General features: G+C 33.6%; 1 long non-coding RNA gene across 2 annotated transcripts; it reads right to left on the reverse strand.

Annotated features, from left to right (window-relative positions):
- Positions 1–5,885: 5,885 nt before the first annotated feature.
- On the reverse strand, positions 5,886–17,573 carry LOC127129096 (uncharacterized). 2 transcript variants are annotated; one of them, XR_007806158.1, is made up of 2 exons: positions 17,249–17,573; positions 5,886–6,057 (listed from the first exon to the last, which is right to left on the reverse strand). It is a non-coding gene; the product is annotated as an uncharacterized LOC127129096 (long non-coding RNA). The 2 variants fall into 2 exon arrangements; XR_007806159.1 differs by lacking the exon at positions 5,886–6,057 and adding an exon at positions 10,363–10,534.
- Positions 17,574–72,089: the final 54,516 nt, after the last annotated feature.

A 72,089-nucleotide genomic window follows, 5' to 3' on the forward strand; every position in this document is an offset into this window, starting at 1 on the left:
TTTGTGCGTGGATCCCGTCGAGTACGACGGATGCGTAGGGGTGCTAATACCTTCCCTTCGCATAACCGACTCCCGATCCCATTCTCTTTGGTCGCGAGACCATGTCTTTCCCAGGTTTACTTCGAGCGTTTCCTTCCCCTCCTTTGGGATAAATAACGCACGGTGGCGGCTCTGTTGTTTTCGTTTCCCGCCGATTTTTCGTGTAATGCGACACCTAGTATATGGTGCTACAAGCGTATTATCTTATTCTCTCTATCTAAAGAGTGTTGAAGACATTATAAGTACCCGTTGAGGGAGATTCCACCAAATACTACAAAATGTAGATTTCATATTTATCTTATAAGTATGTGGAAGCAATACTTAAATTTCTTGAATTCACGGAAAAAAACACTTCCAACAACAATGGAATCTTTTATGGTCCTTATGTTTTATGTTGGAATGTTTCTTTTTAAAAGAAAGTAATTCTAAATCACCTAGGTTATGAAAAATTTATTCTAAATTATACAACATGGATGTGACAGGCTGAAGTAGATGAATTCCAAACTATGAAGTCACATAGATACAAAGTTAATGTAGATATGGATGATAGACTATAAGATATGACTAGTGAAATTGGAGAATCTTCTTTTCGGAAAGCCCATATGTGTGATACTTTATTTAGTGAGAAGGATTAGTTTTTATTTAAGAGGTTCACAAATTTTACATGTATATCGACTATTTTTTAATATTTTTAATTTGAAGGAAAAAAAGATGATGGACAAATAAAAATTTAATATAATTTCTTGAATTGCTGAAAGAGATGCTTCTAGAAGGTAGAAATTTGTCCAAACCACAGTTTTGAAGCCAAGAATCTGTTGTGTCCAATTGTTTGGATTATGTCAAAAAATATGCATGTTGTAATTATTGCAATTAGAGAGGAAATATTATCAAAAACATAACCAATGGCCAAAATGTGGGGAGTCTTGCTACAAGGATAATGACATCAGTGGTGATGAAGATGACGATGTAAGCAAGAAGCACCCTTTAGCCAAAGTGTCATGTTCCTGTCAATATTAATTCCAAGGCCCTAGAGAATGTTTTGTGATATTAAGAAAGTGTGGTAGAAAACATCGCCAGGTAGGATATTCTTTAAGGTGGAAGAAAATTCAATAATTGTATCTATATTTTTTCCATGCTCCAATTTACATAATGGTTGGATTTGGAATTGATTGATTGAACCCCTTTGATAATCTATGTACTTATCAATACATTTTTGAAAAAGAACTATAACTTTGTAAAGTATTTTTGTACTTGCAAAATATAGATATTATTATAGAGATTCAAAACCGATGACACGAAAAATAAAAAGGCTAATAGTTGATAACATTTAATTATTAACATTGAACTAAATAGAGATAACTCATGAACTCTATAACTTAAGTTGATAACATTTAATTATTAACATTGAACTAGTAGATCAAGTGTATACAAAATCTCACAATTTATTTTAAAAATATTGAATACATCTATTCCATCCACACATCAACCATAAACACGTGCACTAGGGGAATCAGGGTTATGAATGGGATCTGGACCTGATGGGATTTCTGATAAATTACGACCAGCATTACCAGGTTGCAATGAATGGTGGTGGCTTCGACCATGACCTCCTATGATTTCTTTTGTGTTGTAATAAATATTATCAGCCAAGACTCTCGAGCCTTGTCTTCCAAATTTATCAACTTTTTCAGGTAGCACGAAATCACCATTTTCTCTTAGTGTTACTGAGGGAAAGCGAATTGCACTTGATTTCCCATCATTAATTAACAATACCAATAGAGCAACACTGATCAAGAGAAGGTAGGAAAGAATTTTTTGCACCATTATCTTTTGTAGCACGTTATTCGAATATGGTGCTAACTTTGAAATATAATTTAAGTTAGACATACAGTGGATGTATACATACATATACTAGTAACTAGTAGAATATTGTTTCACCTAACACAACCTTTTAAAAAGTTGTCTCCATATGAACATTTATTCATTTTAGTCAAAAAACAAAATGAATTTTATAAAAATAAAGATAGAAAATAAACATATATTTCATATTTTTTGTTTTAATAAAATCATTAAATAATGATTGTTTCTTGACAATAATTATACCATACAAAATGATAAATTTTATGAAAATTAGTAAAGTATACTATTGAACCGAATTTCTATTAGACTTCCGTGTAAAATGTGTTGGAATATACTATATTTAAATATTATTTAATTCTTTCATTCTACTAATTATTATGTGGTCATACTTTAAAATTAATTATTATGATTAAATGATCAAATAAAGACAAAAAAATAATTAAGATTATATTTTGAAAATTAATTATTTAATTATTTAGTTTGATATGGACTCAAATATGAGTATATCAATATTGTCCATTTTTGAATAACGTGATTCCTAACTGATCATCACTATATATGTAAGTTATGGTCCCTAGTATATAGTGCTACAAGCGTATTATCTTATTCTCTCTATCTAAAGAGTGTTGAAGACATTAAAAGTACCCGTTGAGGGAGATTCCACCAAATACTACAAAATGTAGATTTCATATTTATCTTATAAGTATGTGGAAGCAATACTTGAATTTCTTGAATTCACGGAAAAAAAACACTTCCCACAACAATGGAATCGTTTATCGTCCTTATGTTATATGTTGGAATGTATTCTTTTTAAAAGAAAGTAATTTTCAATCACCTAGGTTGTGAATAATTTATTCTAAATTATACAACATGGATGTGACAGGCTGAAGTAGATGAATTCCAAACTATGAAGTCACATAGATACATAGTTAATGTAGATATGGATGATAGACTATAAGATATGACCAGTGAAATTGGAGAATCTTCTTTTCGGAAAGCCCATATGTGTGATACTTTATTTAGTGAGAAGGATTAGTTTTTATTTAAGAGGTTCACAAATTTTACATGTATATCGACTATTTTTTCATATTTTTAATTTAAAGGAAAAAAAGATGATGGACAGATAAAAATTTAATATAATTTCTTAAATTGCTGAAAGAGATGCTTCTAGAAGGTAGAAATTTGTCCAAACCGCAGTTTTGAAGCCAAGAATCTATTGTGTCCAATTGTTTGGATTATGTCAAAAAATATGCATGTTGTAATTATTTCAATTAGAGAGGAAATATTATCAAAAACTTAATCAACGCCCAAATGTGGGGAGTCGTGCTACAAGGATAATGACATCAGTGGTGATGAAGATGACGATGTAAGCAAGAAGCACCCTTTAGCCAAAATGTCATGTTCCTATCAATATTAATTCCAAGGCCCTAGAGAATGTTTTGTGATATTAAGAAAGTGAGATAGAAAACATCGCCAGGTTGGATATTCTTTAAGGTGGAAGAAAATTCAATAATTGTATCTATATTTTTTCCATGCTCCAATTTACATAATGGTTGGATTTGGAATTGATTGAATGAACCCCATTGATAATCTATGTACTTATCAATACATTTTTGAAAAAGAACTATAACTTTGTAAAGTATTTTTGTACTTGCAAAATATAGATATTATTATAGATATTCCAAACCGATGCAACGAGAAATTAAAAGGCTAATACTTGAGAAATATAAATAGAGATAACTCATGAACTCTATAACTTGAGTTTATAACATTTAATTATTAACATTGAACTAGTACATCAAGTGTATACAGAATCTCACAATTTATTTTATAAATATTGAATACATCTATTCCATCCACACATCAACCATAAACACGTGCACTAGGGGAATCGGGGTTATGAATGGGATCTGGACCTGATGGGATTTCGGATAAATTACGACCAGCATTACCAGGTTGCAATGAATGGTGGTGGCTTCGACCATGACCTCCTATGATTTCTTTTGTGTTGTAATAAATATTATCAGCCAAGACTCTCGAGCCTTGTCTTCCAAATTTATCAACTTTTTCAGGTAGCACGAAATCACCATTTTCTCTTAGTGTTACTGAGGGAAAGCGAATTGCACTTGATTCCCCATCATTAATTAACAATACCAATAGAGCAACACTGATCAAGAGAAGGTAGGAAAGAATTTTTTGCACCATTATCTTTTGTAGCACGTTATTCGAATATGGTGCTAACTTTGAAATATAATTTAAGTTAGACATACAGTGGATGTATACATACATATACTAGTAACTAGTAGAATATTGTTTCACCTAACACAACCTTTTAAAAAGTTGTCTCCATATGAACATTTATTCATTTTAGTAAAAAAACAAAATGAATTTTATAAAAATAAAGATAGAAAATAAACATATATTTCATATTTTTTGTTTTAATAAAATCATTAAATAATGATTGTTTCTTGACAATAATTATACCATACAAAATGATAAATTTTATGAAAATTAGTAAAGTATACTATTGAACCGAATTTCTATTAGACTTCCGTGTAAAATGTGTTGGAATATACTATATTTAAATATTATTTAATTCTTTCATTCTACTAATTATTATGTGGTCATACTTTAAAATTAATTATTATGATTAAATGATCAAATAAAGACAAAAAAATAATTAAGATTATATTTTGAAAATTAATTAATTAATTATTTAGTTTGATATGGACTCAAATATGAGTATATCAATATTGTCCATTTTTGAATAACGTGATTCCTAACTGATCATCACTATATATGTAAGTTATGGTCCCTAGTATATAGTGCTACAAGCGTATTATCTTATTCTCTCTATCTAAAGAGTGTTGAAGACATTAAAAGTACCCGTTGAGGGAGATTCCACCAAATACTACAAAATGTAGATTTCATATTTATCTTATAAGTATGTGGAAGCAATACTTGAATTTCTTGAATTCACGGAAAAAAAACACTTCCAACAACAATGGAATCGTTTATCGTCCTTATGTTATATGTTGGAATGTATTCTTTTTAAAAGAAAGTAATTTTCAATCACCTAGGTTGTGAATAATTTATTCTAAATTATACAACATGGATGTGACAGGCTGAAGTAGATGAATTCCAAACTATGAAGTCACATAGATACATAGTTAATGTAGATATGGATGATAGACTATAAGATATGACCAGTGAAATTGGAGAATCTTCTTTTCGGAAAGCCCATATGTGTGATACTTTATTTAGTGAGAAGGATTAGTTTTTATTTAAGAGGTTCACAAATTTTACATGTATATCGACTATTTTTTCATATTTTTAATTTAAAGGAAAAAAAGATGATGGACAGATAAAAATTTAATATAATTTCTTAAATTGCTGAAAGAGATGCTTCTAGAAGGTAGAAATTTGTCCAAACCGCAGTTTTGAAGCCAAGAATCTATTGTGTCCAATTGTTTGGATTATGTCAAAAAATATGCATGTTGTAATTATTTCAATTAGAGAGGAAATATTATCAAAAACTTAATCAACGCCCAAAATGTGGGGAGTCGTGCTACAAGGATAATGACATCAGTGGTGATGAAGATGACGATGTAAGCAAGAAGCACCCTTTAGCCAAAATGTCATGTTCCTATCAATATTAATTCCAAGGCCCTAGAGAATGTTTTGTGATATTAAGAAAGTGAGATAGAAAACATCGCCAGGTTGGATATTCTTTAAGGTGGAAGAAAATTCAATAATTGTATCTATATTTTTTCCATGCTCCAATTTACATAATGGTTGGATTTGGAATTGATTGAATGAACCCCATTGATAATCTATGTACTTATCAATACATTTTTGAAAAAGAACTATAACTTTGTAAAGTATTTTTGTACTTGCAAAATATAGATATTATTATAGATATTCCAAACCGATGCAACGAGAAATTAAAAGGCTAATACTTGAGAAATATAAATAGAGATAACTCATGAACTCTATAACTTGAGTTTATAACATTTAATTATTAACATTGAACTAGTACATCAAGTGTATACAGAATCTCACAATTTATTTTATAAATATTGAATACATCTATTCCATCCACACATCAACCATAAACACGTGCACTAGGGGAATCGGGGTTATGAATGGGATCTGGACCTGATGGGATTTCTGATAAATTACGACCAGCATTACCAGGTTGCAATGAATGGTGGTGGCTTCGACCATGACCTCCTATGATTTCTTTTGTGTTGTAATAAATATTATCAGCCAAGACTCTCGAGCCTTGTCTTCCAAATTTATCAACTTTTTCAGGTAGCACGAAATCACCATTTTCTCTTAGTGTTACTGAGGGAAAGCGAATTGCACTTGATTCCCCATCATTAATTAACAATACCAATAGAGCAACACTGATCAAGAGAAGGTAGGAAAGAATTTTTTGCACCATTATCTTTTGTAGCACGTTATTCGAATATGGTGCTAACTTTGAAATATAATTTAAGTTAGACATACAGTGGATGTATACATACATATACTAGTAACTAGTAGAATATTGTTTCACCTAACACAACCTTTTAAAAAGTTGTCTCCATATGAACATTTATTCATTTTAGTAAAAAAACAAAATGAATTTTATAAAAATAAAGATAGAAAATAAACATATATTTCATATTTTTTGTTTTAATAAAATCATTAAATAATGATTGTTTCTTGACAATAATTATACCATACAAAATGATAAATTTTATGAAAATTAGTAAAGTATACTATTGAACCGAATTTCTATTAGACTTCGTGTAAAATGTGTTGGAATATACTATATTTAAATATTATTTAATTCTTTCATTCTACTAATTATTATGTGGTCATACTTTAAAATTAATTATTATGATTAAATGATCAAATAAAGACAAAAAAATAATTAAGATTATATTTTGAAAATTAATTAATTAATTATTTAGTTTGATATGGACTCAAATATGAGTATATCAATATTGTCCATTTTTGAATAACGTGATTCCTAACTGATCATCACTATATATGTAAGTTATGGTCCCTAGTATATAGTGCTACAAGCGTATTATCTTATTCTCTCTATCTAAAGAGTGTTGAAGACATTAAAAGTACCCGTTGAGGGAGATTCCACCAAATACTACAAAATGTAGATTTCATATTTATCTTATAAGTATGTGGAAGCAATACTTGAATTTCTTGAATTCACGGAAAAAAAACACTTCCAACAACAATGGAATCGTTTATCGTCCTTATGTTATATGTTGGAATGTATTCTTTTTAAAAGAAAGTAATTTTCAATCACCTAGGTTGTGAATAATTTATTCTAAATTATACAACATGGATGTGACAGGCTGAAGTAGATGAATTCCAAACTATGAAGTCACATAGATACATAGTTAATGTAGATATGGATGATAGACTATAAGATATGACCAGTGAAATTGGAGAATCTTCTTTTCGGAAAGCCCATATGTGTGATACTTTATTTAGTGAGAAGGATTAGTTTTTATTTAAGAGGTTCACAAATTTTACATGTATATCGACTATTTTTTCATATTTTAATTTAAAGGAAAAAAAGATGATGGACAGATAAAAATTTAATATAATTTCTTAAATTGCTGAAAGAGATGCTTCTAGAAGGTAGAAATTTGTCCAAACCGCAGTTTTGAAGCCAAGAATCTATTGTGTCCAATTGTTTGGATTATGTCAAAAATATGCATGTTGTAATTATTTCAATTAGAGAGGAAATATTATCAAAAACTTAATCAACGCCCAAAATGTGGGGAGTCGTGCTACAAGGATAATGACATCAGTGGTGATGAAGATGACGATGTAAGCAAGAAGCACCCTTTAGCCAAAATGTCATGTTCCTATCAATATTAATTCCAAGGCCCTAGAGAATGTTTTGTGATATTAAGAAAGTGAGATAGAAAACATCGCCAGGTTGGATATTCTTTAAGGTGGAAGAAAATTCAATAATTGTATCTATATTTTTTCCATGCTCCAATTTACATAATGGTTGGATTTGGAATTGATTGAATGAACCCCATTGATAATCTATGTACTTATCAATACATTTTTGAAAAAGAACTATAACTTTGTAAAGTATTTTTGTACTTGCAAAATATAGATATTATTATAGATATTCCAAACCGATGCAACGAGAAATAAAAGGCTAATACTTGAGAAATATAAATAGAGATAACTCATGAACTCTATAACTTGAGTTTATAACATTTAATTATTAACATTGAACTAGTACATCAAGTGTATACAGAATCTCACAATTTATTTTATAAATATTGAATACATCTATTCCATCCACACATCAACCATAAACACGTGCACTAGGGGAATCGGGGTTATGAATGGGATCTGGACCTGATGGGATTTCGGATAAATACGACCAGCATTACCAGGTTGCAATGAATGGTGGTGGCTTCGACCATGACCTCCTATGATTTCTTTTGTGTTGTAATAAATATTATCAGCCAAGACTCTCGAGCCTTGTCTTCCAAATTTATCAACTTTTTCAGGTAGCACGAAATCACCATTTTCTCTTAGTGTTACTGAGGGAAAGCGAATTGCACTTGATTCCCCATCATTAATTAACAATACCAATAGAGCAACACTGATCAAGAGAAGGTAGGAAAGAATTTTTTGCACCATTATCTTTTGTAGCACGTTATTCGAATATGGTGCTAACTTTGAAATATAATTTAAGTTAGACATACAGTGGATGTATACATACATATACTAGTAACTAGTAGAATATTGTTTCACCTAACACAACCTTTTAAAAAGTTGTCTCCATATGAACATTTATTCATTTTAGTAAAAAAAAAAATGAATTTTATAAAAATAAAGATAGAAAATAAACATATATTTCATATTTTTTGTTTTAATAAAATCATTAAATAATGATTGTTTCTTGACAATAATTATACCATACAAAATGATAAATTTTATGAAAATTAGTAAAGTATACTATTGAACCGAATTTCTATTAGACTTCCGTGTAAAATGTGTTGGAATATACTATATTTAAATATTATTTAATTCTTTCATTCTACTAATTATTATGTGGTCATACTTTAAAATTAATTATTATGATTAAATGATCAAATAAAGACAAAAAAATAATTAAGATTATATTTTGAAAATTAATTAATTAATTATTTAGTTTGATATGGACTCAAATATGAGTATATCAATATTGTCCATTTTTGAATAACGTGAATCCTAACCGATCATCACTATATATGTAAGTTATGGTCCCTAGTATATAGTGTTACAAGCGTATTTTCTTATTCTCTCTATCTAAAGAGTGTTGAAGATATTATAAGTACCCGTTGAGGGAGATTGCACCCAATACTACAAAATGTAGATTTCATATTTATCTTATAAGTATGTGGATGCAATACTTGAATTTCTTGAATTCACGGAGAAAAAACACTTCCTACAACAATGGAATCTTTTATGGTCGTTATGTTATATGTTGGAATGTATTCTTTTTAAAAGAAAGTAATTTTCAATCACCTAGGTTGTGAATAATTTATTCTAAATTATACAACATGGATGTGACAGGCTGAAGTAGATGAATTCCAAACTATGAAGTCACATAGATACATAGTTAATGTAGATATGGATGATAGACTATAAGATATGACCAGTGAAATTGGAGAATCTTCTTTTCGGAAAGCCCATATGTGTGATACTTTATTTAGTGAGAAGGATTAGTTTTTATTTAAGAGGTTCACAAATTTTACATGTATATCGACTATTTTTTCATATTTTTAATTTAAAGGAAAAAAAGATGACGGACAGATAAAAATTTAATATAATTTCTTAAATTGCTGAAAGAGATGCTTCTAGAAGGTAGAAATTTGTCCAAACCGCAGTTTTGAAGCCAAGAATCTATTGTGTCCAATTGTTTGGATTATGTCAAAAAATATGCATGTTGTAATTATTTCAATTAGAGAGGAAATATTATCAAAAACTTAATCAACGCCCAAAATGTGGGGAGTCGTGCTACAAGGATAATGACATCAGTGGTGATGAAGATGACGATGTAAGCAAGAAGCACCCTTTAGCCAAAATGTCATGTTCCTATCAATATTAATTCCAAGGCCCTAGAGAATGTTTTGTGATATTAAGAAAGTGAGATAGAAAACATCGCCAGGTTGGATATTCTTTAAGGTGGAAGAAAATTCAATAATTGTATCTATATTTTTTCCATGCTCCAATTTACATAATGGTTGGATTTGGAATTGATTGAATGAACCCCATTGATAATCTATGTACTTATCAATACATTTTTGAAAAAGAACTATAACTTTGTAAAGTATTTTTGTACTTGCAAAATATAGATATTATTATAGATATTCCAAACCGATGCAACGAGAAATAAAAGGCTAATACTTGAGAAATATAAATAGAGATAACTCATGAACTCTATAACTTGAGTTTATAACATTTAATTATTAACATTGAACTAGTACATCAAGTGTATACAGAATCTCACAATTTATTTTATAAATATTGAATACATCTATTCCATCCACACATCAACCATAAACACGTGCACTAGGGGAATCGGGGTTATGAATGGGATCTGGACCTGATGGGATTTCTGATAAATTACGACCAGCATTACCAGGTTGCAATGAATGGTGGTGGCTTCGACCATGACCTCCTATGATTTCTTTTGTGTTGTAATAAATATTATCAGCCAAGACTCTCGAGCCTTGTCTTCCAAATTTATCAACTTTTTCAGGTAGCACGAAATCACCATTTTCTCTTAGTGTTACTGAGGGAAAGCGAATTGCACTTGATTTCCCATCATTAATTAACAATACCAATAGAGCAACACTGATCAAGAGAAGGTAGGAAAGAATTTTTTGCACCATTATCTTTTGTAGCACGTTATTCGAATATGGTGCTAACTTTGAAATATAATTTAAGTTAGACATACAGTGGATGTATACATACATATACTAGTAACTAGTAGAATATTGTTTCACCTAACACAACCTTTTAAAAAGTTGTCTCCATATGAACATTTATTCATTTTAGTAAAAAAACAAAATGAATTTTATAAAAATAAAGATAGAAAATAAACATATATTTCATATTTTTTGTTTTAATAAAATCATTAAATAATTATTGTTTCTTGACAATAATTATACCATCCAAAATAATAAATTTTATCAAAATTAGTAAAGTATACTATTGAACCGATTTTCTATTATACCTCCGTGTAAAATGTGTTGGAATATACTATATTTAAATATTATTTAATTCTTTCATTCTACTAATTATTATGTGGTCATACTTTTAAATTAATTATTATGATTAAGTGATCACATAAAGACAAAAAAATAATTAAGATTATATTTTGAAAATTAATTAATTAATTATTTAGTTTGATATGGACTCAAATATGAGTATATCAATATTTTCCATTTTTGAATAACGTGAATCCTAACTGATCATCACTAAATATGTAAGTTATGGTCCCTAGTATATAGTGCTACAAGCGTATTATCTTATTCTCTCTATCTAAAGAGTGTTGAAGACATTATGAGTACCCATTGAGGGAGATTCCACCAAATACTACAAAATGTAGATTTCATATTTATCTTATAAGTATGTGGAAGCAATACTTGAATTTTTTGAATTCACGGAAAAAAACACTTCCAACAACAATGGAATCTTTTATGGTCCTTATGTTATATGTTGGAATGTATTCTTTTTAAAAGAAAGTAATTTTCAATCACCTAGGTTGTGAAAAATTTATTCTAAATTATACAACATGGATGTGACAGGCTGAAGTAGATGAATTCCAAACTATGAAGTCACATAGATACAAAGTTAATGTAGATATGGATGATAGACTATAAGATATGACCAGTGAAATTGGAGAATCTTCTTTTCGAAAAGCCCATATGTGTGATACTTTATTTAGTGAGAAGGATTAGTTTTTATTTAAGAGGTTCACAAATTTTACATGTATATCGACTATTTTTTAATATTTTTTATTTGAAGGAAAAAAAGATGATGGACAGATAAAAATTTAATATAATTTCTTGAATTGCTGAAAGAGATACTTCTAGAAGGTAGAAATTTGTCCAAACCACAGTTTTGAAGCCAAGAATCTACTGTGTCCAATTGTTTGGATTATGTCAAAAAATATGCATGTTGTAATTATTGCAATTAGAGAGGAAATATTATCAAAAACTTAACCAATGCCCAAAATGTGGGGAGTCGTGCTATAAGGATAATGACATCAGTGGTGATGAAGATGACGACGTAAGCAAGAAGCACCCTTTAGCCAAAGTGTCATGTTCCTGTCAATATTAATTCCAAGGCCCTAGAGAATGTTTTGTGATATTAAGAAAGTGTGATAGAAAACATCGCCAGGTTGGATATTCTTTAAGGTGGAACAAAATTCAATAATTGTATCTATATTTTTTCCATGCTCCAATTTACATAATGGTTGGATTTGGAATTGATTGAATGAACCCCTTTGATAATCTATGCACTTATCAATACATTTTTGAAAAGAACTATAACTTTGTAAAGTATTTTCGTACTTGCAAAATATAGATATTATTATAGATATTCCAAACCGATGCAACGAGAAATAAAAAGGCTAATAGTTAAGAAATATAAATAGAGATAACTCATGAACTCTATAACTTGAGTTTATAACATTTAATTATTAACATTGAACTAGTACATCAAGTGTATACAGAATCTCACAATTTATTTTACAAATATTGAATACATCTAGTGCATCCACACATCAACCGTAAACACGTGCACTAGGGGAATCGGGGTTATGAATGGGATCTGGACCTGATGGGATTTCTGATAAAATACGACCAACATTACCAGGTTGTAATGAATGATGGTGGCTTCGACCATGACCTCCTAGGATTTCTTTTGTGTTGTAATAAATATTATCAGCCAAGACTCTCGAGCATGTTCTTCCAAATTTATCAACTTTTTCAGGTAGCACGAAATCACCATCTGCTCTTAGTGTTACTGAGGGAAAGCCAGTTGCACTTGATTTCCCATCATTAATTAACAGTACCAATGAGCAACATTGATCAAGAGAAGGTAGGAAAGAATTTTTTGCACCATTATCATTTGTAGCACGTTATTCGAATATGGTGCTAACTTTGAAATATAATTTAAGTTAGACATACAGTGGATGTATATGTACATATACTAGTAACTAGTAGAATATTGTTTCACCTAACACAACCTTTTAAAAAGTTGTCTCCATATGAACATTTATTCATTTTTGTAAAAAAAAATGAATTTTATAAAAATAAAGATAGAAAATAAACATATATTTCATATTTTTTGTTTTAATAAAATCATTAAATAATGATTGTTTCTTGACAATAATTATACTATACAAAATGATAAATTTTATGAAAATTAGTAAAGTATACTATTGATTCGAATTTCTATTAGACCTCCGTGTAAAATGTGTTGGAATATACTATATTTAAATATTATTTAATTCTTTCATTCTACTAATTATTATGTGGTCATACTTTAAAATTAATTATTATGATTAAGTGATCAAATAAAGACAAAAAATAATTAAGATTATATTTTGAAAATTAATTAATTAATTATTTAGTTTGATATGGACTCAAATATGGGTATATCAATATTGTCCATTTTTGAATAACGTGAATCCTAACTGATCATCACTATATATGTAAGTTATGGTCCCTAGTATATAGTGCTACAAGCGTATTTTCTTATTCTCTCTATCTAAAGAGTGTTGAAGACATTATAAGTACCCGTTGAGGGAGATTCCACCAAATACTACAAAATGTAGATTTCATATTTATGTTATAAGTATGTGGAAGCAATACTTGAATTTCTTGAATTCACGGAAAAAAACACTTCCAACAACAATGGAATCTTTTATGGTCCTTATGTTATATGTTGGAATGTATTCTTTTTAAAAGAAAGTAATTTTCAATCACCTAGGTTGTGAAAAATTTATTCTAAATTATACAACATGGATGTGACTGGCTTAAGTAGATGAATTCCAAACTATGAAGTCACATAGATACAAAGTTAATGTAGATATGGATGATAGACTATAAGATATGACCAGTGAAATTGGAGAATCTTCTTTTCGGAAAGCCCATATGTGTGATACTTTATTTAGTGAGAAAGATTAGTTTTTATTTAAGAGGTTCACAAATTTTACATGTATATCGACTATTTTTTAATATTTTTAATTTGAAGGAAAAAAAGATGATGGACAGATAAAAGTTTAATATGATTTCCTGAATTGCTGAAAGAGATGCTTCTAGAAGGTAGAAATTTGTCCAAACCACAGTTTTGAAGCCAAGAATATATTGTGTCCAATTGTTTGGATTATGTCAAAAAATATGCATGTTGTAACTATTGCAATTAGAGAGGAAATATTATCAAGAACTTAATCAATGCCCAAAAATTGGGGAGTCGTGCTACAAGGATAATGACATCAGTGGTGATGAAGATGACGATGTAAGCAAGAAGCACCCTTTAGCTAAAGTGTCATGTTCCTGTCAATACTAATTCCAAGGCCCTAGAGAATGTTTTGTGATATTAAGAAAGTGTGATAGAAAACATCGTTGGGTTTGATATTCTTTAAGGTGGAAGAAAATTCAATAATTGTATCTATATTTTTTCCATTCTCCAATTTACATAATGGTTGGATTTGGAATTGATTGAATGAACCCCTTTGATAATCTATCTACTTATCAATTCATTTTTGAAAAAGAACTACAACTTTGTAAAGTATTTTTCTACTTGCAAAATATAGATATTATTATAGATATTCCAAACCGATGCAACGAGAAATAAAAAGGCTAATAGTTGAGAAATATAAATAGAGATAACTCATGAACTCTATAACTTGAGTTTATAACATTTAATTATTAACATTGAACTAGTACATCAAGTGTATACAAAATCTCATAATTTATTTTATAAATATTGAATACATCTATTCCATCCACACATCAACCATAAACACGTGCACTAGTGGAACCGGGGTTATGAATGGGATCTGGACCTGATGGGATTTCTGATAAAATACGACAAACATTACCAGGTTGCAATGAATGAAGGTGGCTTCGACCATGACCTCCTATGATTTGTTTTATGTTGTAATAAATATTATCAGCCAAGACTCTCGAGCCTTGTCTTCCAAATTTATCAACATTTTCAGGTAGTACGAAATCACCATTTGCTCTTAGTGTTACTGAGGGAAAGCGAGTTGCACTTGATTTCCCATCATAAATTAACAATACCAATAGAGCAACATTGATCAAGAGAAGGTAGGAAAGAATTTTTTGCCCCATTATCATTTGTAGAACGTTATTCGAATATGGTGCTAACTTTGAAATATAATTTAAGTTAGACATACAGTGGATGTATATATACATATACTAGTAACTAGTAGAATATTGTTTCACCTAACACAACCTTTTAAAAAGTTGTCTCCATATGAACATTTATTCATTTTAGTCAAAAAAAATGAACTTTATAAAAATAAAGATAGAAAATAAACATATATTTAGTATTTTTTGTTTTAATAAAATCATTAAATAATTATTGTTTCTTGACAATAATAATACCATCCAAAATGATAAATTTTATGAAAATTAGTAAAGTATACTATTGAACCGAATTTCTGTTAGACCTCCGTGCAAAATGTGTTGGAATATACTATATTTAAATATTATTTAATTCTTTCATTCTACTAATTATTATGTGGTCATACTTTTAAATTAATTATTATGATTAAGTGATCAAATAAAGACAAAAAAATAATTAAGATTATATTTTGAAAATTAATTAATTAATTATTTAGTTTGATATGGACTCAAATATGGGTATATCAATATTGTCCATTTTTGAATAACGTGAATCCTAACTGATCATCACTATATATGTAAGTTATGGTCCCTAGTATATAGTGCTACAAGCGTATTTTCTTATTCTCTCTATCTAAAGAGTGTTGAAGACATTATAAGTTACCATTGACGGAGATTCCACCAAATACTACAAAATGTAGATTTCCTATTTATGTTATAAGTATGTGGAAGCAATACTTGAATTTCTTGAATTCACAGAAAAAAACACTTCCAACAACAATGGAATCTTTCATGGTCCTTATGTTATATGTTGGAATGTATTCTTTTTAAAAGAAAGTAATTTTCAATCACCTAGGTTGTGAAAAATTTATTCTAAATTATACAACATGGATGTGACTGGCTGAAGTAGATGAATTCCAAACTATGAAGTCACATAGATACAAAGTTAATGTAGATATGGATGATAGACTATAAGATATGACCAGTGAAATTGGAGAATCTTCTTTTCGGAAAGCCCAAATGTGTGATACTTTATTTAGTGAGAAAGATAAGTTTTTATTTAAGAGGTTCACAAATTTTACATGTATATCTACTATTTTTTAATATGTTTAATTTGAAGGAAAAAAAGATGATGGACAGATAAAAGTTTAATATGATTTCTTGAAGTGCTGAAAGAGATGCTTCTAGAAGGTAGAAATTTGTCCAAACCACAGTTTTGAAGCCAAGAATCTATTGTGTCCAATTGTTTGGATTATGTCAAAAAATATGCTTGTTGTAACTATTGCAATTAGAGAGGAAATATTATAAAGAAATTAATCAATGATAAAAATGTGGGGAGTCGTGCTACAAGGATAATGACATCAGTGGTGATGAAGATGACGATGTAAGCAAGAAGCACCCTTTAGCCAAAGTGTCATGTTCCTGTCAATATTAATTCCAAGGCCCTAGAGAATGTTTTGTGATATTAAGAAAATGTGATAGAAAACATCGCCAAGTTTGATATTCTTTAAGGTGGAAGAAAATTCAATAATTGTATCTATATTTTTTCCATTTTCCAATTTACATAATGGTTGCATTTGGAATTGATTGAATGAACCCCTTCGATAATCTATGTACGTATCAATACATTTTTGAAAAAGAACTACAACTTTGTAAAGTATTTTTCTACTTGCAAAATATAGATATTATTATAGATATTCCAAACCGATGCAACGAGAAATAAAAAGGCTAATAGTTGAGAAATATAAATAGAGATAACTCATGAACTCTATAACTTGAGTTTATAACATTTAATTATTAACATTGAACTAGTACACCAAGTGTATACAAAATCTCATAATTTATTTTATAAATATTGAATTCATCTATTCCATCCACACATCAACCATAAACACGTGCACTAGGGGAACCGGGGTTATGAATGGGATCTGGACCTGATGGGATTTCTGATAAAATACGACCAACATTACCAGGTTGCAATGAATGATGGTGGCTTCGACCATGACCTCCTATGATTTGTTTTATGTTGTAATAAATATTATCAGCCAAGACTCTTGAGCCTTGTCTTCCAAATTTATCAACATTTTCAGGTAGTACGAAATCACCATTTGCTCTTAGTGTTACTGAGGGAAAGCGAGTTGCACTTGATTTCCCATCATAAATTAACAATACCAATAGAGCAACATTGATCAAGAGAAGGTAGGAAAGAATTTTTTGCCCCATTATCATTTGTAGAACGTTATTCGAATATGGTGCTAACTTTGAAATATAATTTAAGTTAGACATACAGTGGATGTATATATACATATACTAGTAACTAGTAGAATATTGTTTCACCTAACACAACCTTTTAAAAAGTTGTCTCCATATGAACATTTATTCATTTTAGTCAAAAAAAATGAACTTTATAAAAATAAAGATAGAAAATAAACCTATATTTCATATTTTTTGTTTTAATAAAATCATTAAATAATTATTGTTTTTTGACAATAATTATACCATCCAAAATGATAAATTTTATGAAACATAGTAAAGTATACTATTGAACCGAATTTCTATTAGACCTCCGTGTAAAATGTGTTGGAATATACTATATTTAAATATTATTTAATTCTTTCATTCTACTAATTATTATGTGGTCATACTTTTAAATTAATTATTATGATTATGTGATCAAATAAAGACAAAAAAATAATTAAGATAATTTTTTGAAATTAATTAATTAATTAGTTAGTTTGATATGGACTCAAATATGATTATATCAATATTGTCCATTTTTGAATAACGTGAATCCTAACTGATCATCACTATATATGTAAGTTATGGTCCATAGTATATAGTACTACAAGCGTATTATCTTATTCTCTCTATCTAAAGAGTGTTGAAGACATTATAAGTACCCGTTGAGGGAGATTCCACCAAATACTACAAAATGTAGATTTCATATTTATCTTATAAGTATGTGGAAGCAATACTTGAATTTCTAGAATTCACGGAAAAAAACACTTCCAACAACAAAGGAATCTTTTATGGTCCTTATGTTATATGTTGGAATGTATTCTTTTTAAAAGAAAGTAATTTTCAATCACCTAGGTTGTGAAAAATTTATTCTAAATTATACATCATGGATGTGACTGGCTGAAGTAGATGAATTCCAAACTATGAAGTCACATAGATACAAAGTTAATGTAGATATGGATGATAGTCTATAAGATATGACCAGTGAAATTGGAGAATCTTCTTTTCGGAAAGCCCATATGTGTGGTACTTTATCTAGTGAGAAAGATTAGTTTTTATTTAAGAGGTTCACAAATTTACGTGTATATCGACTATTTTTTAATATTTTTAATTTGAAGGAAAAAAAGATGATGGACAGATAAAAGTTTAATATGATTTCTTGAATTGCTGAAAGAGATACTTCTAGAAGGTAGAAATTTGTCCAAACCACAGTTTTGAAGCCAAGAATCTATTGTGTCCAATTGTTTGGATTATGTCAAAAAATATGCATGTTGTAACTATTGCAATTAGAGAGGAAATATTATCAAGAACTTAATCAATGCCCAAAATGTGGGGAGTCCTGCTACAAGGATAATGACATCAGTGGTGATGAAGATGACGATGTAAGCAAGAAGCACCCTTAGCCAAAGTGTCATGTTCCTGTCAATATTAATTCCAAGGCCCTAGGGAAAGTTTTGTGATATTAAGAAAGTGTGATAGAAAACATCGCCAGGTTTGATATTTTTTAAGGTGGAAGAAAATTCAATAATGGTATCTATATTTTTTCCATTCTCCAATTTACATAATGGTTGGATTTGGAATTGATTGAATGAACCCCTTTGGTAATCTACGTACTTATCAATACATTTTTGAAAAAGAACTACAACTTTGTAAAGTATTTTTGTACTTGCAAAATATAGATATTATTATAGATATTCCAAACCGATGCAACGAGAAATAAAAAGGCTAATAGTTGAGAAATATAAATAGAGATAACTCATGTTCTCTATAACTTGATTTTATAACATTTAATTATTAACATTGAACTAGTACATCAAGTGTATACAGAATCTCACATTTTATTTTATAAATATTGAATACATCTATTCCATCCACATATCAACCATAAACACGTGCACTAGGGGAATCGGGGTTATGAATGGGATCTGGACCTGATGGGATTTCTGATAAAATACGACCAACATTACCAGGTTGCAATGAATGATGGTGGCTTCGACCATGACCTCCTATGATTTCTTTTGTGTTGTAATAAATATTATCAGCCAAGACTCTCGATCCTTGTCTTCCAAATTTATCAACTTTTTCAGGTAGCACGAAATCACCATTTGCTCTTAGTGTTACTTAGGGAAAGCGAGTTGCACTTGATTTCCCATCATAAATTAACAATACCAATAGAGCAACATTGATCAAGAGAAGGTTGGAAAGAATTTTTTGCACCATTATCATTTGTAGCACGTTATTCGAATATGGTGCTAACTTTGAAATATAATTTAAGTTAGACATACAGTGGATGTATATATACATATACTAGTAACTAGTAGAATATTGTTTCACCTAACACAACCTTTTAAAAAGTTGTCTCCATATGAACATTTATTCATTTTAGTTAAAAAAATGAACTTTATAAAAATAAAGATAGAAAATAAACATATGATTAGTATTTTTTGTTTTAATAAAATCATTAAATAATTATTGTTTCTTGACAATAGTTATACCATCTAAAATGATAAATTTCATGAAAATTAGTAAAGTATACTATTGAACCGAATTTCTATTAGACATCCGTGTAAAATATGTTGGAATATACTATATTTAAAAATTATTTAATTCCTTCATTCTACTAATTATTATGTGGTCATACTTTTAAATTACTTATTACGATTAAGTGATCAAATAAAGACAAAAAAATAATTAAGATTATATTTTGAAAATTAATTAATTAATTATTTAGTTTGATATGGACTCAAATATGAGTATATCAATATTGTCCATTTTTGAATAACGTGAATCCTAACTGATCATCACTATATATGTAAGTTATGGTCCCTAGTATATAGTGCTACAAGCGTATTTTCTTATTCTCTCTATCTAAAGAGTGTTGAAGACATTATAAGTACCCATTGACGGAGATTCCACCAAATACTACAAAATGTAGATTTCATATTTATGTTATAAGTATGTGGAAGCAATACTTGAATTTCTTGAATTGACGGAAAAAAACACTTCCAACAACAATGGAATCTTTTATGGTCCTTATGTTATATGTTGGAATGTATTCTTTTTAAAAGAAAGTAATTTTCAATCACCTAGGTTGTGAAAAATTTATTCTAAATTATACAACATGGATGTGACTGGCTGAAGTAGATGAATTCCAAACTATGAAGTCACATAGATACAAAGTTAATGTAGATATGGATGATAGACTATAAGATATGACCAGTGAAATTGGAGAATCTTCTTTTCGGAAAGCCCATATGTGTGATACTTTATTTAGTGAGAAAGATTAGTTTTTATTTAAGAGGTTCACAAATTTTACATGTATATCGACTATTTTTTAATATTTTTAATTTGAAGGAAAAAAAGATGATGGACAGATAAAAGTTTAATATGATTTCTTGAATTGCTGAAAGAGATGCTTGTAGAAGGTAGAAATTTGTCCAAACCACAGTTTTGAAGCCAAGAATCTATTGTGTCCAATTGTTTAGATTATGTCAAAAAATATGCATGTTGTAATTATTTCAATTAGAGAGGAAATATTATCAAAAACTTAATCAATGCCCAAAATGTGGGGAGTCGTGCTACAAGGATAATGACATCAGTGGTGATGAAGATGACGATGTAAGCAAGAAGCACCCTTTAGCCAAAGTGTCATGTTCCTGTAATATTAATTCCAAGGCCCAAGAGAATGTTTTGTGATATTAAGAAAGTGTGATAGAAAACATCGCCAAGTTTGATATTCTTTAAGGTGGAAGAAAATTCAATAATTGTATCTATATTTTTCCCATTCTCCAATTTACATAATGGTTGGATTTGGAATTGATTGAATGAACCCCTTCGATAATCTATGTACTTATCAATACATTTTTGAAAAAGAACTATAACTTTGTAAAGTATTTTTGTACTTGCAAAATATAGATATTATTATAGAGATTCCAAACCCATGCAACGAGAAATAAAAAGGCTAATAGTTGAGAAATATAAATAGAGATAACTCATGAACTCTATAACTTGAGTTTATAACATTTAATTATTAACATTGAACTAGGACATCAAGTGTATACTGAATCTCACAATTTATTTTATAAATATTGAATACATCTATTCCATCCACATATCAACCATAAACACGTGTGTAGCACCTCAAATTTGCACCCTCCTTTTGTACATACATTTTCATGATTAGGTCATTAACATAACATAGTTCATTGCATAACATTGCGTTGCCCTTTGCCCAAGTGCAAGTTCAGTTGACAAATTAGGTCAAACTGGTCAGGAGAATCAGTTAAACAAGCAAGCATGTGCTATTTCCATTGGAACAAAGCCCTATGGTTGATTTATCAAGTTCATATGGTCTAAGGATCATTGTGAAGTGGTTTGGCCAAAGATTGGATGATCAAAGCTCAATAGTCAAGCTGAATCTCTTCAGAAACCCTAGAAAGTCAACTGTGGTCAACTGTGCCTGATTTTATGGATTGGAAGGTGTGAGATGGTTTTAAAGGCCTCATTCATGTCCATACAAGTCTCATTTGACATATCAAAGACCAAGGTTGAAGAATTGGAGGTCAGACAAGAAGTTTCCAAAAGTGGCAGGTGACCTGTAATTTCAACTGCCCAAAATGGAAAGTTTTTCTCCCCAAAATTACTTCATCATACAAGCTTCAAATGGAATTTTCTCCTACATGAAAGTTGAATATCTTGATCTCACCATTCCAAAAAGTCCAAGAACTTGAAATTCCCATGTGTGGTTGGCAAGATATGGTCCAGTCATTTTCAGAAAATGCCCAAATTCGAAGTGCCATAACTTTCACATGGAATGGCCAAATTGGTTGATTTTTCTTTGAGCAAACCACATCTCATATGATCTTTCATGATGCATAATCAAATTTCATCAAAAACTTTCATAGCAAAATGGCATTTTTTAAGTGAACACATTTGCATTTTTGGCATGGCATAGTGATTTTGAGCATAACATAGAATTTCCACATGGGACTTTTTCCAACACATCACAAATGGTATTTGGAACTTGCTTGAACCAAGTTTAGACTGAAAAATGGACTGCATCATGAAAGGGCATATTGGACCTAACACATAAAAATGCACATTACACTAATCATCTTAATTTTGCTAATCTTGATTAATTTTGGATTAGGGAGAGGTATAAAGAGTTAATTGTAACTGTTTTGCATAATCACTAATCATTTCTTCAGATCAAAACAGAAAATCACACCAATTCTCTCATTTTTCTCCACTTTGCATTTTCACATTTCTTCACAATTCATCAAGATTTCCTCCATTTTTTCGTGTTTTCTTTGGTGATTCTTCATTTGCAGGTGCTGTAGCAGTGCTGTTGAACAAGATCTTGTGGAAATCATGCAAGAACACCAACTGTTGCAAGCTTGGATTTCCATGGCAGCTGCGAAAATCCATTGATTCGTGCACTTTTGAGCTGAGATTTCTTCATCAATCATCTTCATAGTCATTACACTACATCTGTTTCCGTGAATTAGAGCAAAACAAGCAAGGATTCCACAACTGCCATCATCCAAGGTTGGAATTCGACTCTAACCGTTTTCAAAATTGTGATGTGTATATTGTAGAACGTAGTTTGTAGAGTCCATTGCAAGTTGTAGAATCAAAATCCATTAAGATTTGAGAGAGAAATCTAGGATTAAAGTTTAGATGCCAAAACTTCTTTCAATCGATTCGCATTGTACATGAATTTCTGGATAATTTCATCATGATATCTGTAATCTACGTGTTTAGACCTTTCTATCCATATATGATTTGTGCATTTTGGTTGAGAAATGTTCGTAACTAATTCTGGAACGATGAACAACGATGAACGTGATGAAACTTCAAGAAATCTGGAAAAGTCCCGCGTTTGATCCGCTGCTATGCGCTTCACATTCGAAAACCTGTTTCCCGCTCGGTTCGTCCAATCAGAACGCGCCATCACATTAAGTGATGCGCTGCGTTTTGGACCAGGGACGCGTTATTTACCATTTTGCCATCAAACCTAATTAAATTCATTTTCATGTTAAATAAATATTTCATTATTTCATCAATCTTCAAAAAATCAAAACAAATTCAATTTTAATCCAAATTAATTGGGAATTTTTTTGTTGAATCCCAAATTTAATCTAGTTTTTTATAGGAATAGTAACTCAAGTTGTGCTTGGTAGATTTTTGACTTTGCCTAGTGATCTTGTTCATGTGTGCCTTTTTTGTGTGTTTTACCATTTTTTACATGAAATATGGATGTCTCAGCCAAAATGCATGAAATTTTATAGGCTTGTTCTTGACTCTTTGCTGGTGATTTTGATGTGTAGTTTGTGAATTTTGGATTTATGGTTTTCCAGATATGATGTGTTCAAGTTGAGTGTGACAATGTGTGTCACACTATGTTACGCTATAATCATGATTTTTGTTGCCTTGCCTATGCTTTGCCAAATGCTCCCAATTTTTGCATGAGATACCATCTGTATGTCTAGTTTTGCCATGATTTTTTGTAGGAATTGTTGATCAATTTCCTATTTGATTGGGATTTTGGCTTGCTGTTTAGACATTTTAGGGTTTTGCTTGAGTGATTGCCTTATATGCTATGTGAAATGCTCATACCTTATCATATGAAGATGAAATTTGATGGAGTGATTCTTAACATGTTTGAGTTCACTTTGGCTTTGGTCCCAGTCATTTCTTAGTTGTTCTCACTGTTTTGCATTTGATTGAAGTTGATGCTTATTTTGCTACCATGTGTTGGCTTGTTTGGATTTTTGCTGACTTGATGATTTTCATTGACCTACTTCCTCTTGTCCGAATGGCATGAAAATTGATGTGTAGCTCATTGAATGCGTCCTGTTTAGGCTGGAATTTTTGTGGAATTTATTGAGCTGTTTAGGTATTTGTTTGAGTGTGACCATTCTGTTTGCTCATATATGATTCATACTTGCCTAGTTTGATTTAAATTGTGCATGAAATGAATTTGGTGCATAGTTTTGATGTGAGACCAATTGGATTCTCTTTTTAATTGATTAATCTTGGTTGTGATCATGTTTCACTTGCTGTTTTGACTTTTTTTACTTCCTTTTGACCCTAGGCTTGTCCTAGTGGTCTTGTATCTCATGTTTGAATGTGATTTTCAGGTTAAGAAGCAAAATACCTTAAGGAGGTGGATTCACATTTGATTGAGTTGTCTCATTTGATCTTGTAGACTAACTTGTGTTGTTTTGTAGGGTGCTTGGCTCTTTTGAGTTGACTTGCACTTTGGTGCATTGAATTGTGTTGGTCTGTTTATAGTTAATTGTGAACCATTTGCTGTTTAGTTCTGTGATTGGTATACTGATGATATTTGATTGATTTCAGGTACATTAGTTGCTAATATTGCTTTGCTTTGCTTGATAAGCAATTTGCACTGAGGTATAACATTCTTGTCTCCATGTAGTCTGGAAGACCTGGCCTGTTACTTGGCCAGACACCTGTCTGAAGTCCTCCTTAAGAGGCAATGTTTGCGATTGTTTACTTTTGTCCCCAAGCAGGTAAAGACCTCTATGAGGCAATCGGCGGATATAAGAGATATGCAATCTATCTCCCGCTCTTCTGTTGAGTCGTCCCTCTGCTCACACCACTGTGTTGATGCATTGGGACACAAACCCAAGATCTTGTACAATGTACAGTTGTGTCAGAGTCTTGAGTGTAGAAGGGTTCCTCCTTTCTGAACCCACGCTCCTTTGTCTTAAGCTCTCCCTGACCAGGGATAAGAGCTGTGAAGTCTTATCTTCACTCTCCTCTCATCAGCTTCACCTTAGCCCCTCAATGGCAAGGTTAAGAGCTAATACTACCTCTGTACAGATGACTTGCTCTTGCAGTCTTACCCTTTGATTGAGCCCTTTTGTGTGCATATAGTGTGTGCTACTTGTGAATGCTTGATTTACTGCTTGTGCTGAATAGGATAGGCTTGCTTCCTGTGCAAGTTAGCTAGAAACCTTGACTTAGGGATGAATTTGCATGATAACATCTAGGCTCGAGTCGTAGTCTCCCTAGTTGTGTCTCCCTCTGTTATCTGGTTAGGCTAGTCCTGTGTCCCTCCGTAGGGGAACTACGTCGCCCTGATCCTCATACCAGATGAGGTACGTAGGCAGGAGATGAGCAGATCTCTCCGGGCGCCTGTGTCTTTGTTTTGTGTCATTGTGTGCTTGGAAGCTGATGTAAGTCCATCGAGTGGCATTCGGGTTCCAGTGTTGGTGTGTGTTTTGGTTCGGATGCTGATGTAAGTCCAGTGATTGGCATTCAGGCTCCACGTTTGCCTTCTTGTGTGTGTTTTGGTTCGGATGCTGATGTAAGTCCAGTGATTGGCATTCAGGCTCCACGTTTGCCTTCTTGTGTGTGTTTTGGTTCGGATGCTGATGTAAGTCCAGTGATTGGCATTCAGGCTCCATGTTTGCCTTTTCCTGTGGTTGTTTGTGTGCGTGTTAGCCGAGCTATGAATGCTCTGATTCTCCTTCGTCCAAAGGGGATACGTATGCATAGGATGCGACATCCTAGCGAGCATGTGTCGTTTCCCCAGTTCGAACTACTTTGACTCTGATGTCTATGCTTGATAGACTAAGTAGGCCCAGGATGCGATATCCTGCCGAGTTCAGTCTTGTTTGTTTTCTTGTGTCTCTTTCAGCCTGTATAGATGTTTATTTGAGCAGTGTTTTAGCAGCCATTTTCCTTCCTATTGTGCGTGGATCCCGTCGAGTACGACGGATGCGTAGGGGTGCTAATACCTTCCCTTCGCATAACCGACTCCCGATCCCATTCTCTTTGGTCGCGAGACCACGTCTTTTCCAGGTTTACTCTGAGCGTTTCCTTTCCCTCTTTTGGGATAAATAACGCACGGTGGCGGCTCTGTTGTTCTTCGTTTCCCGCCGGTTTTTCGCGTAATGCGACAGCTGGCGACTCTGCTGGGGAAAAAGAGAAGTTGACCTCTTGCTGGTCCATCTTCCCTAAGCGAGTCTCTCCTAGCGCTCTCTAGGTTAGGGTTTTGGTTGCTATTTGCTGCTATTTATTGCATTCATGATTATTATGTTGTATATATGTGCATATCTGTTTGCATGCATCATACTGTCATTGAGCTGTCTCCTGTGCAGGTGGTTCCTTTGTTTGGGGTGGGTGTTCTGAGTGGGGCTAAAACCCAGGCCCGAGTATACACCTAGGATTAGTGTGGTCTCACGTTCCTCATTTGCTTTATCAGCATATTGTTGCAACGTGACATACCACAAGCCGGACGAGGTTCATCTGAGGGAACTCTTCCTTTGTGGGGTACTCCACTCTGGTTGAGTCACCTCATCTGAGCTATTGACTCCGGTGACCGATCATTTCCCGGGTCTTTGATTGAAACGATCTTAAGAGAGCTACAACGGCACACCCGAAAGGGCAAACCCGTTGAGTATCTTTGCCCGATTGTCGAGATCATTGTCCGCCTTAGGATAACCTGATTAGAATTTACCTGTGAGGGGAGGGTTGATTCTTACAGATGCATGTTCTGATGGTGACTTTGTTAGTGACTATTGGTTGATCAGGGTCCTCTTTAGGAGTCGGATTTATGGATCTATTTCTGGACGCCGGAGGTTTGATCCTGGCATTGATCGACGGGTTCCGTTTATTTCGGATCCCCAGGTTGAATTTGAGAGTACCGGTTCAGAGGATCTGGCTGTCATCCGTTCAGTGGATGTTCATGTGATAATGATGTAATCTCCGGTTCCGTTTATTTCGGAACTTCCCCCCATGTCGGATTTATGGTGATTCAGTTGACTGTGACTGGTTCAGAGAATGGGTCTTCAGATGACTTGGTGGCCCAGTGACCTGCATTCATGCATTTGCATCATCCCATTTTGCATTCATCTGCATTCAACCCATGTCGATCCGTACTCAGGGTCCATTGTTGATTGAGATTCTGGTTGAGAGAAATCCAGATGTCAGATTGTTATTGATGAAAAATTATCTGTCTCAGTGATGCTAGAATCAAAGGAAGGAATATTCCTGGTACGGATAGACATTGCATGTGTGAGTCATACTAACCCTTTTGTTGTTTTGTAGGTATCAACCGGTGCGCATAGCTCGTTTGCTCAGATATCCTGCTAGGGGCAACAAATCTGAACTGATGGATCTTCCCAACGCCGACATCCTTGAACTGAAAGAGATGGTGAGGGATTTGTTCAATGTTGTGCAAGGGCTTGCCTTGGGGCAGAAAGCCATATCTGAGAGATTGGACAAGATTGAGAAGTGGCTGATAGTGGAGAAAGTTCAGGGGAAGGCTCCGTCCTCCGAAGTGACGAATCCCTCTGACTCTGTAGCCAAGAAACCCTCTGGCGGTGGCCTGCTCAAAAAAGAGGTTGACTCAAGTGGTGTGCCAGTAAAGAAGGAACGCGGTAAGGATCGTTATCATCCTTATGCTGCCGCTGTAACCACTCCTGTTGGTAATTCACCTGTACCACTGCAACAACCACCACCCCAACAGAAAGCACCAAGAGCTAGGAGCCAGGTGAAGAAGAAAAAGGAGGAGCGTCAGTTTGAGGAACCACCTGTGACCTACACCCTTCTGTTCAGAAGATTGAGGGATTTGGGGTTAATCCGGCCAAGGATTTTGATTCCCATAGCACAACAGAAGAGGCCTGCACACTATGATGAGAATGCCAGGTGCGAGTTCCACTCTGAGGCACCCGGACACAGTGTTGAGGGTTGTAGAGCTTTCAAGCATGTCGTCAAGACATGGTGGACTCCAAGACCATCAACCTGGCACAGATAATGAATGGTGATGTTAACCCCGTACCCAGGCAGGGTCCTATAAAAGTGAAGATGGTGAAAAAGGTCAAGAAAGGGATGAGGGTGACTGAGGAAGATCAGTTAAAGGTTCCAATGGATGTGGTCCCAAAACCTCTAGTACGGGAGGGAGCTTTCCGTGCTATTGATAATTGTTGTGCGGCCATCGCCACAGAGGGGTGTGTAGGGATGAAAGATACGACCCAGGGGATGAAGGAAGGGGAAATGGACAGTGAAAAATTTGAAATGCCCAGTCAAGCAATCGAAACCATCAAGGTGGAGAATGCTGTTGTTGAAAAAGAGAAGAAGCTGTCCATTTCTTCTTATAAACAAGCTTTGGAGGTGGTGAAGAACAAAGAGGCCCGAGGTTGGGGCAGGATCATTGACATAGTGGTAAAGGCAGACATGTTCGGGATCGGTTATCCAGATCAAGAGTCGTCTAGACCAAACAGAGGAGGTCGTCCACCGTACATCTTCGTCAGTGCAGGAATGCTGAATTCTGATCAGGCTTGTTCAGTGAGTGAAGAGATCGACCGCGACCGCGAGCTAGAGCTGTGGATAAAGTCGTGCGTACCAGGCGATTGGAAGGCCTCCGAAATCACCACTGTCACTCATCCAGAAGTGTAGTATTTCTGTTTTTCAATTGTTGTTTGCATGAAAGTCATACGTTTTGCCCAAAACGTACTGGTCCATTGTAAGGGCCACCTCATGTGTTTCATTTTGCAACATTTTGCATCAGTAATAAATGGATGTTTTTGTGATCAAAAGCGGTGTTCCCTGTTCTTCATTTTTTGCAGTTTTAAAAAATAAAAATGGCAATGTTTTTCATTTTTCTTTTGAACTTGTCTCGTTCCAACCACAAAAGTGATTACCCTCCTGATCTCATCGATAACAATTTGGTTACACCTCTGTATGACTTCGACAATCCGATCTATCATGCCAAAGAAGAAGGCGAAGAAGTTTGTGATCTGCTGGAATTAGCCAAGTTGTTGAAACAAGAGGAGAAGGTGATTCAACCGCACAAGGAGTGATTCAAGATTGTCATCCCGAGTACCGCCGAGTTCAGAAGGGAAATGAAAGTTGAGGCCGCTTCAGAGGCGAGTCGAGAGCAGAATGGTAGCCCTGTTGAAAGAACAGGTCGATATCTTCACCTGGTTGCATCAAGGTACACCAGGGTGGAATACCCATGTTGTGGGGCACGAGCTACCATCGAGAGAAGACTATCCTCTAGTGAAGAAGAAGGCCGGTGCCACGGATCAAAGGGCTACGGTGACTTTGTTTCATGATATGACTCATCGTGAAAGCAAATGCCATGTTGATGACATGATGGCAAAGTCCCAAGTAGAAGAGGGGCATCCGGTGGACTTGATCCAGTGGTTTGACAGGTAGAGATAACTCATACCGTTGAGTTCGAATCAGTGCACTTGTGGAGTGTTGTCCGGTAAGTTGCCGAGGCTTATTGTGAACGAAAGAGGAGTCGAGGTCGATCCTGCTAAAAAAAAAAAAAAAAAAAGAAAAAACAATACTAGAAACGCATGAACCGAAAAAAAAAAAAGAAATCAAATGGTCAGGTGGAATGATGACTGCCAAGGGGCATAGAAAAATGGAAAAAAAATGAGTAGCAGGAACCTTTGATTCTGATGCCTTCCTTGGAAGAAACAACTGTTAATCTGGTACTTGACAGCCTTTAAGGGGTCTATGAGGCGTATTGGGTCAGCATGACTAGTCTTGTCGAAAAGAGCATGCAATTTACCTAAGCAAAAAGTTTATCGACTGTGAAACAATACACTCACTGTTCGAGAAAACTTGATGTACTTTGGCATAGGCTGCTCGCCGACTGAGACAGTATGCTGGTTCATACCACCTTGTGGATGTCCAAAATGGATCTGATCAAGTATGTGCTTGAGAAGTCAGCATGGACCGGACGGGTTGCGAGAGGGCGAATGGTGTCGACTGAATACGATGTTCAGGATGTCTCCCAGAAAGTAATCAAGAGGAGGGTACTGTATGGTTATCTCGCCCACTGATGATTATCAGCCAAGGAAGTTTGAAGTCCCTGATGAGGACATCTCGAGGTGCTCAAATCGAAAGATTGTGAGGGACCGATCCCGGAGGAGGGGCCTGACCCTGAATCCGAACGGATTCTGATGTCTGAAGGGGAGAGTAATATGGATGAGTCAGTGATGCTTTGGTTACGCCATAGGGATCCCACGTTCCCTTTTGTTTCCCGGATAACATGTGAGTGCACCAACGATGATGGCTGAGTACGAAGCTTGTATCTTGGGTATTGATCTTCGGTACGTGCATCTACCGGGGCAACGCCTTTCTCACTCCGGTATGGGATGAAGGTTGTACTACCATTTGAGATTCAGGTTTCGTCATGAAGTCCCGTTGGATGTAAACTTTAAAAAGGATGAGTGGATAAGGACTCAGTATGACACGTTGAGCCTAACCGAGGAGAAAAGGGCTGACAGTTACTTGTCATGGGGCAGTTGTACCCGGTAAATGAAGCGTGTTGTTAACCGAGAAGTGCGACCTCGTGGGTAGCATGGAAGAGATGTGGTGTTGAAAAGGATCCTTCCTCCTCGAGACGATCGTGGGGCAAGTGGATATACAGTCATGAATCCCCAGCATGGTCAAGAAAGTTTTCTCCGACAAAGACTTGTTGCTGACGACCATGAGTGGCGAGGATTTTCCATCCCCTGCGGATGCGGACGCAGTTAGAAAATACTTCGTAAAAAGAGACCCGCTGGACAAAAAGAATAAAAGAGTCCAGGATAAAAGGGCATCCCGGCGAACCAAAAAAACAGAAAGAAAAGGTTCGGGCAAAAGTTAGGAATAATAAAAGAAAAGAACTGTACACCCTGCAAGTCGAAAACCCCACAAGGGCGACTTGGGCAAAAAAGGGTATCCCGGTGGACTGAAACCCGAAAGGGCGGTCCAGGTAAAAGAGGGACTGAAACGAACAACTGCGTCTAGCAGGACCGTGTGAGCTTTAGATGACTCGGCTAGTCTCCGACGGAGATCGATCGGAAGCGTCTTGTTCAGAAGGCCGAAAGTGCGGAAAGTCTTGAGGCCATATGAGGCGTAACCGAGTTGGAACCCGATGAGATCACGGTTTCACATTGCCCTTAGGATAGATTTTTCCTTTTGTGCGCAATCACCTCTTTCCAGGGTTTGCTTCCTGTGTATTGCTCAGTTCTGAGCCATCCTTTTTGTTTCAGTCTATAAATGCGTTCTGTCAAATAGTTTTGTTTTTGTTTTCATTACCGCTTTGATTACGAAAACATCCGTTTATTTTGATAAGAATATTTTCATTTTGAAACATAAGAGGTCCCTTCCGATGCATGCTTATAAGATTGAAATCTGGAAATCTTATTCGGAAGTTTGAGTGACCAAGATGTTGAAACGTGGGGCACGCCTGGGGCACGCTTTTATCTAACAATCTCTTGTGCAGGCGCTGTTAGATATCTTCATTCGCTGACAGGTGGTGATATGAAGCCCTTTGAAAAAAAAAAGAAATCCCCACAGAGTCCAACCAGGGGCAAGGGATAGACGAACAATGAAAGGACGGTGAAGGAGAACGGCGACGATCCTGGAAAGTTAATCAAGAAGACTCTTCAAAGTCTGAGGACCGGGAAGTTTGTATGAATCCCGGGAATTCGATCCTCGTGGGATGAATCAGAAAAGTCCATATGAGCCTGGGAGTTCTCAAAAGTGGAAAGTCAACACTGCGGTAGGATGGTGAACACCAGTGTTCGACGAATCGAAGGGTGGCCCGTGTCCGATAGGCCGTATCTGCCCAATGGGTTTGAGAGTGTCATCTCCCTAGCAGATTCGAGATCGGTGCTTCCTCAGCAAGCTTGAAGGTTACCGTATCCTCAGCGGAGTTGTGATTGTTTCCCAAGTCTGAAGCTGTCTTCCCAGCAGAGGTTGTGTTGATGGTTTTACCCCAGCAAGGTCCCCAAGAGGATCGAGTTCAGTGGGGCTATCCCCAGTAAAGGTAAAGATTGTTTGTCTCCTCTAGCAGAGTAATCCCATGCAGTTCGGGTCCGATGGAGTTCATCCCAGCAAAGGTTGTCTTTCCCCAGCAAGGTGGAAATGGACGTGGAAATGGAAGCTTCAGCGTAGTGCTTGGAGCTCCCCGGCGTTGTCTCTGGAGGAGACGTGTGTTTATGCATTCATCATTTAGATAAGCATAGCATATTGCATCATTAGTGCGTAGCATTTCCATGATCATGGGGCATTGTGTAAAAAAAAAAAAAACTCATGCATCAACATTGCAAGCATATCCATTAGCCCTTAGCCGTGGTGACCGAGATTGGGTTGTTGGAAAGAGTTTAGCATCGCACCATTGGATCGGCTTCAGAGTTGGGTTCCCCAGCATGGTGGAGAGGAGGGTGTTTCCCCAACAAGCGACTCCTTAGTTGGGTGGGTATCCCCAGCAGTGTTACTCCCTAGAATTGGTAGCATCTTGCCAGCTTGGGTCTTTTTCCCTAGCAGATGGGGGTGTGTCCGATCTCTCCATGTATAGTCTACCCCTTAAGCAGAACGTGTCTACCATTCCTTCTGCGCTCCCCATTGAGATACATCCTCGTGGATGACGGTTGCTTCCGTTCCCTCCCTAACGGGATGGGTTTTCCCTATTGAGTTCTTTCCTCATTAGGATGAGTCTTGATTCAGTTTGCCTTTTCGGATCGATCCTAAATTGGCTTCCTATTGACTGTTTCTTGTGCTTCCCTGGGGCATGAATGAATAGTGGCTCACTAACCGGCACTCATTCATCTTATCCTCAGCGGAATTTGTGGCTTCTACCTACAAACCGGTAGCTGTAAGTCCTATCGTCGTGGTTTTCTACCTACAAGCCGGTAGTTGTAAAATCCCACTTTCATCCCCTAGCAGAGGTAACCTTTGTGGTTCATTCTGATTGTTGGCGGATTTTGTGGCCTCTGCCTACAAACCAGCAGTTGTAAGTCCTATCTTTGTGGTCTTCTACCTACTAACCGGTAGATGTGAATCCTCTGTTCTCCTTGTTGTGGAGTTAACCCTCTGTGCTCATCCTAGTTGATGACGGTTTCTGTTTCCGTGGTTTTCTGCCTACTAACCGGTAGATGTAATCCCCTCTTTGTGGTTATCATTATCCTGTCTCGGTATTGATATTCCTTTCACCTCTCGGATACTGGCTTTGATTAAGCAACTTTATCCTGTTTTAATTAGGTCATCTTTTGCATACCTAGTCTGGTACCCCGATGCCTTTCTTTTCGGTCGTTTATCCATCTAACAACCAACCCGGTTATGGATAATCTTCCATGCGAGTATGTTATCTACGTTTTGACGGCTATAGATAATATATCTCATGCGCTCTTGGGTCGAAGTCGTCCTCCCCAGTTGAGTAAGATTTGTATTCCTTTGTTCGGAATCGAATGTCCATCCTTTAACAAGTTTGCCTTTGCTCTCTTCAGGATGATGTCGGTCGTTTATCCATCTAACAACCTCCAATCCGGTTATGGACAATCTTCCATGCGAGTATGTTATCTATGTTTTGACGGCTATAGATAATGTATCTCATGCGCTCTTTGGTCAATCTTTTGATTGTTTTCACCAGCTGAGTAAGATTCGTATTCCCTATGGAATCGAATGTCCATCCTTTAACAAGACTGCTTTTCTAGCCCTCTTCAGGATGTTGAGTGTTTTGGAACACAAACCAATTCACGCTTTGGTCGGTCACCCGTTTCATACCTACAACCCGGTATTCTTGGTGCTCCTTCCTGTTTGCTCGCTGTTGTGACCTTGATCCCCAGTGAGATCTCCTGCAAGTGTGTAGCCTTGCCCTGACATGTAGATGTCAATATCCCGTCAGCACCCGCGTGTGTTGTTTCTTTGGTGTCGGTAAACACCATATTTCGGTGATTTCCCAGTCATGCCTAGTGTCTGGTCTTCCTTGGTGTCGGTAAACACCATCTTTCGGTGCTTTCCCAGTCATGCGTAAGTGTCTGGTCCCCTTTGATGTCGGTAAACATCATCTTTCGATGTTCGTGACGTCGTCCTCTTTCCCTAGAAGAGTCCTCCTCTCCGTTGGTGTCGATAAACGTCGAGTTTTTCCTATGCGTCCGTTGGCGTATAGTTGATACCTTTCCCCACAGGGTCGTCCCCAGTTAATCCTCCTCTCCGTTGGTGTCGATAAACGTCGAGTTTTTCCCAATCACCCGTTGATGATTTGGTTGTGTTCACTCTCTCCAGAAGAGTCCTCCTCTCCGTTGGTGTCGATAAACGTCGAGTTTTTCCCAATTATCCGTTGATGATTTGGTTGTGTTCACTCTCCCCAGAAGAGTCCTCCTCTCCGTTGGTGTCGATAAACGTCGAGTTTTTCCTGTGCGTCCGTTGGCGTATAGTTGATATCTTTCCCCACAGGGTCATCCCCAGTTGAATCTCCTCTCCGTTGGTGTCGATAAACGTCGAGTTTTTCCTATGCGTCCGATGACATATAGTTGCTTATCCCTCACAGATCATTCATTAATGACTGTTGATTCCCCTCAGAGTAATTCCTCCTCTCCGTTGGTGTCGATAAACGTCGAGTTTTTCCTATTCGTCCGATGACGTCTAGTTGTACCCTTCCCCATGCGGATTTACCTCTCCGTTGGTTTCGATAAACGTCGAGTTTTTCCTATTCGTCCGATGACGTCTAGTTGTACCCTTCCCCATGCGGATTTACCTCTCCGTTGGTTTCGATAAACGTTGAGTTTTTCTCATTCGTCCGTTGGCGTCTGATTGTATACCCTGTTCCCAGTCATTCATTAATGTCTGGTTGATACCCAGCCAGAATCCCCAGTAGACGTCCTATTCGGTTTCTGATTGTGGTGCCTTTCCCTCGTGAAGTGGCTTTCTCCTTCTCCGTTGGTGTCGATAAACGTCGAGCTTCTCCCTTTCGTCCTTGTACGTCTGGTCGAGTCCTTCCCAGTTCATCCGTCGTCCGTTGATGTCTGGTCTCCTTCTCCGTTGGTGTCGATAAACGTCGAGCTTCTCCCTTTCGTCCTATGACGTATGGTCGAGTCTTCCCAGTTCATCCGTCATCCGTTGATGTCTGGTCTCCTTCTCCGTTGGTGTCGATAAACGTCGAGCTTCTCCCTTTCGTCCTATGACGTCTGGTCGAGTCTTCCCATTCATCCGATGATGTCTGGTTACCTCTCCGTTGGTTTTGGTAAACGTTGATTTTTTCCCATGTCGTCCGTTGACGTATGGTGGTATCCCTTCCAAGTCATTCACTAATGCCTGGCTACCTCTCCGTTGGTCTTGGTAAACGTCGAGTTTTTCCTGGTCGTCCTCCAGTAGAGTTACCTCTCCGTTGGTTTTGGTAAACGTTGAGTTTTTCCCATGTCGTCCATTGACCTATGGTGGTATCCCTTCCCAGTCATTCACTAATGCCTGGCTACCTCTCCGTTGGTCTTGGTAAACGTCGAGTTTTTCCTGGTCGTCCTCCAGTAGAGTTACCTCTCCGTTGGTTTTGGTAAACGTTGAGTTTTTCCCATGTCGTCCGTTGACGTATGGTGGTATCCCTTCCCAGTCATTCACTAATGCCTGACTACCTCTCCGTTGGTCTTGGTAAACGTCGAGTTTTTCCTGGTCGTCCTCCAGTAGAGTTACCTCTCCGTTGGTTTTGGTAAACGTCGAGTTTTTCCCACTATGTCCGCTGACATGTGGTTGTATCTCTCCCAGTCATTCATTAATATCTGGTTACCTCTCCGTTGGTCTTAGTAAACGTCGAGTTTTTCGTAGTTGTCCGTTGGCATCTAGTTGAGATTTCTGTTCCCATTCATCGTGTGTCGGTGTCTGGATGTGGTTGTACCTTTGAAGAAAAGAAGAAGAAAAAACCAAAAAATACCCAGTAATAAATATCAGATCCCAGTGGACGCCTCCGTTGGTGGATCCCAGCATTGTGTAAATTTCTACGGTTCTTGGTATTCAATCCCTGTTTACCCTGAAAGTCTGACAGCCGTTGCTCTCATCCGTTCGGGTTCCCAGTTGATTGAATAGGGGCAGCTGTAGCACCTCAAATTTGCACCCTCCTTTTGTACATACATTTTCATGATTAGGTCATTAACATAACATAGTTCATTGCATAACATTGCATTGCCCTTTGCCCAAGTGCAAGTTCAGTTGACAAATTAGGTCAAACTGGTCAGGAGAATCAGTTAAACAAGCAAGCATGTGCTATTTTCATTGGAACAAAGCCCTATGGTTGATTTATCAAGTTCATATGGTCTAAGGATCATTGTGAAGTGGTTTGGCCAAAGATTGGATGATCAAAGCTCAATAGTCAAGCTGAATCTCTTCAGAAACCCTAGAAAGTCAACTGTGGTCAACTGTGCCTGATTTTATGGATTGGAAGGTGTGAGATGGTTTGAAAGGCCTCATTCATGTCCATAAAAGTCTCATTTGACATATCAAAGACCAAGGTTGAAGAATTGGAGGTCAGACAAGAAGTTTCCTAAAGTGGCAGGTGACTTGTAATTTCAACTGCCCAAAATGGAAAGTTTTTCTCCCCAAAATTACTTCATCATACAAGCTTCAAATGGAATTTTGTCCAACATGAAAGTTGAAGATCTTGATCTCACCATTCCAAAAAGTCCAAGACCTTGAAATTCCCATGTGTGGTTGGCAAGATATGGTCCAGTCATTTTCAGAAAATGCCCAAATTCGAAGTGCCATAACTTTCACATGGAATGGCCAAATTGGTTGATTTTTCTTTGAGCAAACCACATTTCATATGATCTTTCATGATGCATAATCAAATTTCATCAAAAACTTTCATAGCAAAATGGCATTTTTTAAGTGAACACATTTGCATTTTTGGCATGGCATAGTGATTTTGAGCATAACATAGAATTTCCACATGGGACTTTTTCCAACACATCACAAATGGTATTTGGAACTTGCTTGAACCAAGTTTGGACTGAAAAATGGACTGCATCATGAAAGGGCATATTGGACCTAACACATAAAAATGCACATTACACTAATCATCTTAATTTTGCTAATCTTGATTAATTTTGGATTAGGGAGAGGTATAAAGAGTTAATTGTAACTGTTTTGCATAATCACTAATCATTTCTTCAGATCAAAACAGAAAATCACACCAATTCTCTCATTTTTCTCCACTTTGCATTTTCACATTTCTTCACAATTCATCAAGATTTCCTCCATTTTTTCGTGTTTTCTTTGGTGATTCTTCATTTGCAGGTGTTGTAGCAGTGCTGTTGAACAAGATCTTGTGGAAATCATGCAAGAACACCAACTGTTGCAAGCTTGGATTTCCATGGCAGCTGCGAAAATCCATTGATTCATGCACTTTTGAGCTGAGATTTCTTCATCAATCATCTTCATAGTCATTACACTACATCTGTTTTCGTGAATTAGAGCAAAACAAGCAAGGATTCCACAACTGCCATCATCCAAGATTGGAATTCGACTCTAACCGTTTTCAAAATTGTGATGTGTATATTGTAGAACGTAGTTTGTAGAGTCCATTGCAAGTTGTAGAATCAAAATCCATTAAGATTTGAGAGATAAATCTAGGATTAAAGTTTAGATGCCAAAACTTCTTTCAATCGATTCGCATTGTACATGAATTTCTGGATAATTTCATCATGATATCTGTAATCTACGTGTTTAGACCTTTCTATCCATATATGATTTGTGCATTTTGGTTGAGAAATGTTCGTAACTAATTCTGGAACGATGAACAACGATGAACGTGATGAAACTTCAAGAAATCTGGAAAAGTCCCGCGTTTGATCCGCTGCTATGCGCTTCACATTCGAAAACCTGTTTCCCCCTCGATTCGTCCAATCAAAACGCGCCATCACATTAAGTGATGCGCTGCGTTTTGGACCAGGGACGCGTTATTTACCATTTTGCCATCAGACCTAATTAAATTCATTTTCATGTTAAATAAATATTTCATTATTTCATCAATCTTCAAAAAATCAAAACAAATTCAATTTTAATCCAAATTAATTGGGAATTTTTTTGTTGAATCCCAAATTTAATCTAGTTTTTTATAGGCATAGTAACTCAAGTTGTGCTTGGTAGATTTCTGACTTTGCCTAGTGATCTTGTTCATGTGTGCATTTTTTGTGTGTTTTACCATTTTTTACATGAAATCTGGATGCCTCAGCCAAAATGCATGAAATTTTATAGGCTTGTTCTTGACTCTTTGCTGGTGATTTTGATGTGTAGTTTGTGAATTTTGGATTTATGGTTTTCCAGATATGATGTGTTCAAGTTGAGTGTGACAATGTGTGTCACACTATGTTACGCTATAATCATGATTTTTGTTGCCTTGCCTATGCTTTGCCAACTTGCTGTTTTGACTTTTTTTACTTCCTTTTGACCCTAGGCTTGTCCTAGTGGTCTTGTATCTCATGTTTGAATGTGATTTTCAGGTTAAGAAGCAAAATACCTTAAGGAGGTGGATTCACATTTGATTGAGTTGTCTCATTTGATCTTGTAGACTAACTTGTGTTGTTTTGTAGGGTGCTTGGCTCTTTTGAGTTGACTTGCACTTTGGTGCATTGAATTGTGTTGGTCTGTTTATAGTTAATTGTGAACCATTTGCTGTTTAGTTCTGTGATTGGTATACTGATGATATTTGATTGATTTCAGGTACATTAGTTGCTAATATTGCTTTGCTTTGCTTGATAAGCAATTTGCACTGAGGTATAACATTCTTGTCTCCATGTAGTCTGGAAGACCTGGCCTGTTACTTGGCCAGGCACCTGTCTGAAGTCCTCCTTAAGAGGCAATGTTTGCGATTGTTTACTTTTGTCCCCAAGCAGGTAAAGACCTCTATGAGGAAATCAGCGGATATAAGAGATACGCAATCTATCTCCCGCTCTTCTGTTGAGTCGTCCCTCTGCTCACACCACTGTGTTGATGCATTGGGACACAAACCCAAGATCTTGTACAATGTACAGTTGTGTCAGAGTCTTGAGTGTAGAAGGGTTCCTCCTTTCTGAACCCACGCTCCTTTGTCTTAAGCTCTCCCTGACCAGGGATAAGAGCTGTGAAGTCTTATCTTCACTCTCCTCTCATCAGCTTCACCTTAGCCCCTCAATGGCAAGGTTAAGAGCTAACACTACCTCTGTACAGATGACTTGCTCTTGCAGTCTTACCCTTTGATTGAGCCCTTTTATGTGCATATAGTGTGTGCTACTTGTGAATGCTTGATTTACTGCTTGTGCCGAATAGGATAGGCTTGCTTCCTGTGCAAGTTAGCTAGAAACCTTGACTTAGGGATGAATTTGCATGATAACATCTAGGCTCGAGTCGTAGTCTCCCTAGTTGTGTCTCCCTCTGTTATCTGGTTAGGCTAGTCCTGTGTCCCTCCGTAGGGGAACTACGTCGCCCTGATCCTCACACCAGATGAGGTACGTAGGCAGGAGATGAGCAGATCTCTCCGGGCGCCTGTGTCTTTGTTTTGTGTCGTTGTGTGCTTGGAAGCTGATGTAAGTCCATCGAGTGGCATTCGGGTTCCAGTGTTGGTGTGTGTTTTGGTTCGGATGCTGATGTAAGTCCAGTGATTGGCATTCAGGCTCCACGTTTGCCTTCTTGTGTGTGTTTTGGTTCGGATGCTGATGTAAGTCCAGTGATTGGCATTCAGGCTCCACGTTTGCCTTCTTGTGTGTGTTTTGGTTCGGATGCTGATGTAAGTCCAGTGATTGGCATTCAGGCTCCATGTTTGCCTTTGCCTGTGGTTGTTTGTGTGCGTGTTAGCCGAGCTACGAATGCTCTGGTTCTCCTTCGTCCAAAGGGGATACATATGCATAGGATGCGACATCCTAGCGAGCATGTGTCGTTTCCCCAGTTCGAACTACTTTGACTCTGATGTCTATGCTTGATAGACTAAGTAGGCCCAGGATGCGATATCCTGCCGAGTTCAGTCTTGTTTGTTTTCTTGTGTCTCTTTCAGCCTGTGTAGATGTTTATTTGAGCAGTGTTTTAGCAGCCATTTTCCTTCCTATTGTGCGTGGATCCCGTCGAGTACGACGGATGCGTAGGGGTGCTAATACCTTCCCTTCGCATAACCGACTCCCGATCCCATTCTCTTTGGTCGCGAGACCACGTCTTTTCCAGGTTTACTCTGAGCGTTTCCTTTCCCTCTTTTGGGATAAATAACGCACGGTGGCGACTCTTTTGTTCTTCGTTTCCCGCAGGTTTTTCGCGTAATGCGACAACGTGCACTAGGGTAATCGGGGTAATAAATGGGATCTGGGCCTGATGGGATTTCTGATAAAATACGACCAACATTACCAGGTTGCAATGAATGATGGTGGCTTCGACCATGACCTCCTATGATTTCTTTTGTGTTGTAATAAATATTATCAGCCAAGACTCTCGATCCTTGTCTTCCAAATTTATCAACATTTTCAGGTAGCACGAAATCACCATTTGCTCTTAGTGTTACTGAGGGAAAGCGAGTTGCACTTGATTTCCCATCATAAATTAACAATACCAATAGAGCAACATTGATCAAGAGAAGGTAGGAAAGAATTTTTTGCCCCATTATCATTTGTAGAACGTTATTCGAATATGGTGCTAACTTTGAAATATAATTTAAGTTAGACATACAGTGGATGTATATATACATATACTAGTAACTAGTAGAATATTGTTTCACCTAACACAACCTTTTAAAAAGTTGTCTCCATATGAACATTTATTCATTTTAGCCAAAAAAATGAACTTTATAAAAATAAAGATAGAAAATAAACATATATTTAGTATTTTTTGTTTTAATAAAATCATTAAATAATTATTGTTTCTTGACGATAATTATACCATCCAAAATGATAAATTTTATGAAAATTAGTAAAGTATACTATTGAACCGAATTTCTGTTAGACCTCCGTGCAAAATATGTTGGAATATACTATATTTAAATATTATTTAATTCTTTCATTCTACTAATTATTATGCGGTCATACTTTTAAATTAATTATTATGATTAAGTGATCAAATAAAGACAAAAAAATAATTAAGATTATATTTTGAAAATTAATTAATTAATTATTTAGTTTGATATGGACTCAAATATGGGTATATCAATATTGTCCATTTTTGAATAACGTGAATCCTAACTGATCATCACTATATATGTAAGTTATGGTCCCTAGTATAAAGTGCTACAAGCGTATTTTCTTATTCTCTCTATCTAAAGAGTGTTGAAGACATTATAAGTAACCATTGACGGAGATTCCACCAAATACTACAAAATGTAGATTTCCTATTTATGTTATAAGTATGTGGAAGCAATACTTGAATTTCTTGAATTCACAGAAAAAAACACTTCCAACAACAATGGAATCTTTCATGGTCCTTATGTTATATGTTGGAATGTATTCTTTTTAAAAGAAAGTAATTTTCAATCACCTAGGTTGTGAAAAATTTATTCTAAATTATACAACATGGATGTGACTGGCTGAAGTAGATGAATTCCAAACTATGAAGTCACATAGATACAAAGTTAATGTAGATATGGATGATAGACTATAAGATATGACCAGTGAAATTGGAGAATCTTCTTTTCGGAAAGCCCATATGTGTGATACTTTATTTAGTGAGAAAGATTAGTTTTTATTTAAGAGGTTCACAAATTTTACATGTATATCGACTATTTTTTAATATTTTTAATTTGAAGGAAAAAAAGAGGATGGACAGATAAAAGTTTAATATGATTTCTTGAATTGCTGAAAGAGATGCTTGTAGAAGGTAGAAATTTGTCCAAACCACAGTTTTGAAGCCAAGAATCTATTGTGTCCAATTGTTTGGATTATGTCAAAAAATATGCATGTTGTAATTATTTCAATTAGAGAGGAAATATTATCAAAAACTTAATCAATGCCCAAAATGTGGGGAGTCATGCTACAAGGATAATGACATCAGTGGTGATGAAGATGACGATGTAAGCAAGAAGCACCCTTTAGCCAAAGTGTCATGTTCCTGTAATATTAATTCCAAGGCCCAAGAGAATGTTTTGTGCTATTAAGAAAGTGTGATAGAAAACATCGCCAAGTTTGATATTCTTTAAGGTGGAAGAAAATTCAATAATTGTATCTATATTTTTCCCATTCTCCAATTTACATAATGGTTGGATTTGGAATTGATTGAATGAACCCCTTCGATAATCTATGTACTTATCAATACATTTTTGAAAAAGAACTACAACTTTGTAAAGTATTTTTCTACTTGCAAAATATAGATATTATTATAGATATTCCAAACCGATGCAACGAGAAATAAAAAGGCTAATAGTTGAGAAATATAAATAGAGATAACTCATGAACTCTATAACTTGAGTTGATAACATTTAATTATTAACATTGAACTAGGACATCAAGTGTATACAGAATCTCACAATTTATTTTTTAAATATTGAATACATCTATTCCATCCACATATCAACCATAAACACGTGCACTAGGGGAATCGGGGTTATGAATGGGATCTGGGCCTGATGGGATTTCTGATAAAATACGACCAACATTACCAGGTTGCAATGAATGATGGTGGCTTCGACCATGACCTCCTATGATTTCTTTTGTGTTGTAATAAATATTATCAGCCAAGACTCTCGATCCTTGTCTTCCAAATTTATCAACATTTTCAGGTAGCACGAAATCACCATTTGCTCTTAGTGTTACTGAGGGAAAGCGAGTTGCACTTGATTTCCCCTCATAAATTAACAATACCAATAGAGCAACATTATTCAAGAGAAGGTAGGAAAGAATTTTTTGCCCCATTATCATTTGTAGAACGTTATTCGAATATGGTGCTAACTTTGAAATATAATTTTAGTTAGACATACAGTGGATGTATATATACATATACTAGTAACTAGTAGAATATTGTTTCACCTAACACAACCTTTTAAAAAGTTGTCTCCATATGAACATTTATTCATTTTAGTCAAAAAAATGAACTTTATAAAAATAAAGATAGAAAATAAACATATAGTTAGTATTTTTTGTTTTAATAAAATCATTAAATAATTATTGTTTCTTGACAATAATTATACCATCCAAAATGATAAATTTTATGAAAATTAGTAAAGTATACTATTGAACCGAATTTCTGTTAGACCTCCGTGCAAAATGTGTTGGAATATACTATATTTAAATATTATTTAATTCTTTCATTCTACTAATTATTATGCGGTCATACTTTTAAATTAATTATTATGATTAAGTGATCAAATAAAGACAAAAAAATAATTAAGATTATATTTTGAAAATTATTAATTAATTATTTAGTTTGATATGGACTCAAATATGGGTATATCAATATTGTCCATTTTTGAATAACGTGAATCCTAACTGATCATCACTATATATGTAAGTTATGGTCCCTAGTATATAGTGCTACAAGCGTATTTTCTTATTCTCTCTATCTAAAGAGTGTTGAAGACATTATAAGTAACCATTGACGGAGATTCCACCAAATACTACAAAATGTAGATTTCCTATTTATGTTATAAGTATGTGGAAGCAATACTTGAATTTCTTGAATTCACAGAAAAAACACTTCCAACAACAATGGAATCTTTCATGGTCCTTATGTTATATGTTGGAATGTATTCTTTTAAAAGAAAGTAATTTTCAATCACCTAGGTTGTGAAAAATTTATTCTAAATTATACAACATGGATGTGACTGGCTGAAGTAGATGAATTCCAAACTATGAAGTCACATAGATACAAAGTTAATGTAGATATGGATGATAGACTATAACATATGACCAGTGAAATTGGAGAATCTTCTTTTCGGAAAGCCCATACGTGTGATACTTTATTTAGTGAGAAAGATTAGTTTTTATTTAAGAGGTTCACAAATTTTACATGTATATCGACTATTTTTTAATATGTTTAATTTGAAGGAAAAAAAGATGATGGACAGATAAAAGTTTAATATGATTTCTTGAAGTGCTGAAAGAGATGCTTCTAGAAGGTAGAAATTTGTCCAAACCACAGTTTTGAAGCCAAGAATCTATTGTGTCCAATTGTTTGGATTATGTCAAAAAATATGCATGTTGTAACTATTGCAATTAGAGAGGAAATATTATAAAGAAATTAATCAATGACAAAATGTGGGGAGTCGTGCTACAAGGATAATGACATCAGTGGTGATGAAGATGACGATGTAAGCAAGAAGCACCCTTTAGCCAAAGTGTCATGTTCCTGTCAATATTAATTCCAAGGCCCTAGAGAATGTTTTGTGATATTAAGAAAGTGTGATAGAAAACATCGCCAAGTTTGATATTCTTCAAGGTGGAAGAAAATTCAATAATTGTATCTATATTTTTCCATTCTCCAATTTACATAATGGTTGCATTTGGAATTGATTGAATGAACCCCTTCGATAATCTATATACGTATCAATACATTTTTGAAAAAGAACTACAACTTTGTAAAGTATTTTTCTACTTGCAAAATATAGATATTATTATAGATATTCCAAACCGATGCAACGAGAAATAAAAAGGCTAATAGTTGAGAAAATAAATAGAGATAACTCATGAACTCGATAACTTAAGTTTATAACATTTAATTATTAACATTGAACTAGTACATCAAGTGTATACAGAATCTCACAATTTATTTTTAAATATTGAATACATCTATTCCATCCACATATCAACCATAAACACGTGCACTAGGGGAATCGGGGTTATGAATGGGATCTGGGCCTGATGGGATTTCTGATAAAATACGACCAACATTACCAGGTTGCAATGAATGATGGTGGCTTCGACCATGACCTCCTATGATTTCTTTTGTGTTGTAATAAATATTATCAGCCAAGACTCTCGATCCTTGTCTTCCAAATTTATCAACATTTTCAGGTAGCACGAAATCACCCTTTGCTCTTAGTGTTACTGAGGGAAAGCGAGTTGCACTTGATTTCCCCTCATAAATTAACAATACCAATAGAGCAACATTGATCAAGAGAAGGTAGGAAAGAATTTTTTGCCCCATTATCATTTGTAGAACGTTATTCGAATATGGTGCTAACTTTGAAATATAATTTAAGTTAGACATACAGTGGATGTATATATACATATACTAGTAACTAGTAGAATATTGTTTCACCTAACACAACCTTTTAAAAAGTTGTCTCCATATGAACATTTATTCATTTTAGTCAAAAAAATGAACTTTATAAAAATAAAGATAGAAAATAAACATATAGTTAGTATTTTTTGTTTTAATAAAATCATTAAATAATTATTGTTTCTTGACAATAATTATACCATCCAAAATGATAAATTTTATGAAAATTAGTAAAGTATACTATTGAACCGAATTTCTGTTAGACCTCCGTGCAAAATGTGTTGGAATATACTATATTAAATATTATTTAATTCTTTCATTCTACTAATTATTATGCGGTCATACTTTTAAATTAATTATTATGATTAAGTGATCAAATAAAGACAAAAAAATAATTAAGATTATATTTGAAAATTAATTAATTAATTATTTAGTTTGATATGGACTCAAATATGGGTATATCAATATTGTCCATTTTTGAATAACGTGAATCCTAACTGATCATCACTATATATGTAAGTTATGGTCCCTAGTATATAGTGCTACAAGCGTATTTTCTTATTCTCTCTATCTAAAGAGTGTTGAAGACATTATAAGTAACCATTGACGGAGATTCCACCAAATACTACAAAATGTAGATTTCCTATTTATGTTATAAGTATGTGGAAGCAATACTTGAATTTCTTGAATTCACAGAAAAAAACACTTCCAACAACAATGGAATCTTTCATGGTCCTTATGTTATATGTTGGAATGTATTCTTTTTAAAAGAAAGTAATTTTCAATCACCTAGGTTGTGAAAAATTTATTCTAAATTATACAACATGGATGTGACTGGCTGAAGTAGATGAATTCCAAACTATGAAGTCACATAGATACAAAGTTAATGTAGATATGGATGATAGACTATAAGATATGACCAGTGAAATTGGAGAATCTTCTTTTCGGAAAGCCCATACGTGTGATACTTTATTTAGTGAGAAAGATTAGTTTTTATTTAAGAGGTTCACAAATTTTACATGTATATCGACTATTTTTTAATATTTTTAATTTGAAGGAAAAAAGAGGATGGACAGATAAAAGTTTAATATGATTTCTTGAATTGCTGAAAGAGATGCTTGTAGAAGGTAGAAATTTGTCCAAACCACAGTTTTGAAGCCAAGAATCTATTGTGTCCAATTGTTTGGATTATGTCAAAAAATATGCATGTTGTAATTATTTCAATTAGAGAGGAAATATTATCAAAAACTTAATCAATGCCCAAAATGTGGGGAGTCATGCTACAAGGATAATGACATCAGTGGTGATGAAGATGACGATGTAAGCAAGAAGCACCCTTTAGCCAAAGTGTCATGTTCCTGTAATATTAATTCCAAGGCCCAAGAGAATGTTTTGTGATATTAAGAAAGTGTGATAGAAAACATCGCCAAGTTTGATATTCTTTAAGGTGGAAGAAAATTCAATAATTGTATCTATATTTTTCCCATTCTCCAATTTACATAATGGTTGGATTTGGAATTGATTGAATGAACCCCTTCGATAATCTATGTACTTATCAATACATTTTTGAAAAAGAACTACAACTTTGTAAAGTATTTTTCTACTTGCAAAATATAGATATTATTATAGATATTCCAAACCGATGCAACGAGAAATAAAAAGGCTAATAGTTGAGAAATATAAATAGAGATAACTCATGAACTCTATAACTTGAGTTGATAACATTTAATTATTAACATTGAACTAGGACATCAAGTGTATACAGAATCTCACAATTTATTTTTTAAATATTGAATACATCTATTCCATCCACATATCAACCATAAACACGTGCACTAGGGGAATCGGGGTTATGAATGGGATCTGGGCCTGATGGGATTTCTGATAAAATACGACCAACATTACCAGGTTGCAATGAATGATGGTGGCTTCGACCATGACCTCCTATGATTTCTTTTGTGTTGTAATAAATATTATCAGCCAAGACTCTCGATCCTTGTCTTCCAAATTTATCAACATTTTCAGGTAGCACGAAATCACCATTTGCTCTTAGTGTTACTGAGGGAAAGCGAGTTGCACTTGATTTCCCCTCATAAATTAACAATACCAATAGAGCAACATTATTCAAGAGAAGGTAGGAAAGAATTTTTTGCCCCATTATCATTTGTAGAACGTTATTCGAATATGGTGCTAACTTTGAAATATAATTTTAGTTAGACATACAGTGGATGTATATATACATATACTAGTAACTAGTAGAATATTGTTTCACCTAACACAACCTTTTAAAAGTTGTCTCCATATGAACATTTATTCATTTTAGTCAAAAAATGAACTTTATAAAAATAAAGATAGAAAATAAACATATAGTTAGTATTTTTTGTTTTAATAAAATCATTAAATAATTATTGTTTCTTGACAATAATTATACCATCCAAAATGATAAATTTTATGAAAATTAGTAAAGTATACTATTGAACCGAATTTCTGTTAGACCTCCGTGCAAAATGTGTTGGAATATACTATATTTAAATATTATTTAATTCTTTCATTCTACTAATTATTATGCGGTCATACTTTTAAATTAATTATTATGATTAAGTGATCAAATAAAGACAAAAAAATAATTAAGATTATATTTTGAAAATTAATTAATTAATTATTTAGTTTGATATGGACTCAAATATGGGTATATCAATATTGTCCATTTTTGAATAACGTGATTCCTAACTGATCATCACTATATATGTAAGTTATGGTCCCTAGTATATAGTGCTACAAGCGTATTATCTTATTCTCTCTATCTAAAGAGTGTTGAAGACATTAAAAGTACCCATTGAGGGAGATTCCACCAAATACTACAAAATGTAGATTTCATATTTATCTTATAAGTATGTGGAAGCAATACTTGAATTTCTTGAATTCACGGAAAAAAACACTTCCAACAACAATGGAATCGTTTATCGTCCTTATGTTATATGTTGGAATGTATTCTTTTTAAAAGAAAGTAATTTTCAATCACCTAGGTTGTGAATAATTTATTCTAAATTATACAACATGGATGTGACAGGCTGAAGTAGATGAATTCCAAACTATGAAGTCACATAGATACATTAATGTAGATATGGATGATAGACTATAAGATATGACCAGTGAAATTGGAGAATCTTCTTTTCGGAAAGCCCATATGTGTGATACTTTATTTAGTGAGAAGGATTAGTTTTTATTTAAGAGGTTCACAAATTTTACATGTATATCGACTATTTTTTCATATTTTAATTTAAAGGAAAAAAGATGATGGACAGATAAAAATTTAATATAATTTCTTAATTGCTGAAAGAGATGCTTCTAGAAGGTAGAAATTTGTCCAAACCGCAGTTTTGAAGCCAAGAATCTATTGTGTCCAATTGTTTGGATTATGTCAAAAATATGCATGTTGTAATTATTTCAATTAGAGAGGAAATATTATCAAAAACTTAATCAACGCCCAAAATGTGGGGAGTCGTGCTACAAGGATAATGACATCAGTGGTGATGAAAATGACGATGTAAGCAAGAAGCACCCTTTAGCCAAAATGTCATGTTCCTATCAATATTAATTCCAAGGCCCTAGAGAATGTTTTGTGATATTAAGAAAGTGAGATAGAAAACATCGCCAGGTTGGATATTCTTTAAGGTGGAAGAAAATTCAATAATTGTATCTATATTTTTTCCATGCTCCAATTTACATAATGGTTGGATTTGGAATTGATTGAATGAACCCCATTGATAATCTATGTACTTATCAATACATTTTTGAAAAAGAACTATAACTTTGTAAAGTATTTTTCTACTTGCAAACTATAGATATTATTATAGATATTCCAAACCGATGCAACGAGAAATAAAAAGGCTAATAGTTGAGAAATATAAATAGAGATAACTCATGAACTCTATAACTTGAGTTGATAACATTTAATTATTAACATTGAACTAGGACATCAAGTGTATACAGAATCTCACAATTTATTTTTTAAATATTGAATACATCTATTCCATCCACATATCAACCATAAACACGTGCACTAGGGGAATCGGGGTTATGAATGGGATCTGGGCCTGATGGGATTTCTGATAAAATACGACCAACATTACCAGGTTGCAATGAATGATGGTGGCTTCGACCATGACCTCCTATGATTTCTTTGTGTTGTAATAAATATTATCAGCCAAGACTCTCGATCCTTGTCTTCCAAATTTATCAACATTTTCAGGTAGCACGAAATCACCATTTGCTCTTAGTGTTACTGAGGGAAAGCGAGTTGCACTTGATTTCCCCTCATAAATTAACAATACCAATAGAGCAACATTGATCAAGAGAAGGTAGGAAAGAATTTTTTGCCCCATTATCATTTGTAGAACGTTATTCGAATATGGTGCTAACTTTGAAATATAATTTAAGTTAGACATACAGTGGATGTATATATACATATACTAGTAACTAGTAGAATATTGTTTCACCTAACACAACCTTTTAAAAAGTTGTCTCCATATGAACATTTATTCATTTTAGTCAAAAAAATGAACTTTATAAAAATAAAGATAGAAAATAAACATATAGTTAGTATTTTTTTTTTTTAATAAATCATTAAATAATTATTGTTTCTTGACAATAATTATACCATCCAAAATGATAAATTTTATGAAAATTAGTAAAGTATACTATTGAACCGAATTTCTGTTAGACCTCCGTGCAAAATGTGTTGGAATATACTATATTTAAATATTATTTAATTCTTTCATTCTACTAATTATTATGCGGTCATACTTTTAAATTAATTATTATGATTAAGTGATCAAATAAAGACAAAAAATAATTAAGATTATATTTTGAAAATTAATTAATTAATTATTTAGTTTGATATGGACTCAAATATGGGTATATCAATATTGTCCATTTTTGAATAACGTGAATCCTAACTGATCATCACTATATATGTAAGTTATGGTCCCTAGTATATAGTGCTACAAGCGTATTTTCTTATTCTCTCTATCTAAAGAGTGTTGAAGACATTATAAGTAACCATTGACGGAGATTCCACCAAATACTACAAAATGTAGATTTCCTATTTATGTTATAAGTATGTGGAAGCAATACTTGAATTTCTTGAATTCACAGAAAAAACACTTCCAACAACAATGGAATCTTTCATGGTCCTTATGTTATATGTTGGAATGTATTCTTTTTAAAAGAAAGTAATTTTCAATCACCTAGGTTGTGAAAAATTTATTCTAAATTATACAACATGGATGTGACTGGCTGAAGTAGATGAATTCCAAACTATGAAGTCACATAGATACAAAGTTAATGTAGATATGGATGATAGACTATAACATATGACCAGTGAAATTGGAGAATCTTCTTTTCGGAAAGCCCATACGTGTGATACTTTATTTAGTGAGAAGATTAGTTTTTATTTAAGAGGTTCACAAATTTTACATGTATATCGACTATTTTTTAATATTTTAATTTGAAGGAAAAAAGATGATGGACAGATAAAAGTTTAATATGATTTCTTGAAGTGCTGAAAGAGATGCTTCTAGAAGGTAGAAATTTGTCCAAACCACAGTTTTGAAGCCAAGAATCTATTGTGTCCAATTGTTTGGATTATGTCAAAAAATATGCATGTTGTAACTATTGCAATTAGAGAGGAAATATTATAAAGAATTAATCAATGACAAAATGTGGGGAGTCGTGCTACAAGGATAATGACATCAGTGGTGATGAAGATGACGATGTAAGCAAGAAGCACCCTTTAGCCAAAGTGTCATGTTCCTGTCAATATTAATTCCAAGGCCCTAGAGAATGTTTTGTGATATTAAGAAAGTGTGATAGAAAACATCGCCAAGTTTGATATTCTTTAAGGTGGAAGAAAATTCAATAATTGTATCTATATTTTTTCCATTCTCCAATTTACATAATGGTTGCATTTGGAATTGATTGAATGAACCCCTTCGATAATCTATGTACTTATCAATACATTTTTGAAAAAGAACTACAACTTTGTAAAGTATTTTTCTACTTGCAAAATATAGATATTATTATAGATATTCCAAACCGATGCAACGAGAAATAAAAGGCTAATAGTTGAGAAATATAAATAGAGATAACTCATGAACTCTATAACTTGAGTTGATAACATTTAATTATTAACATTGAACTAGGACATCAAGTGTATACAGAATCTCACAATTTATTTTTAAAATATTGAATACATCTATTCCATCCACATATCAACCATAAACACGTGCACTAGGGGAATCGGGGTTATGAATGGGATCTGGGCCTGATGGGATTTCTGATAAAATACGACCAACATTACCAGGTTGCAATGAATGATGGTGGCTTCGACCATGACCTCCTATGATTTCTTTTGTGTTGTAATAAATATTATCAGCCAAGACTCTCGATCCTTGTCTTCCAAATTTATCAACATTTTCAGGTAGCACGAAATCACCATTTGCTCTTAGTGTTACTGAGGGAAAGCGAGTTGCACTTGATTTCCCCTCATAAATTAACAATACCAATAGAGCAACATTGATCAAGAGAAGGTAGGAAAGAATTTTTTGCCCCATTATCATTTGTAGAACGTTATTCGAATATGGTGCTAACTTTGAAATATAATTTAAGTTAGACATACAGTGGATGTATATATACATATACTAGTAACTAGTAGAATATTGTTTCACCTAACACAACCTTTTAAAAAGTTGTCTCTATATGAACATTTATTCATTTTAGTCAAAAAAAATGAACTTTATAAAAATAAAGATAGAAAATAAACATATAGTTAGTATTTTTTGTTTTAATAAAATCATTAAATAATTATTATTTCTTGACAATAATTATACATCCAAATGATAAATTTTATGAAAATTAGTAAAGTATACTATTGAACCGAATTTCTGTTAGACCTCCGTGCAAAATGTGTTGGAATATACTATATTTAAATATTATTTAATTCTTTCATTCTACTAATTATTATGCGGTCATACTTTTAAATTAATTATTATGATTAAGTGATCAAATAAAGACAAAAAAATAATTAAGATTATATTTTGAAAATTAATTAATTAATTATTTAGTTTGATATGGACTCAAATATGGTATATCAATATTGTCCATTTTTGAATAACGTGAATCCTAACTGATCATCACTATATATGTAAGTTATGGTCCCTAGTATATAGTGCTACAAGCGTATTTTCTTATTCTCTCTATCTAAAGAGTGTTGAAGACATTATAAGTAACCATTGACGGAGATTCCACCAAATACTACAAAATGTAGATTTCCTATTTATGTTATAAGTATGTGGAAGCAATACTTGAATTTCTTGAATTCACAGAAAAAAACACTTCCAACAACAATGGAATCTTTCATGGTCCTTATGTTATATGTTGGAATGTATTCTTTTTAAAAGAAAGTAATTTTCAATCACCTAGGTTGTGAAAAATTTATTCTAAATTATACAACATGGATGTGACTGGCTGAAGTAGATGAATTCCAAACTATGAAGTCACATAGATACAAAGTTAATGTAGATATGGATGATAGACTATAACATATGACCAGTGAAATTGGAGAATCTTCTTTTCGGAAAGCCCATACGTGTGATACTTTATTTAGTGAGAAAGATTAGTTTTTATTTAAGAGGTTCACAAATTTTACATGTATATCGACTATTTTTTAATATGTTTAATTTGAAGGAAAAAAAGATGATGGACAGATAAAAGTTTAATATGATTTCTTGAAGTGCTGAAAGAGATGCTTCTAGAAGGTAGAAATTTGTCCAAACCACAGTTTTGAAGCCAAGAATCTATTGTGTCCAATTGTTTGGATTATGTCAAAAATATGCATGTTGTAACTATTGCAATTAGAGAGGAAATATTATAAAGAAATCAATGACAAAAATGTGGGGAGTCGTGCTACAAGGATAATGACATCAGTGGTGATGAAGATGACGATGTAAGCAAGAAGCACCCTTTAGCCAAAGTGTCATGTTCCTGTCAATATTAATTCCAAGGCCCTAGAGAATGTTTTGTGATATTAAGAAAGTGTGATAGAAAACATCGCCAAGTTTGATATTCTTTAAGGTGGAAGAAAATTCAATAATTGTATCTATATTTTTTCCATTCTCCAATTTACATAATGGTTGCATTTGGAATTGATTGAATGAACCCCTTCGATAACCTATGTACTTATCAATACATTTTTGAAAAAGAACTACAACTTTGTAAAATATTTTTCTACTTGCAAAATATAGATATTATTATAGATATTCCAAACCGATGCAACGAGAAATAAAAAGGCTAATAGTTGAGAAAAATAAATAGAGATAACTCATGAACTCGATAACTTAAGTTTATAACATTTAATTATTAACATTGAACTAGTACATCAAGTGTATATAGAATCTCACAATTTATTTTTTAAATATTGAATACAGCTATTCCATCCACATATCAACCATAAACACGTGCACTAGGGGAATCGGGGTTATGAATGGGATCTGGGCCTGATGGGATTTCTGATAAAATACGACCAACATTACCAGGTTGCAATGAATGATGGTGGCTTCGACCATGACCTCCTATGATTTCTTTTGTGTTGTAATAAATATTATCAGCCAAGACTCTCGATCCTTGTCTTCCAAATTTATCAACATTTTCAGGTAGCACGAAATCACCATTTGCTCTTAGTGTTACTGAGGGAAAGCGAGTTGCACTTGATTTCCCCTCATAAATTAACAATACCAATAGAGCAACATTGATCAAGAGAAGGTAGGAAAGAATTTTTTGCCCCATTATCATTTGTAGAACGTTATTCGAATATGGTGCTAACTTTGAAATATAATTTAAGTTAGACATACAGTGGATGTATATATACATATACTAGTAACTAGTAGAATATTGTTTCACCTAACACAACCTTTTAAAAAGTTGTCTCCATATGAACATTTATTCATTTTAGTCAAAAAAATGAACTTTATAAAAATAAAGATAGAAAATAAACATATAGTTAGTATTTTTTGTTTTAATAAAATCATTAAATAATTATTGTTTCTTGACAATAATTATACCATCCAAAATGATAAATTTTATGAAAATTAGTAAAGTATACTATTGAACCGAATTTCTGTTAGACCTCCGTGCAAAATGTGTTGGAATATACTATATTTAAATATTATTTAATTCTTTCATTCTACTAATTATTATGCGGTCATACTTTTAAATTAATTATTATGATTAAGTGATCAAATAAAGACAAAAAAATAATTAAGATTATATTTTGAAAATTAATTAATTAATTATTTAGTTTGATATGGACTCAAATATGGGTATATCAATATTGTCCATTTTTGAATAACGTGAATCCTAACTGATCATCACTATATATGTAAGTTATGGTCCCTAGTATATAGTGCTACAAGCGTATTTTCTTATTCTCTCTATCTAAAGAGTGTTGAAGACATTATAAGTAACCATTGACGGAGATTCCACCAAATACTACAAAATGTAGATTTCCTATTTATGTTATAAGTATGTGGAAGCAATACTTGAATTTCTTGAATTCACAGAAAAAAACACTTCCAACAACAATGGAATCTTTCATGGTCCTTATGTTATATGTTGGAATGTATTCTTTTTAAAAGAAAGTAATTTTCAATCACCTAGGTTGTGAAAAATTTATTCTAAATTATACAACATGGATGTGACTGGCTGAAGTAGATGAATTCCAAACTATGAAGTCACATAGATACAAAGTTAATGTAGATATGGATGATAGACTATAACATATGACCAGTGAAATTGGAGAATCTTCTTTTCGGAAAGCCCATACGTGTGATACTTTATTTAGTGAGAAAGATTAGTTTTTATTTAAGAGGTTCACAAATTTTACATGTATATCGACTATTTTTTAATATGTTTAATTTGAAGGAAAAAAAGATGATGGACAGATAAAAGTTTAATATGATTTCTTGAAGTGCTGAAAGAGATGCTTCTAGAAGGTAGAAATTTGTCCAAACCACAGTTTTGAAGCCAAGAATCTATTGTGTCCAATTGTTTGGATTATGTCAAAAATATGCATGTTGTAACTATTGCAATTAGAGAGGAAATATTATAAAGAAATTAATCAATGACAAAAATGTGGGGAGTCGTGCTACAAGGATAATGACATCAGTGGTGATGAAGATGACGATGTAAGCAAGAAGCACCCTTTAGCCAAAGTGTCATGTTCCTGTCAATATTAATTCCAAGGCCCTAGAGAATGTTTTGTGATATTAAGAAAGTGTGATAGAAAACATCGCCAAGTTTGATATTCTTCAAGGTGGAAGAAAATTCAATAATTGTATCTATATTTTTTCCATTCTCCAATTTACATAATGGTTGCATTTGGAATTGATTGAATGAACCCCTTCGATAATCTATATACGTATCAATACATTTTTGAAAAAGAACTACAACTTTGTAAAGTATTTTTCTACTTGCAAAATATAGATATTATTATAGATATTCCAAACCGATGCAACGAGAAATAAAAAGGCTAATAGTTGAGAAAATAAATAGAGATAACTCATGAACTCGATAACTTAAGTTTATAACATTTAATTATTAACATTGAACTAGTACATCAAGTGTATATAGAATCTCACAATTTATTTTTAAATATTGAATACATCTATTCCATCCACATATCAACCATAAACACGTGCACTAGGGGAATCGGGGTTATGAATGGGATCTGGGCCTGATGGGATTTCTGATAAAATACGACCAACATTACCAGGTTGCAATGAATGATGGTGGCTTCGACCATGACCTCCTATGATTTCTTTTGTGTTGTAATAAATATTATCAGCCAAGACTCTCGATCCTTGTCTTCCAAATTTATCAACATTTTCAGGTAGCACGAAATCACCCTTTGCTCTTAGTGTTACTGAGGGAAAGCGAGTTGCACTTGATTTCCCCTCATAAATTAACAATACCAATAGAGCAACATTGATCAAGAGAAGGTAGGAAAGAATTTTTGCCCCATTATCATTTGTAGAACGTTATTCGAATATGGTGCTAACTTTGAAATATAATTTAAGTTAGACATACAGTGGATGTATATATACATATACTAGTAACTAGTAGAATATTGTTTCACCTAACACAACCTTTTAAAAAGTTGTCTCCATATGAACATTTATTCATTTTAGTCAAAAAAATGAACTTTATAAAAATAAAGATAGAAAATAAACATATAGTTAGTATTTTTTGTTTTAATAAAATCATTAAATAATTATTGTTTCTTGACAATAATTATACCATCCAAAATGATAAATTTTATGAAAATTAGTAAAGTATACTATTGAACCGAATTTCTGTTAGACCTCCGTGCAAAATGTGTTGGAATATACTATATTTAAATATTATTTAATTCTTTCATTCTACTAATTATTATGCGGTCATACTTTTAAATTAATTATTATGATTAAGTGATCAAATAAAGACAAAAAAATAATTAAGATTATATTTTGAAAATTAATTAATTAATTATTTAGTTTGATATGGACTCAAATATGGGTATATCAATATTGTCCATTTTTGAATAACGTGAATCCTAACTGATCATCACTATATATGTAAGTTATGGTCCCTAGTATATAGTGCTACAAGCGTATTTTCTTATTCTCTCTATCTAAAGAGTGTTGAAGACATTATAAGTAACCATTGACGGAGATTCCACCAAATACTACAAAATGTAGATTTCCTATTTATGTTATAAGTATGTGGAAGCAATACTTGAATTTCTTGAATTCACAGAAAAAAACACTTCCAACAACAATGGAATCTTTCATGGTCCTTATGTTATATGTTGGAATGTATTCTTTTTAAAAGAAAGTAATTTTCAATCACCTAGGTTGTGAAAAATTTATTCTAAATTATACAACATGGATGTGACTGGCTGAAGTAGATGAATTCCAAACTATGAAGTCACATAGATACAAAGTTAATGTAGATATGGATGATAGACTATAACATATGACCAGTGAAATTGGAGAATCTTCTTTTCGGAAAGCCCATACGTGTGATACTTTATTTAGTGAGAAAGATTAGTTTTTATTTAAGAGGTTCACAAATTTTACATGTATATCGACTATTTTTTAATATGTTTAATTTGAAGGAAAAAAAGATGATGGACAGATAAAAGTTTAATATGATTTCTTGAAGTGCTGAAAGAGATGCTTCTAGAAGGTAGAAATTTGTCCAAACCACAGTTTTGAAGCCAAGAATCTATTGTGTCCAATTGTTTGGATTATGTCAAAAAATATGCATGTTGTAACTATTGCAATTAGAGAGGAAATATTATAAAGAAATTAATCAATGACAAAAATGTGGGGAGTCGTGCTACAAGGATAATGACATCAGTGGTGATGAAGATGACGATGTAAGCAAGAAGCACCCTTTAGCCAAAGTGTCATGTTCCTGTCAATATTAATTCCAAGGCCCTAGAGAATGTTTTGTGATATTAAGAAAGTGTGATAGAAAACATCGCCAAGTTTGATATTCTTCAAGGTGGAAGAAAATTCAATAATTGTATCTATATTTTTTCCATTCTCCAATTTACATAATGGTTGCATTTGGAATTGATTGAATGAACCCCTTCGATAATCTATATACGTATCAATACATTTTTGAAAAAGAACTACAACTTTGTAAAGTATTTTTCTACTTGCAAAATATAGATATTATTATAGATATTCCAAACCGATGCAACGAGAAATAAAAAGGCTAATAGTTGAGAAAAATAAATAGAGATAACTCATGAACTCGATAACTTAAGTTTATAACATTTAATTATTAACATTGAACTAGTACATCAAGTGTATATAGAATCTCACAATTTATTTTTTAAATATTGAATACATCTATTCCATCCACATATCAACCATAAACACGTGCACTAGGGGAATCGGGGTTATGAATGGGATCTGGGCCTGATGGGATTTCTGATAAAATACGACCAACATTACCAGGTTGCAATGAATGATGGTGGCTTCGACCATGACCTCCTATGATTTCTTTTGTGTTGTAATAAATATTATCAGCCAAGACTCTCGATCCTTGTCTTCCAAATTTATCAACATTTTCAGGTAGCACGAAATCACCCTTTGCTCTTAGTGTTACTGAGGGAAAGCGAGTTGCACTTGATTTCCCCTCATAAATTAACAATACCAATAGAGCAACATTGATCAAGAGAAGGTAGGAAAGAATTTTTTGCCCCATTATCATTTGTAGAACGTTATTCGAATATGGTGCTAACTTTGAAATATAATTTAAGTTAGACATACAGTGGATGTATATATACATATACTAGTAACTAGTAGAATATTGTTTCACCTAACACAACCTTTTAAAAAGTTGTCTCCATATGAACATTTATTCATTTTAGTCAAAAAAAATGAACTTTATAAAAATAAAGATAGAAAATAAACATATAGTTAGTATTTTTTGTTTTAATAAAATCATTAAATAATTATTGTTTCTTGACAATAATTATACCATCCAAAATGATAAATTTTATGAAAATTAGTAAAGTATACTATTGAACCGAATTTCTGTTAGACCTCCGTGCAAAATGTGTTGGAATATACTATATTTAAATATTATTTAATTCTTTCATTCTACTAATTATTATGCGGTCATACTTTTAAATTAATTATTATGATTAAGTGATCAAATAAAGACAAAAAAATAATTAAGATTATATTTTGAAAATTAATTAATTAATTATTTAGTTTGATATGGACTCAAATATGGGTATATCAATATTGTCCATTTTTGAATAACGTGAATCCTAACTGATCATCACTATATATGTAAGTTATGGTCCCTAGTATATAGTGCTACAAGCGTATTTTCTTATTCTCTCTATCTAAAGAGTGTTGAAGACATTATAAGTAACCATTGACGGAGATTCCACCAAATACTACAAAATGTAGATTTCCTATTTATGTTATAAGTATGTGGAAGCAATACTTGAATTTCTTGAATTCACAGAAAAAAAACACTTCCAACAACAATGGAATCTTTCATGGTCCTTATGTTATATGTTGGAATGTATTCTTTTTAAAAGAAAGTAATTTTCAATCACCTAGGTTGTGAAAAATTTATTCTAAATTATACAACATGGATGTGACTGGCTGAAGTAGATGAATTCCAAACTATGAAGTCACATAGATACAAAGTTAATGTAGATATGGATGATAGACTATAAAATATGACCAGTGAAATTGGAGAATCTTCTTTTCGGAAAGCCCATACGTGTGATACTTTATTTAGTGAGAAAGATTAGTTTTTATTTAAGAGGTTCACAAATTTTACATGTATATCGACTATTTTTTAATATGTTTAATTTGAAGGAAAAAAGATGATGGACAGATAAAAGTTTAATATGATTTCTTGAAGTGCTGAAAGAGATGCTTCTAGAAGGTAGAAATTTGTCCAAACCACAGTTTTGAAGCCAAGAATCTATTGTGTCCAATTGTTTGGATTATGTCAAAAAATATGCATGTTGTAACTATTGCAATTAGAGAGGAAATATTATAAAGAAATTAATCAATGACAAAATGTGGGGAGTCGTGCTACAAGGATAATGACATCAGTGGTGATGAAGATGACGATGTAAGCAAGAAGCACCCTTTAGCCAAAGTGTCATGTTCCTGTCAATATTAATTCCAAGGCCATAGAGAATGTTTTGTGATATTAAGAAAGTGTGATAGAAAACATCGCCAAGTTTGATATTCTTCAAGGTGGAAGAAAATTCAATAATTGTATCTATATTTTTTCCATTCTCCAATTTACATAATGGTTGCATTTGGAATTGATTGAATGAACCCCTTCGATAATATATATACGTATCAATACATTTTTGAAAAAGAACTACAACTTTGTAAAGTATTTTTCTACTTGCAAAATATAGATATTATTATAGATATTCCAAACCGATGCAACGAGAAATAAAAAGGCTAATAGTTGAGAAAAATAAATAGAGATAACTCATGAACTCGATAACTTAAGTTTATAACATTTAATTATTAACATTGAACTAGTACATCAAGTGTATATAGAATCTCACAATTTATTTTTTAAATATTGAATACATCTATTCCATCCACATATCAACCATAAACACGTGCACTAGGGGAATCGGGGTTATGAATAGGATCTGGACCTGATGGGATTTCTGATAAAATACGACCAGTATTACCAGGTTGCAATGAATGATGGTGGCTTAGACCATGACCTCCTATGATTTCTTTTGTGTTTTAATAAATATTATCAGCCAAGACTCTCGAGTCTTGTCTTCCAAATTTATCAACTTTTTCAAGTAGCACGAAATCACCATTTGCTCTTAGTGTTACTGAGGGAAAGCGAGTTGCAACTGATTTCCCATCATAAATTAACAATACCAATAAAGCAACATTGATCAAGAGAAGGTAGTAAAGAATTTTTTGCACCATTATCATTTGTAGCACGTTATTCGAATATGGTGCTAACTTTGAAATATAATTTAAGTTAGACATACAGTGGATGTTGTCGCATCACGCGAAAAACCGGCGGGAAAACAAGAACAACAGAGCCGCCACCGTGCGTTATTTATCCCAAAAGAGGGAAAGGAAACGCTCAGAGTAAACCTGGAAAGAACATTGTCTCGCGACCAAAGAGAATGGGTTCGGGAGTCGGTTATGCGAAGGGAAGGTATTAGCACCCCTACGCATCCGTCGTACTCGACGGGATCCACGCATAAAAGGAAGGAATAAAGGTTGCTAAAACGCTGCTCAAACACACACACACTGGCTGAAAGAGACACAAGAAAACTAACAAGACTGACTCGGCAGGATATCGCATCCTGGGCCTACTTAGTCTATCATGCATAGACATCAGAGTCGAAGTAGTTCGGACTGGGGAAACGACACATGCTCGCTAGGATATCGCATCCTATGCATACGTATCTTCTCGGACGAGAGAAGAATCAGAGCATTCGTAGCTCGGCTGACACGCACACAAACAAACACAGGCAAAGGCAAACGTGGAGCCTGAATGCCAATCACTGGACTTACATCAGCATCCGAACCAAAACGCACACAAGAAGGCAAACATGGAGCCTGACTGCCAATCACTGGACTTACATCAGCATCCGAACCAACAAACCCACACTGGAACCCAAATGCCACTCAATGGACTTACATCAGCATCCAAGCACACAACAAGACAAAACAAAGACACAGGCGCCCGGAGAGATCTGCTCATCTCCTGCCTACGTACCTCATCTGGTATGAGGATCAGGGCGACGTAGTTCCCCTACAGAGGGATAAAGGACTAGCCTAACCAGATAACAGAGGGAGACACAACTAGGGAGACTACGACTCGAGCCTAGATGTTATCATGCAAAATCATCCCTAAGTTAAGGTTTCTAGCTAACTTGCACAGGAAGCAAGCCTATCCTAAACATGACTCGCACAGGAAGCAAGCCACACACACACTTAACTTGCACAGGGAGCAAGCCAAGCACAACCTATCTTGCACAGGAAGCAAGTCTAAACTAACCCTAACTTGCACAGGAAGCAAGTCAAACAAACATACAAGCACAGGTAGCACACACTATACACAAGCAAGTGGCTCAAACAAGGCTAGGTTTTAGTCGAGGGGTCATATCAACCTCAACAAACAAACCTCTGGAACTGGGTAAATGTTGCTCTTAACCTTGCCATTGAGAGACTAAGGTGAAGCAGATGAAAGGTGAGTGAAGATGAGACTTCACAGCTCTTATCCCTGGCCTGGGAGAGCTTAAGACAAGAATGTGTGGGTTCAGAAAGTGGGAACCCTTCTACACATTTAAAACTGACTCAACTGTACAATTGTACAAGATCTTGGGTTTGTATCTGCAATGCATCAACACAGTGGTGTGAGCAAAGCAGATGACACACAAAATAGCAGGGGATAGGTTGCATATCCATTGGGTTCTGCCAATTGCCTCTTCACTTAGGAGGTCTTTGACTCTATACAAGGACAAATGTAAACAGTCACAAACATTGCCTCTTAAGGAGGACTTCAGACAGTTGCCTGGCCAAGTAACAGGCCAGATCTTCCAGACTACATGAAGATTAGAAGTATACCTCAATGCAAATTGCTTATACAAGCAAAGCAAAGCAAAAGTTCACAAGGAACTGAGCAACTAAAAGCACCTGAAATAGTCAAGCAGACATTAGTATGCAACTTCAAAACAAAGCAAAAGGAAACAGACATTAACAGTTAGTCAGAAGCAAATGAATGTGCAAGGCACATGGCTTAAGGCTTGAGCCAAGCCACCTACAAAACAAACAAGTTAATCAATGATATTCAAGCAAGCTCAATCAAAAAGAGTTGGTCTCATTGGTCATTTGTTGGTCAACCTGAAAACATGAGCTCAAAGGTGAGTAACAGGACCACTAGGACAAGCCTAGGGTCAAAAGGGAATGAGAAAGTCAAAACAGCAAATGACAAGTGTCCAAAATCATGTTCAAACATTCAAGAAACAAAACCAATTGGGTTCACATTCATATCAATCATCATCATCATTTCATGATCAAATTAGGTCAAGGTATAGCAAACAGAAGCTCATAGAAGTCAACAGAAAGACTTAACTCAAAAGCAATCTTAAACATTTCCAAAAGTCATCAAATAAATCATGACCAATCACAACCCACAGCATGGTAAGCATGTCAAATTTCATCCCATTTGGACAAGTGGAAGGCAGTCAATGAAAATCAGAAAGTCAAATCAATTTTGAACATGCTCAATGAAGTCAACCAAACATGCATCAACTTAGAAAAATCATAAATCAAAAATGGTGTATGATAAATGAATGGGACTAAAACCATGGCAAAGCTTAAGATGTCTAGTAATCACATATGAAATTTCAAGTCCATCTAATAAAGTATGAGAATTTCACAAATGAAATGGGAACATGTGTCACAAAAAGTCAACATATGACTAAACAGGGGAGAAAATCTCAAACAATTAGGAAATGCCACAAATAATTCCAAGAAAATTCACATGTAAACTAGACATACAAGAGTAGGTTCATGCAAAAAATCAATTCATTTGGAGGTCAAGAAGCATGGTATCAAAAATCAACAAGTTGCACATCAATGGTGTGACACAAATTGTCACACCCTAATTCAAAAAATCATAACTCACAAACCAGCAATGATAAATTCACAAGCTCTACACCAAAATCACCATGAATGTGTCTAGTTTAAGCACAAAAAATTTGGGAGCCATTGGATAAAGTATCATCATTTCACAAATGTTTTGGCAAAGTGTACAAAATATGAGCACATGTCACAAACCCTAATACCAATTAAAATCCACTCATCAAAAAAATCTGGAAAAAATATGATAAAAAACTAGAGATTGTGATGAACATGATGCAAAAAATCCCATGAAATTTGGATTTAAAATGGACGAGTTATGAATTTTGTAAGATGATGTATCAAATTGAAATAAATATTGAAAACACACATTATTCAATGAGGCATGGGGTCCGGGAATGGCAAACTTGTAATTTCCTGGACCTTTTAATGAAACGCGGCGTTCCAGATGGCCTGCGTGTCACACGCTGATTCGTTACATGGCCAAAAAACACCAGAAAACATGCAAGGCACGGCTTTAAAGATTAAAACACGAAATCTGGGAAAATATTTAGGGTTCTTCAAGCTTCAGCCACTGTTCATCATCATTGATGAACAAACTTTCCAGAAATTCGCAATGTGCATACCATTCGAACAATCAAACCAAGCACAATCATAATCCCAAATCCATATTCATTAAAACAAACTGAACACAAAGCAACAAGCAAAAACATTCATGAACATCCAGCTTTTAAAACCGAGTTACTCACTCCATACTCAACCAATTTTCATGATGTAAAGCTCCTTGGAATCAGCACATTAAGATCTACACTAAGCACAGCATGGTTTAGCAAAAGGGGAGAATCGAATCCTTACTTGTTTTTGCAGAAAGTTGTAAAACAGTTGTTGTTTGGTCTCCAATGGCTGAAACAGGTGCTCTTTATGCTTCTACAAGGTGGATGGTGGAGATGCCTTTGCTCGAAGAAGCTTGAAGATACCTTAATCCAAATCTGCCATGGAAGGGTGCTTTGGAAAACAGTTGCAATGAAGCTGCTTACAGATGGAGAAAAGTGATTGCAAAGTGCTCACAAGGTTGCTTGGAAGGTGAATCGAGCAAGGCAAGGCTTGGTTCTTTGGAGGATTTTTGAAGACTTTGGAAAAATGGCCAAAATGAATTTGAGAGAGAGTGAGATTTTCTGAGTTAGATGGCTGCAACTAGGGTTTGTAAATGACAGAAAATGATCTTTTAATTCTCTGTTTAAGAGTACAAATCATGGTTCATGAAAATGTGGGATGTAGTTGTTGAAAAATGTACTTTCTTTCCAATTTTCAAGCAACTAGGTGATGGCTATGTGTACTGCACAAGAATGGGCCTCCAACAAGTTTTAAATGCATTTTCAGAACATGTTTGATTGGTAGAATTGGTTAGAAATGATTATTTTGAAAAGTCAAAATTCAACTCACTTGAAATTAATTAAGGCAAGTTCAAAAAGGCCATTTTGCATGGTGAAGTTTTGGCACATGAAAGTTACATTTTTGGAAAGAGGGGATCAAATGTGACTTGTAGGAAAAAACCCCACCAAAATTGGCCAAATGGTTTGAGAGATATGGCCTTTTGAAGTTCAAGAATTTCTGAAAATGATTCGATCATAACTTGCCAACCATACATGGGAATTGAGTGTTCTTGGACTTTTTGGAAATGGGAGAACAAGATCTTCAACTTTCATGTTGGGAAAAAATTCATTTGAAGCTTGTATCATGATGTAAGTTTGAGGATCAAGACTTTCCATTTTGGGCAGGTTTCAATTACAGGTCCAGTTTCCATTTTTGGAAATTTCTGATCCGGCTTCAAATTCTTCCATGATGGTATTTGACATGATATATGAGGCCTATATGGACATGAATAAGCTCTCTCAAACCAAATCCCATCATCAAATCACTGATTAAATGGACAGTTGACCAACAGTTGACTTTTAGGGTTTCTGACTGACTGTGCATTGACTGATGACTTCTGAACATCCAATCCTTGACCAAAACACTTCAAATGGATCCCCAAGTCATGTGAACATGTTGGACCAACCCTAGGGCCTTGGCTCCTTGAGAATTGTGCTTGCTTGCTTGACTGACTGATCTCCTGACCAGTTTGACCTAATTTCTGAATTGGCTTGCACTTGAGGCAAATGGGACAATGCAATGCTATGCAGTGGACCATGTTATGCTATGACCTAATATGAGAATGTATGTACAATGATAGGTGCAAATTTGAGGTGCTACAGATGTATATATACATATACTAGTAACTAGTAGAATATTGTTTCACCTAACACAACCTTTTAAAAAGTTGTCTCCATATGAACATTTATTCATTTTAGTCAAAAAAAATGAATTTTATAAAAATAAAGATAGAAAATAAACCTATATTTCATATTTTTTGTTTTAATAAAATCATTAAATAATTATTGTTTTTTGACAATAATTATACCATCCAAAATGATAAATTTTATGAAAATTAATAAAGTATACTATTGAACCGAACTTCTATTAGACCTCCGTGTAAAATGTGTTGGAATTAACTATATTTAAATATTATTTAATTCTTTCATTCTACTAATTATTATGTGGTCATACTTTTAAATTAATTATTATGATTATGTGATGAAATAAAGACAAAAAAATAATTAAGATTATATTTTGAAAATTAATTAATTAATTATTTAGTTTGATATGGACTCAAATATGGGTATATCAATACTGTCCATTTTTGAATAACGTGAATCCTAACTGATCATCACTATATATGTAAGTTATGGTCCCTAGTATATAGTGCTACAAGCGTATTTTCTTATTCTCTCTATCTAAAGAGTGTTGAAGACATTATAAGTAACCATTGACGGAGATTCCACCAAATACTAAAAAATTTAGATTTCCTATTTATGTTATAAGTATGTGGAAGCAATACTTGAATTTCTTGAATTCACAGAAAAAAAACACTTCCAACAACAATGGAATCTTTCATGGTCCTTATGTTATATGTTGGAATGTATTCTTTTTAAAAGAAAGTAATTTTCAATCACCTAGGTTGTGAAAAATTTATTCTAAATTATACAACATGGATGTGACTGGCTGAAGTAGATGAATTCCAAACTATGAAGTCACATAGATACAAAGTTAATGTAGATATGGATGATAGACTATAACATATGACCAGTGAAATTGGAGAATCTTCTTTTCGGAAAGCCCATACGTGTGATACTTTATTTAGTGAGAAAGATTAGTTTTTATTTAAGAGGTTCACAAATTTTACATGTATATCGACTATTTTTTAAAATGTTTAATTTGAAGGAAAAAAAGATGATGGACAGATAAAAGTTTAATATGATTTCTTGAAGTGCTAAAAGAGATGCTTGTAGAAGGTAGAAATTTGTCCAAACCACAGTTTTGAAGCCAAGAATCTATTGTTTCCAATTATTTGGATTATGTCAAAAAATATGCATGTTGTAACTATTGCAATTAGAGAGGAAATATTATAAAGAAATTAATCAATGACAAAAATGTGGGGAGTCGTGCTACAAGGATAATGACATCAGTGGTGATGAAGATGACGATGTAAGCAAGAAGCACCCTTTAGCCAAAGTGTCATGTTCCTGTCAATATTAATTCCAAGGCCCTAGAGAATGTTTTGTGATATTAAGAAAGTGTGATAGAAAACATCGCCAAGTTTGATATTCTTTAAGGTGGAAGAAAATTCAATAATTGTATCTATATTTTTTCCATTCTCCAATTTACATAATGGTTGCATTTGGAATTGATTGAATGAACCCCTTCGATAATCTATGTACTTATCAATACATTTTTGAAAAAGAACTACAACTTTGTAAAGTATTTTTCTACTTGCAAAATATAGATATTATTATAGATATTCCAAACCGATGCAACGAGAAATAAAAAGGCTAATAGTTGAGAAATATAAATAGAGATATCTCATGAACTCTATAACTTGAGTTGATAACATTTATTATTAACATTGAACTAGGACATCAAGTGTATACAGAATCTCACAATTTATTTTTTAAATATTGAATACATCTATTCCATCCACATATCAACCATAAACACGTGCACTAGGGGAATCGGGGTTATGAATGGGATCTGGGCCTGATGGGATTTCTGATAAAATACGACCAACATTACCAGGTTGCAATGAATGATGGTGGCTTCGACCATGACCTCCTATGATTTCTTTTGTGTTGTAATAAATATTATCAGCCAAGACTCTCGAGTCTTGTCTTCCAAATTTATCAACTTTTTCAAGTAGCACGAAATCACCATTTGCTCTTAGTGTTATTGAGGGAAAGCGAGTTGCAACTGATTTCCCATCATAAATTAACAATACCAATAAAGCAACATTGATCAAGAGAAGGTAGTAAAGAATTTTTTGCCCCATTATCATTTGTAGCACGTTATTCGAATATGGTGCTAACTTTGAAATATAATTTAAGTTAGACATACAGTGGATGTATATATACATATACTAGTAACTAGTAGAATATTGTTTCACCTAACACAACCTTTTAAAAAGTTGTCTCCATATGAACATTTATTCATTTTAGTCAAAAAAAATGAATTTTATAAAAATAAAGATAGAAAATAAACCTATATTTCATATTTTTTGTTTTAATAAAATCATTAAATAATTATTGTTTTTTGACAATAATTATACCATCCAAAATGATAAATTTTATGAAAATTAGTAAAGTATACTATTGAACCGAACTTCTATTAGACCTCCGTGTAAAATGTGTTGGAATTAACTATATTTAAATATTATTTAATTCTTTCATTCTACTAATTATTATGTGGTCATACTTTTAAATTAACTATTATGATTATGTGATCAAATAAAGACAAAAAAATAATTAAGATTATTTTTTGAAATTAATTAATTAATTAATTAGTTTGATATGGACTCAAATATGAGTATATCAATATTGTCCATTTTTGAATAACATGAATCCTAACTGATCATCACTATAGATGTAAGTTATGGTCCATAGTATATAGTACTACAAGCGTATTATCTTATTCTCTCTATCTAAAGAGTGTTGAAGACATTATAAGTACCCGTTGAGGGAGATTCCACCAAATACTACAAAATGTAGATTTCATATTTATCTTATAAGTATGTGGAAGCAATACTTGAATTTCTAGAATTCACGGAAAAAAACACTTCCAACAACAATGGAATCTTTTATGGTCCTTATGTTATATGTTGGAATGTATTCTTTTTAAAAGAAAGTAATTTTCAATCACCTAGGTTGTGAAAAATTTATTCTAAATTATACAACATGGATGTGACTGGCTGAAGTAGATGAATTCCAAACTATGAAGTCACATAGATACAAAGTTAACGTAGATATGGATGATAGACTATAAGATATGACCAGTGAAATTGGAGAATCTTCTTTTCGGAAAGCCCATATGTGTGGTACTTTATTTAGTGAGAAAGATTAGTTTTTATTTAAGAGGTTCACAAATTTACATGTATATCGACTATTTTTTAATATTTTTAATTTGAAGGAAAAAAAGATGATGGACAGATAAATGTTTAATATGATTTCTTGAATTGCTGAAAGAGATGCTTCTAGAAGGTAGAAATTTGTCCAAACCACAGTTTTGAAGCCAAGAATCTATTGTTTCCAATTATTTGGATTATGTCAAAAAATATGCATGTTGTAACTATTGCAATTAGAGAGGAAATATTATAAAGAAATTAATCAATGACAAAAATGTGGGGAGTCGTGCTACAAGGATAATGACATCAGTGGTGATGAAGATGACGATGTAAGCAAGAAGCACCCTTTAGCCAAAGTGTCATGTTCCTGTCAATATTAATTCCAAGGCCCTAGAGAATGTTTTGTGATATTAAGAAAGTGTGATAGAAAACATCGCCAAGTTTGATATTCTTTAAGGTGGAAGAAAATTCAATAATTGTATCTATATTTTTTCCATTCTCCAATTTACATAATGGTTGCATTTGGAATTGATTGAATGAACCCCTTCGATAATCTATGTACTTATCAATACATTTTTGAAAAAGAACTACAACTTTGTAAAGTATTTTTCTACTTGCAAAATATAGATATTATTATAGATATTCCAAACCGATGCAACGAGAAATAAAAAGGCTAATAGTTGAGAAATATAAATAGAGATATCTCATGAACTCTATAACTTGAGTTGATAACATTTAATTATTAACATTGAACTAGGACATCAAGTGTATACAGAATCTCACAATTTATTTTTTAAATATTGAATACATCTATTCCATCCACATATCAACCATAAACACGTGCACTAGGGGAATCGGGGTTATGAATGGGATCTGGGCCTGATGGGATTTCTGATAAAATACGACCAACATTACCAGGTTGCAATGAATGATGGTGGCTTCGACCATGACCTCCTATGATTTCTTTTGTGTTGTAATAAATATTATCAGCCAAGACTCTCGAGTCTTGTCTTCCAAATTTATCAACTTTTTCAAGTAGCACGAAATCACCATTTGCTCTTAGTGTTATTGAGGGAAAGCGAGTTGCAACTGATTTCCCATCATAAATTAACAATACCAATAAAGCAACATTGATCAAGAGAAGGTAGTAAAGAATTTTTTGCACCATTATCATTTGTAGCACGTTATTCGAATATGGTGCTAACTTTGAAATATAATTTAAGTTAGACATACAGTGGATGTATATATACATATACTAGTAACTAGTAGAATATTGTTTCACCTAACACAACCTTTTAAAAAGTTGTCTCCATATGAACATTTATTCATTTTAGTCAAAAAAAATGAATTTTATAAAAATAAAGATAGAAAATAAACCTATATTTCATATTTTTTGTTTTAATAAAATCATTAAATAATTATTGTTTTTTGACAATAATTATACCATCCAAAATGATAAATTTTATGAAAATTAGTAAAGTATACTATTGAACCGAACTTCTATTAGACCTCCGTGTAAAATGTGTTGGAATTAACTATATTTAAATATTATTTAATTCTTTCATTCTACTAATTATTATGTGGTCATACTTTTAAATTAATTATTATGATTATGTGATCAAATAAAGACAAAAAAATAATTAAGATTATTTTTTGAAATTAATTAATTAATTAATTAGTTTGATATGGACTCAAATATGAGTATATCAATATTGTCCATTTTTGAATAACATGAATCCTAACTGATCATCACTATATATGTAAGTTATGGTCCATAGTATATAGTACTACAAGCGTATTATCTTATTCTCTCTATCTAAAGAGTGTTGAAGACATTATAAGTACCCGTTGAGGGAGATTCCACCAAATACTACAAAATGTAGATTTCATATTTATCTTATAAGTATGTGGAAGCAATACTTGAATTTCTAGAATTCACGGAAAAAACACTTCCAACAACAATGGAATCTTTTATGGTCCTTATGTTATATGTTGGAATGTATTCTTTTTAAAAGAAAGTAATTTTCAATCACCTAGGTTGTGAAAAATTTATTCTAAATTATACAACATGGATGTGACTGGCTGAAGTAGATGAATTCCAAACTATGAAGTCACATAGATACAAAGTTAACGTAGATATGGATGATAGACTATAAGATATGACCAGTGAAATTGGAGAATCTTCTTTTCGGAAAGCCCATATGTGTGGTACTTTATTTAGTGAGAAAGATTAGTTTTTATTTAAGAGGTTCACAAATTTACATGTATATCGACTATTTTTTAATATTTTTAATTTGAAGGAAAAAAAGATGATGGACAGATAAATGTTTAATATGATTTCTTGAATTGCTGAAAGAGATGCTTCTAGAAGGTAGAAATTTGTCCAAACCACAGTTTTGAAGCCAAGAATCTATTGTGTCCAATTGTTTGGATTATGTCAAAAAATATGCATGTTGTAACTATTGCAATTAGAGAGGAAATATTATCAAGAACTTAATCAATGCCCAAAATGTGGGGAGTCCTGCTACAAGGATAATGACATCAGTGGAGATGAAGATGACGATGTAGGCAAGAAGCACCCTTTAGCCAAAGTGTCATGTTCTTGTCAATATTAATTCCAAGGCCCTAGAGAATGTTTTGTGATATTAAGAAAGTGTGATAGAAAACATCGCCAGGTTTGATATTCTTTAAGGTGGAAGAAAATTCAATAATTGTATCTATATTTTTTCCATTCTCCAATTTACATAATGGTTGGATTTGGAATTGATTGAATGAACCCCTTTGATAATCTATGTACTTATCAATACAGTTTTGAAAAAGAACTACAACTTTGTAAAGTATTTTTCTATTTGCAAAATATAGATATTATTATAGATATTCCAAACCGATGCAACGAGAAATAAAAAGGCTAATAGT

This window comes from Lathyrus oleraceus, chromosome 3, assembly GCF_024323335.1.
Source record: "Lathyrus oleraceus cultivar Zhongwan6 chromosome 3, CAAS_Psat_ZW6_1.0, whole genome shotgun sequence".
NCBI lineage: Eukaryota > Viridiplantae > Streptophyta > Magnoliopsida > Fabales > Fabaceae > Lathyrus > Lathyrus oleraceus.